Source organism: Camellia sinensis, chromosome 5 (genome assembly GCF_055761805.1).
Source record: "Camellia sinensis isolate YWXY chromosome 5, ASM5576180v1, whole genome shotgun sequence".
NCBI lineage: Eukaryota > Viridiplantae > Streptophyta > Magnoliopsida > Ericales > Theaceae > Camellia > Camellia sinensis.
This window is the reverse complement of record NC_138965.1, coordinates 128,811,052-128,883,140: the sequence shown is the minus strand read 5'-3', so window position 1 is coordinate 128,883,140 and position 72,089 is coordinate 128,811,052. Positions and strand designations below refer to the sequence as shown.

The window sequence follows — 72,089 nt, the reverse complement described above, 5'->3', positions numbered from 1 at the left end:
TCAGTAACAATGGTGGAGGTGTTAGGCTATTAGGTTGTGTGCAATAGGTCAAGAACAATACCCTTTTTGAACCCAAAATGAAGAGATATAGAGAGAGATATATATATCTTGCCTTAGCAAAATTTTTGGAACCTGGTATAAGGAGAGGGAGGCCCTCTCTTATAGAGGAGCCAAGGATCAAGCTTCCTCAAGAAGCTAGAGCAAAGGTTCAAGTTTCCTCAAGAAGCTAAAACGAGGGTGCAAATCCTCCATATGGAGGATGCAGTCTATGCCTTCCAACTGGCACAGCTGGCATCTACTTAGTCAGACAAAATAGGAGAAAGCTAGCCGACCAGTTAAGGTGGTCGGTCGACCACTTCCCCTGGTTGGCTGACCAGGGCAAGTGGTCTCCCACATAAAAACTGGTTGGTGGCTCCATTCGGTGGTCTCCACTTTGAAAGCAAGCTAGCGGTGTGATGGGAGACCAGTAATTGTGGCCGAAAGTCAGAGAGACCAGTTTCCCGACAAGAAAACCGGCTGGCAGGGGAAAAGTGGTCTCCAAGGAGAAAAGGTGGTCTCCCACCCTTGTACCACTTCCCAAACAAGGAAAACAAGGTCCATGCCAAAAATGAACCAACACCGATGCAAAACGAGGGTTCGGGGGGCAAAATGCGCGGCCGGGGGCCTCGAAAACTGGCTGTTCAGCACCAAAAGTGGCGTGAGACCACAAAGGTGGTCTCTCAGGCTGCAATGTCCCTCTGGATGGAGGAAACAAGGTGTGTCCCAAAAACCGTGCCAAACGGAGAATGTTAAGCAGTCCCGAACCGAGGCGCACGGCCGACGGCTCTGAAAAACTGGAAACTAGTCTCCGAACGGGAACAGTGGCCTACGACCACGAAAAGTAGCCTACGACCACTGAGAGATGGTCTACAAGACCTCTCCCTCCCTCCGGGAAGAGAAAACAAAACTTGGTTCGCGGACCGAGTCAAAGCACGAAGAGTTCAGAGGCCCGAAGGCGAGGCTCTCAGCCAAAAACTCCGAAACCTCGAAACGAGCACGACCTGCACTATCACTGAGCGCTCAATAGGTGACGTCTGAGTCTTAAGGTCGGTCAAAAATGGGGTGTCTACAGCTAGTAACGGTGAGGTCGGTTAACCTTCAAACTTCTCCAGTTGTAGCTTTCTTCATAGAGGAGGTAATATTCCTCCAAGCGTGGGTATAAAGGAGGAAGTGTAGTAGGAACCTCCTTGAAGATGGGACCAAGAACGTATTCTCCTCGAGCGTGGTGACGAAGGATAAAGATTCTCCTATCAATCGCGCTTTGACCCTCTGGTGTCTCATATTTGGCTATCTCATCAGTAATGCATCTCCTCAAAGCCACTGAGGAACGTAAATGTTCAACAACTAGTACTTTCACCGAGGAAGAAAAATTCGTCAGTAACGGATTGAAAGAAGGGTGAGGAGAATGAGTAAGAGAAGTGTAAGGAGTTAAAGTAACAATGGAAGTAAGAGTAAAGACTGGACAAGCAAATAGGCAAGAGCGCAAGAAATTGCGGCTTTAAACCTTCATGTCCAAAATTGCCCATTCAACCTAATAGGTCAAATAGGCCCAAGTTATTTGATTGTTTATTTTTGACCCGTGTGGGATTAAGGCCTTTATTTTAAAAGTCCTGAAAACACATTTTTGACCCTCTATAAAGAAATTTTCCGTCAAAGCAGTACCTTATTACCTTATAAAGGAAGAAAATATGCTTTGAAGTGTTTAGCTTGGCTTTGAAACCAGTTTTTTGCTAAAATGTTCAAAACTATATCTCAACTCTAGTAAAGTTAAAGCATGTTTAACAATTCGAAGGTCTTAAAAGTATGATCCTAGGCGTTCTTCCAAAAAAGATTTCCTTCAAAGGAGTATTTTATTATCTTTTGAGGAAAGGAAATGTACTTTTAAGTGCTTTGTTTGGCTTCGAAATAAGGAGGTACTATGAGGCCAATATTTGCTAGAATGGTGCGAGAGTTTTGTAGATTAAAAGATTTACAAAATTGGCAAAAGTGAAACCCATGTCTTTAAAATTGTAGAAATATAAAAGTACATTCTTGGGCTTTCTATTGAGCAGAGCCCTTTGAAGGAAGAATAATATCACTTCTTAAGGGAAGCTAATATTTGTTAATTATAAGAACAAAATAAATGACAAAAGTCATGTATATTGACAAATATAGACCATGCAATTGGAATATAGAAACCCAATTTTATTGATGTGAACATCTACATTGGGAAAGCCTATTTGGCTGCATTCTCAATTTCATAAAAATTAGGAATAGACAAGGTTACAAGGTCATGAAATTTTGTCTAGCAAAATTCAATAAATACATGTTCTTTTTCTAACCTTTCCTCTATCCTATCTAAATTTGGCTTATCTAATTGGTGAGCCCTTATTTGGTAGAAAAGTTGTTGGGCCCTTATTTCAAATTCTGTTTGCTCCAAGGCTTTCTCCACTTCATCCATCTCATCCATCTGATACATATCATCCATATCAACATCTTACCCGTACTTTGAATCAAGCTTCTTGAAATCTTCATATTCTTCAAGAAGATTTTCTGCCTCATATTGAGTTTGGATGCGAATAGTGGAGATCTCCTCCAAAGATTCGCTAGTGGCCAAAGCATTTTTGTGCTAGTTAAACAGCAAAGGGAGCTGGTCTAGAAAAATGTGAAGTTCTGCTTGGGCCACTGGGCTGAGGTTGTGGCTTCGAGAGACAATGTCACAAGCCCATGGAAAATTCTTGTGAGGAGTGTCATCTTGAAGGGCTTTGAAAGATAAATGAGAAAAGGTAACAAGCAGGGTCTGGGATTTATACTGCTGATAAGTAGTTGGAGGAACTAGAGCCTGATAAGGAGCGAAATGCTGGCTTTCGAAGAGAGTAAGTTTTAATTCCTCAGTCCAGTTAGGATTAGGAGAAAGGGGAGGAGCAGTTGGGTCCCCTCTAAGAAAAGGTGGAAACTAAGGCTCATTTACACACTCTAGCCAGTCAGAAGAGCAAAGTTTTGCTTTTTTGGCTAAGAGTAAGGGGCTCATTCCCAAAGCTTCGATTGGGTAAGGGGCCTTTCGCACTATTTTGGTTAGCAGGGTGGAGGTATATCATGCCGAAAGCAAGTTGTCTTCGAGACAATGAAGGCGGTCTAATGAAATATAGGGACATACCACAGAGTTGCGTGAAGAAGGAGGAATCGTAGTGGGATCGTCAAATTCAACAAGTCTGTGATGAATCCGTTCTCTTGTTTGGGGTTGGGTTAGTGTTGGCCAAGCATTCCAACTAGTAGTCCTAGTAGAAGAGAATGCAGCTTCATCCCACGTAGAGGGTTTTAGAGCAGATGAAGAACTTCCAAGATCTATTTGGGTAAGTTTTTGGTCTAAAGGCTCATATTCTGCGAAAGCCTCCATAACTTGTATAAATAGAGGAGGATAGATATGGCTAATAAATGCATGGAAGTTCTTTCAAGATTGATTATCATTATCTAAAGCCCCTTTACATGCTTGATCAATAAAAGAGAAGGCTTGATTAGCCATCAAAGATGTATCATCCTTTTTGTTTACACAGATAGTGGAGGTAGGGTTCAAGCACAAAAGGGAATTCGATGAAGTTCAGTGTTTTAAACATTTCTTGGAAACGGTTATACTTCCAGGATAAATAATTTCCATGCATGTCCTAGGACGAGGGAAAAATGCATTGATCCACTAATATTACCATGTATTGGCTATATTAGTGAGGTAATGTTGGCTATATATTTTGTACAGACCTATCGCAGCCTGACACATGGATCAGAAGGGGCAATTTGGGAAATAAGTTGCAGTCTCCAATCATCAACAAACACATGGAAACTTATAACAGTGACAATGGATCCGTGAGACATGGAAACAGTTAAGATACCCAAGGTGATGTGGCCAAAACAGTTGTTTACAATTTAAATTCAAATTCAGGAGGGAAGCCCAACCGTAGGAGTAGAATAGTGGGAGCAAACTGTTCAAAGCCATACTCACTGATCATGGAGATCACTTCAACAATTATCACCTACTTCGACGGTTATCAGCCACTTCAACGGTTATCTTCAGAGCCTATAAATAGAGGAGAGTGCTAATAATGCAGGACCCAGAACCAGATCTAGAAAACTTGTTTATTTACTTTACATTCTTCATTCCTTTAAATTCCAGTCTTTTACTTTCCTGCACTACACTTCAAATTCCTAGGAGTTGTTCTAAAGTAGTTCATTGATGTAATACCCTTCAAAGCTATGAAAGTGCGAAGGTACTATTGTAAACTTTGGTTCACTTAATGAAGTTTGATTTTTGCCACTATATTTCCTCTTTCTTTTACTTTGATTAAGTCTTCTTAATTTTCTCCTAAAAACTGAGCCACTGGTAATCCTCTTTATTGATGCTAAAAGAACTTCGAAACAATCGTCTGACTAATTGGTTGGCATTTACTAATCTTTGTAAGAACTTATTGATCTTTGCTGGTACGCTCGAATTTCATTTCTAACCTTCGAAATCCAAAAAAGCCAACAATATATGACTAAAGATTTTGTATCAGGTGATTGAAAATATGAAGGAATATGGAGATTTGTAATTGGTACACACATTTGAGTGAATTGCCCGTAATTCTTGGGATACTCTTCTAAGAAGTACAACATTGTATACCAAATAAATCAACAAAAAAGACAAAAAGAAAAGGAGGGACGAAATAAGACCACATTGAGACCGTTTAAGTTACATTTATAGTCTTTGAATTTTATTTATTTGGTTGAGATGATGTATTTTGTGCACCTGTACAGATTTGGTAGGCAACACGTAAATTCAAGCAAAAAGTGGCGCAAAAACACTTGCGAGTAGTGAAAAGTCCAGGCCAGCCACCTACCTCACCGCACGTACAGCCAAGCTCCACTGCATGTGTGGCCCACCGCCACTCGAGCGGCCCATATGGGGGCTTAAGTGGCCCACCTAGGGTTGCGTGCGTAAAAATTTAAGGCTCTTCTGTTAGGAATAAAAAGAAGAAAAAGAGGTTGTAACCAGGTTCGAAAATATTCTAACGAAAAAGGAGGCTAGGGTTTAAAGAAAGGGATTTCTCAAGCTTCAAGGGAAACTTTCATGGGGGTTTCTTCCTCTTCCACCTCTTCCCACTCCTCCATGAGTGACTAGTCTTCCAGTTTTAGGGTTTTGATAAAACCCTAGCCATGCAAGGAGATTTTTCTTAGGTTTTAATTGTGAAACGGTTTGAATAAATGTATGAATGTTTTAGAAGTTTATAATAATTTTCCTTTTCATCTCTTTAAGTATTTTATTGTCTGTGACTATTTAATGCTTTCATACATTAGTTTTCTTTGCATTTGTGTTCAAAGTATGAGACAAGTCATGCTACGAGAAACGGGTCGTGTTGCTACTATAGTTTAGAGCAAACGACTCGTGCTACTTGGGATGATTCGTGCCTATACATTGAATGTAACAATCCTCTTGATCAATGTTTCAAACTTGTAGTTGTGAAATATTAGGTAATTCAAATCGGATTGCAATTAATGGCCGATGCTAAGTCTTATTTATGCGATTAGTGGTGAATTCTTTACCCTAGGATTTTTCCAAAAATCACTATCTCAAACCCTATTGTTAATTGTCAATTCAATTTTTTCAATTTCATTTAATTCTCGTTTTGTCATGATGTCCCTTAATCTTTTTATCAAAATTAATTTAGGAATTTAACAATTAAATTAGTTTAATTGTCTGTTTGTCCATGTGGATTGATACCTAGACTTACCATTATTCTAAAGAATTTAGTATAGTTTAGTGTTTATTTTTGGTGTGTGAAACGACCCATCAATATCTATGTTCGTTATGTACCAAAGATTTTGATCAAATTTTGTTTTCTTCAATGAAAACGATAAAATTGAAGTAAAAAAAATGGGTATCAAATTTTTTATTTTTTATTGTCGTTTTATTTTATAGAAAATGTGAAAATTTATTCGAAATTCAAGATTTTTACTATAACATTTGATTTTTTTATAAATAGGTAAATTTGGAACTTTTAAATTATATTGGGTTCTTTATAATTATCCTCTTTCTATTCTATTTTTTTTATTACTGCTATTTGTTAATTCTAATTCAATTTACTGAGTATGAAAGCTTAATATAATTTTATATATATATATATATATATATATATATATATATATTATAGTTAAGTTGTAATCACTATAGCTGTGTATCATAACATAATATATAGGGATAATCTCTATATATAATTTTTAATTTTGTATGTGATTAAAATAGTCCATTTAAATAGTATATAGAGGAGTTACATGGGTTATTTTATCCCTAAAAAGCGCGATCTATTTTTTTATTTTTTACACTTTTTTACTTTTTAAATTGAAATATCAATTGTCCATGACCAAAAAAAAAAAAAAAACTGATAAACACATATCCAAAAACTATACATTTTTTTTTCTTTTATTTTTTTTTTAATAGATAAGATATTTACAAATGGAAAATGTTTGACACCGCAAAAAAAAAAAACTTTTCATAATCCAACGTATAATGCTGTGATAAAAAATGTCACTTTTTATACAAATATGATAAAAGAATTAATCAAATTATACATTTAAACCAATCACATACTCAAACTTTCACTATTTCAAAGTGCTATTTCAACATAATTCCAATTAAGAGAATCTCCAACCCTTAACATTTTTTTTTTAATCAAATTATAATTTGATAAAAATTTGTCTTAATTATAACTTTTAAATTTGTATATTTTCATAACAAAAAGAGATATGTTATAAGCTCATTTAACCCCATTTAATCAGGTTTAATTTTTTTTTATAAAATACAAATTATCAAAATTGCACTAAATAGATTTATACATATATATTTTTTAATTTTTTTAAACTAATAATTTTAAAAGTTATAAACATAAAAATTAACTTATAAATTTCATGTCTAGCATAAGACAAAATATTAAATTATTTTAAGATAATTATATAAGTAAAAAGAGATTTCTAATGATAAGGTTTGTGAGAATTCTAAACCCTCAAACTAAATTTTATGATTTTTTTATTTTTAAATAATAAAAACCATTTTATTGGTTAAACTCTCATTTAATCATAACAATAAAATTCTAATTATTCCATAAATTATGATTTTTAAAAGGAAAGTATGTTCAACTATTTCAAAATTTAAATTTGTGTGCCACTATATATGGAAGCAATTCATTAAAATCTAAATATTTTTTATTTTTAAACAAGCCTATTGGTTAACTCTAATTTAACCATAACAATCACATTTGTTTGGCTCCTTAGGATGAAAGGGATTAGGAGTACGGTGGGATTGAGTGATGAGATTATTAGTGTGATGGTATTAGAGCATCTCCAATGGTAATAATCATTTTATCTATCTAAACATTACTATGAAGTACAAATTTTATTTTGCCTATCAACTATTTCATATTTCTACTCCAAACATACTCTACATTTTAGCTATTCATTCAAATACTATTAACTTTATAGAATGTCATATCAGCAATAAAGATGGATGGAAATGATTCTAATGATTAAATATATTTTGCCTAACCTTGAAGGCTAGCTACATGTAGCAAGTGAATGTGAGTTAAGCTAAAATGCCTAATCATGTATCTAGTGCATTGGAGTTGAAAAAAGTAAGTCATACTACATTGGAGATGTAGGATAAAGAGTGTTTTTTTTTTGTACGCAACCAAATTAGTAATACTATAAATAGTATTAATATTTTTTTTAATAGTATAATTATTTCTTAATACTTTTTAAGTACACTTAATTTAGAGACACTTAAAAAATATAGCTTAAAAATCATTTTAAAATTCATTAAATATAAAAAAGATCATATTTTTTTAGTAAAAAAAATCGTATACTTAATCTTCGGTAATAATTTTTTAAAAAAATATTTATTTCACAAATAAATTATTTTTTTAAAAAAAATAAAATTAAAATATTTTAATCCAAGGGGATTGGATTACTAATCCCAACTTTCCAATGGGTATGCTAATCTTAGAATGGTATTCTTGTTTGATTTGAAAATAATTATAGATGACCAATAAATTATCACCTATAACTCTCATTTTTTTAAATAAAAAAAGATATTTCACAAACCATCATTTTTATTATAAAAAAAAATCACATTTATATCTATTTGTTGTAGCAAAATTCACTTTTTAGCAATTTGAGTCAAAAAATTTTCATTTTTTATTTTAGTTTGTTTAATTGACAATTGAGATTAAAAAAAAAAAAAATAGAATCCACCATGTTTCACAAGTGCTAAAAAGTCTAGATAAATAATAAGAAAAATGTTTGAGACCCACAAAAAAAATCCACAATTGTATTCACAATGATGTGGTATCATGTGTCAACTCTTAATTTGTTATACACTCAATGACATGGGGGCCAACTCCCTTGTCACATTATTATGGGTGAAAATGTGAGTCTGTAGCATTGTTGGAACAATAGATTATCATATGTAACTCCTATTTTCTTTTTTTATTATATGAAAAAAAATAGGTTTCACCAATTATCACTTTTAATAGAAAAAAAAAATGTTTATTTCTATTTGATTTTAGCAAAAGTCACTTTTTAACTATTTAAGCCAAAAAAAATTATTTTTTTATTTTAATTTGTTTAATTGACAATTGAGATAAAAAATAAAAAATAATTAATAGAATCCATTGTGTTTGGCAATTGTTAAAAAAGTCATTTATTTTCTTAATGCTTTTGTATTTTGTTAAAAAAAATTATTTGTATTAAAAAAAATTATTGTTTAAGTCATTGTAGTTTAGAAGGACATAAATTTTTTTTTTATATATATATATAAAATTTGTTAGACTTATTTATTTTGATGATTTATTTAATTATGTTTTTAATTTATTTAGAAGAGAAAAATATAATCAAAATTTATTTTGATGATTTATTTGAAAGAGAAAAATAGAATCAACATTTATTTTGATGATTTTATGTTTTAATTTATTTGAAAGAAAAAAATAGAATCAAAATTTATTTTGTCTCATTATTTCTTACCTAAAACTTTTATGCTAAGTATTGTTAGAATGTATTTAATATTTGATTAAATAAGAGGTTCAAACAGCCCAAAACAAAGGTTCAAACAGTCAAGCATAGCAGCAGGCCAAAATGTTCAACTGGAAGATATTCAAATTAGTAATGATGGAGTGGAAGATATTCAAATTAGTAATGATGGAATGGAAGATATTCAAATGAATACAACGGCTATAAACGGCTATAAGTTTCATTATATATACCAAAGCCTCTAATGTAAACAAGTTACAAAAAAAATCAAAAAATATTCTTTGATCTATAATCACTCACATCTATTCTCTGAAAAATTCTCTGAGAACCGTTCTTCAATTTTTGTTTACATCATCTTTCAGAAATTATACACTGAGACGTATAGCTTTAAGCCCATCTTTCCCGTGTGAGGTTTATAGAAAAACCAGAGTTTTATTTTTATATATATCTTTAAGAGATAATTCTTGTAGCTTTCTGTGAAAGCAAACACCTTCTTTTCAACCTTGTAATTTAGAAAGTCTGTGTAAAATCTGTAGAGGATTGCTCCATCTGTGAAAAGGTTGCTAGCACCCTGTGAAGATAGCGTATAGTGGAAAATCTCAAGTGAAGCTTGAGGAGTGGACGTAGGCAGTTGAAGCCGACCCACTACAAATTTGTTTGTCTCTCTCTCCCTTATCTCTTTATTTTATTTAAATTACCATAGCTATATTTCACATTTTCACTGTGCTAAAATCATTAACTGACATAGTTGTTAGAACACTTATTTTAATTATTTTTATTTCATTAACTATATTTATCTATTGTACTAGTCATAATTTTTATTAGGGTATTATTATTTTTATTTGTAAAAACTTAATTCACTCTCCCTCTTAGGTTGTCTTTTGGGTAACAAAATATAAAACCAAAAATGACAAAAAGTAAAAATATAAACTTTTAATAGTGATTAATAATTTGAATTCGTGTATTTAACAACGTATTATGTTTAGATCAATAATATTATAACACATGTGAATACTGAATTCATTCCAATTATAATAACATAATTTAAAAAGAATTTAAATTCAAAATTTTATTTTATAATTTAATAAAAGATGCATAAATTAAGGAATGAATATTGATCTTATTCTGGTAACATAATTTAAGGAAGAATCTAAATTTAAAATTTTATTTAAGAATATAAAATTAATTTATAAATCAATCATATTGTGACACATATTAACAAAAATTAAAAATAAAAAAAAATAAGCAACTTTAAACTTTAATGGCATGACAAAGTTTTTCAATTATAATAGTAGATAGATTTTGTATGAGTTTTTAAAACTCTCATAATATCTCTTTTTAATAGCATTCTTTTGTAAAATATATAAATAATCTTAATGTCACTCTTATTACTCCCAAATACAAAAAATATATGTGTGTATATATATATATATGAACTAATTATGATAATTTTAAATTTGTATTTAAAACTTATAAAACATGTGATAGATCATTATAATTTTAAATTTATATTGTGCCAATTTTAAATTTAAATTAATATATTGCTTTTCATATTTAGTGACCCTCAAATTTGAATTTTCAAATGGATTAGTATATTTTTCATTTTTTTTTTTTTAAAGATTTGATATACTTTCCATTTGAAAGTCATAAATAAAGGGATACTAATTTTTATGAGATTTTTATTGATAAATCCATTCTAGAGTTGTTATAACCCATTAGGTCCACAAAAGAATATGATGACCTGATTAGTCCCATAAACTTTTCTTCTTATTCCATAAGGTCCATTTTTCTAATTTAACATATTTTCCTGGACTATTTTGCCCCCTATATATATATATATATATATATGTGTGTGTACAGTGTTATACCTATTTACGTATTACGTGGCTGTTTACGTGGCTGTTTCCTCGCTGATTCAGTTTGGCAGTTTCCATTTTACGTTTTTCTTCATCAATCCAATTCCAAGTGATACGTTTATGTTTTGCATACTCGTTCCAAGGATTGGTGGTGCTAGGGTTTCATTGTTGGTGTTCTAGTCTGGTTCTGTGGTTTGCGAGTGAAGATGACGAAGAGGTAGCTGTTCGGCTGTCACATTTTCCGAGCTTTAAGTAGTTCGAATCAGTTCTGTTCGACTTTCTGGAGGATTGTAGGATTGCAGGGTTAAGGTTAGTATCAATTTGATTATGAATACATGTTCAGGCTTTTTGTATGATGAAGCAGATGCTCTGTTTTTGGATTGATATGAATTGGATGCGCTGGTTTTTCAATTATATGCTTCTTACGTGATCCTGTGGAGGGGAGTACATTCATATTATGTGAAGAACAGTGTTAGTTCTCATTTTAGTTGGATGTATGCGTAATGAGGATCTGTGTAGATGATTTGATTATCAGTATATATGGCAATGTGAATGTTGACATTTTGTTAATGTGGATTATGTGAAGAATGTGGATGTTCTCATTTTAAATTGATGTTTGTTTAATGAGGCTCTGTGTGTGTGATATAATTCAGAGTGTATGTTTCAATGTAAATGTGCAGATTTTGTTAATATTATGTGAAGTTTGTTGATGTTCTCATTTTTACTTTGATGTTTGCAATTTTGGCATCTTGTTAATATAAATGTGAATGTTCACATCTTTGTATTTGTGAATTATGGATTTAGCACCTGAACTGTACACGTAGGAATTTTTGATTTTTTGCACAATGTGATTTTTCATGTCGATTTTGATTAAATGTGTAGTTCTCATTTTACTTGGACGCATGCGTAATGAGGATCTCTGTAGATGATTTGATTATCAGTATATATGTCAATGAGGATGTTAACATTTTGTTAATGTGGATTATGTGGAGAATGTGGATGTTCTCATTTGAAATTGATGTTTGCTGAATGAGGCTCTGTGTGTGTCATATCATTTAGAGTGTCTGTGTCAATGTAAATGTTCACATCGTGCGAATATGACGTGAAGATTGTTGATTTTCTCATTTTACTTTGATGTTTGCTTAATGTTGACATGTTGTTAACAACAATGTGAATGTTCACATCTTCGTATTCTGAAGTATGGATTTAGCACTTCAACTGTACGCGTACTCATCTATTTTTTGCACAAAGTGAATTTTCATATTGATTTTTATTAATGTTCATTGTTATGTTTTTGTGTTTTTATAGGAGATGGATACCTTTATGCTGTTGGTGTGTACATATGGTTGCAGTACAACTGTAATAAATGTTGCCCACGCAATGTGTTATTCTCGTTTGGTGGAGTGTTTGTGTGAGAAATGGGATGAGTTGTCTGCTGGTTCTATTTCACTGTTCTGTAAACTACCTGGGATTAGGAAGTGTGATTTGGACAATGAGGAAGAATTTCAGAACATGTTACTGCTTGCTAAATCAATAGGGGTACAACATGTAGAAGTTGTGGTTGAGTTGAAAAGTGGTAGTGTTCAGTCAACTAGTTTGGGATTGGTGTGTGTGGGGGTTGAGGAAGAAATTGATGCATTACAAAGATTTTGCCACCATAACGAGAAGGTGTTGTTGTCAGCCCCTTGGGCAAATGGTATTACGCATGTGGGACAACGGTTTGTTGGAGGTGCACAAGAATTTCGTGACGTTTTATGTAAGTACGCCATCCAATGTGGGTTTCAGTTTACATATGTGAAGAACGAGACAACAAGAGTTACTGCTGTGTGTGCGATGCGGGAGGAGAGAGGCTGCTTGTGGGCTATACATTGTAGAGCACAACGAGCAAATGATTTTTTCTACATCAAGAGTTTTAGTGATGTGCATACGTGTGGTACGGATGTCCGAACATCGAAGAATCCGCGAGTTAGTTCGGATTTGGTGTCGAGTACCATATCTGAAATTGTGAGGGACAAGCCGTTGACTCGGCCGTGTGATGTTGTGACTATTTTGAAGAGGGATTATGGGCTAGATGTGAGTTACCATGTCGTATGGTTGGCTGTGGAGAAAGCAAAGGCTGGTATTCATGGAGATCACTCATTATCGTTTGACCAGCTGCGGTGGTATTCGGATGCTGTGATGCGGTACAATCCGGGGAGTTATGTCAATATTGACTATGATGCGAGTAGTCAACAGTTTCGTCGTTTCTTTGTGTCATTCGCTGCGTGTATTTCTGGGTTCAATTCTTGTCGGCCTTTATTATTCTTGGATGGAACATTCCTCAAAGGAAAGTACAAAGGTCAGCTACTAGCGGCAACGGCAAAAGACGGAAACAATGGTTAGTAATTTTTTTACCTTTATATTCATGTCAATATTCACATTGACATGCATAGTATGGGCAAATGAGTGATGGAGAAATTATAAGTATTGTGAACATTGACATTAGTAAGCACTGATGTGAATGTTCACATCTGTGTCTGCTGATGCCTGTAATGTGAACATTCACATTATTCTACACTGATCCGTTCACATTATTATACATATGTGCCCGCTAATGATAGTTATGTGAACATTCACATTCATTTCAGTGTATACTACTGTCAGTTGATCCGTTAATGAACAGTACTAGAATGTTCACATTACCAATTGCTGAACAATCCAAAATGAATAATTGATGGGCGTTAATGTGAATGTTCACATCATTGTTGTTTACGAACTTGAATCTAGAAATAACAATAGTAATAGGGCAAGGTAGATATAAACATTCACATGACCTGTTTCGTTTATATTGTTTTCTATTCATTTTGGAGTAATGTGAACGGTTGTGTATTGGTGTTGTGTTGTAGGTCTGTTTCCTGTTGCATTTGCGGTTGTTGATTCGGAGACCACGGCGAATTGGTCGTGGTTCTTGCATGAACTTGGGAAGGTTGTTGATGGTAACCGCCAGATTACTTTTATTTCGGATCGTAATCTTGGCCTGTTAGAAGCTATGCCGAAGGTGTTCCCATCGGCTCATCACGGTTATTGCTTACAACACTTGAAGAGCAATTTAAGAGACCGGATGAAAGGAATTGATAATGGCTTCAGGGATCACCTAGTAAGTAGTTTGGGTGATTGTGCTTATGAGCCAACTGTGGTAGGGTTCCATGAAAAGCTTGCAAAATTAAAAGAGAAGGGTAAACAACGAGCACATGATTTTTTCAATGACTTGGCACCTAAGCACTGGGCAAATTCATACTTCAGATAATAATAGTTTCATAAAGTGTTCCATTGGTCAAGTCAGAATGGTAGCGATGTGAATTATCAGTTAGGATTTGTAAAAATCTTGCAATTGTGTTTCATGTTCAATGGCAGTGATGTGAATGTTCACATCTGCTAGTAATGAATGATTTGAATGATGTGAATGTTCACATCCGTTGTCATATTTTGCTGTTGTTAACATTCACATCATTCTGTCATTTAAGTTGATGTTAGTGTTCACATCTGTGCATCGTGTAAGTTGATGTTAATGTTCACTGCGAATGATGTTAATGTTCACATCAGTCAACGTGAATGCTCAAACCTGTTAACTTTCGTGTTGTAAAATGTTTGTGATATTGTGCAGGGGCATGCGTTATGGGGAGATGACTTCCAATGCGGCGGAGTCATTTAATAACTGGATTAAAGAAGCGCGTAATCTTCCTATCACTCAAATGGTGGACACAATTCGTACTCAGTTGATGCGGCAAATGTCTGCACGGCGTGACCAAGCAAACAAATGGAATGAGCTTATTTGTCCTACATTTGAAACAAGGCTTATGGATTCGTTCAATCACAGCAGGTCTTGGCAAGTTAGCAAAGCCAATGAGAATGTGTTTGAAGTTCATTCGATACCATCTGTTACTGTTGATGTTGCGAGGCGTACATGTTCGTGCTTCAAATGGCAAATCAACGGATTCCCATGTGACCATGCTGTTGTTGCCATTCAGAAGAGCCGCTACAATCTCAATGATTGTGTGGAACATTACTTTCATGTACAGACATATCGTGGAGCGTATTCAGGTGCCATATTCCCTATACCATCGGTGGAGAAGCCGCCTTTTGATCCCATGGACTTCACTATATACCCGCCAACTGTGAAAAGACCACCCGGAAGGCCGAAAAAGAATAGGATCCCATCAAGGGGTGAGAAACTTAAGCAAATAAGGTGCGGGAGATGTGATAAGCTGGGGAGCCATAATCGGAAGTCATGCAGGGAGCCGATATAAGATGTACATTTTTCATTTTAACGTTGTCTTTTACATTGGATTCTTATATTCATTTCTGAAATAAGATTGTGTTGTGTTGGCAAGCAAAATAATGGTTTGGCAAACTTAGTATTTCATTTGTGCGTTTTCATTTTCTTTTTCTGTATGAAACTGATTTTTTGTTAAAGTTGTAATGATAAATACATGATGTGGACATTCACACTTACGTAAACGAATCATATTATGTGAAAACTTGCACATGGGTTGGACGTTTTTACCTTATTGTTATCAATGTTGACAAGAATATAAGTTGTGATGTGAACTTTCACATGCATGAAGATTGACATGGTGTGAACATGGACAACTGTTATGAATGTAAAGAAATGTGAATATTCACAACTGTTCATGTCACCCGTAATGATGTCATGCAAACAATGTGTACATTCCTGCACAAGGTATGTGTATTACATTAAAAACTGGTTCCACAAAGCGCATCAAATATGCTCATCACAACACGGCATTATGAATATCATAAGTGAGTATGAACATTCACATCAGTGTTGCAACTGTGAACATTCACAGCTGTAAACATTAGTGCATATGAATATCATAAGTGAATGTAAACATTAGTGCATATGCATATGAATATCATAAGTGAATGCTCATCACAACACGGCATTATGAATATCATAAGTGAGTATGAACATTCACATCAGTGTTTACAATTGCTATGACCAAGAACAAATGTGAATATTCACACGTGTATGTGATCCGTAATTATGTCACGTAGACCAAGTGTACACTCCTGCACAAGGTATGTGTATTAAACAACAGTCAGGTTCAAACATTCGCAGAATTTTTTCTCACAACAACACAGCAGTATGCATATCGTACGTGACTGTGAACATTCACATTAGTGGTACAACTGTGGACATTCACATATGTAAAACATAACAACACCAAAAGTAGTTCAAAATTCGCAGCTGCCTTTTTCCTATTAACAGATGTTGTATCACTGTTTTACAATCAGTTGTTGTGTCAAAATATCAACGCATTCCATATTAACATTCAAATTGACTGTTGGTTAGTTCGTAGGTGGACACCCCCCACCTATAGGTTTTAAGGAAGCTTTGATTTCTTATGATTCAAAAAACTATGCACTAACAAATCTCGTAGTCCACACCATTCTGCACTTCTGAGGCTGCCCACAATTTCTTCATGATATATGTGCGCCCGCATGATGTAACATACTGCAGGGCCGCAGTCCACTCTGTAAATGTGAAATGGTTTTGATTAGCAGTTGACATGAATATTTGCATAATGGTTATGGAGGATTTGAAAAAAATGTAGTGAGGCTTACGAGTCGTCGCCTTGCTGAGGACAGACATCAACACTTTTGGTTGATTGTGCTGGATTTTGGCCTGCTAACTTAGTGTATAGCGGTGATGACTCGCCAATAACGCTCACAATATGCTCAATGTAGTTCCTCTGTGTATGGAATTTCACATTAGGCACTTACAAACATATGTGTGTGTACAGTCATTTAATGCATGAGAACAAGTCATGTTTGTGTTGAAAAATAGCCACTTACAATTTCCTGTGCTTGGTCGATATGCGGGTCATGTATGCTTGTTCTTGGGTGCAACGAGTTGTAATGCTTCCACAAATTGTCTTTAGCATCATACACAACTATCGCCCAGTGGTACTCATGATGCAATGGGAATAGTAGGTATCTCTCTCCTTGGTAGTTTTTGACATGTGCGTCAATGTGTTTACTCCTTTTGCGAGGATGGTACTCTCGTATCACTTTCTGTACACATTTGACAAATAATTAATGGACTGTGAAGTTTCACAGTCACATTACAAGTAATGGAATGATAGATTTTACCAAACACATGCTCGTAAAGATCAATGAGGCTTCATCCGAAGTTGGGTTGACCACCTCTTGTTGTTCATGCAACAGTTCAGCATATGCATCTATGAGCTGCACAAACATGGGTCATATTATATAGATTTTGTGGATGTGAGTGTGTGTGTGTGTATGTGTGTGCATATGCATGAAGAGTGAATTATATTTGTAATGGCATACATTGCTGTGTATTGATTCCTCCTTGATAAGGTTGACAATGTCATCAAAATACACATGTGTAGCCTTCGAATCTCCTTTCCACACCAGCAGCCTGTGCATTATTAACAAACCAATGTAAATATTCACATTGCATATATCTCAACAACCCAAAAAAACTGAACACAGTGAGGAATATAGACTATTACGGAATGTGAATGTTAACATTGTATGTTTGCACAGTCACTTACTCATCGCCTCCATTTTTTTGTAAAGCTTGGACCTTTTGTTTGTCATGTTTGGACATCTTGGCCCAGACTTTGAACTTCTTGGTAAAGGATAATTTTTTTGGCTGCTTCGCTGGTGGGTGTTCCTCCACATCTTCAACCATTTCGACTGGATGGGGCTGCTTTTGGCCAGGTAAGTCTGGGTATTGGAAGTCAGGCAGGCGATGTTCTTTGCGATCTTTTTCCTTTATACGCTTGACCCTAGAAGGTGGGCTGATATTGTGTTGCATTGGGCTAGGGGGTTGCCTTTCTGACATAGCTTGTGTGACAATGTGGACTGACTGGTCATCGTAAAGATCCTGAAGAATTGTTTTATCGCATTCTAAGTCGATGACCAGCTGCGTTAAGCGTTTGATTTCTTGATCCTTCTGCTCCATGGACTTCTTCATTTCGATATTCACGTTGGGCGGGCTGGACTGGTTAAACAATCTATGTTCAAGATCAGCTATGACTCTTGCCCTCAACTCCCATGAAAATTGAAGGTGTTTGTACTTTGCTTCCCATTGCCTTATGACGCCCCAAGCCTTCCGATTTTCTTGGATAAGCACATCAATGATATCAGGTTGGTTTGTGTCTGGTATTACAATAGCTCTGTCATAATGTTGGCTGCTAAATGGAATGTGAATGTCCTCATCACTGTCCTTCAGGTCTACCCCATCCCCAGAAAACTGGGAGTTGTTGCCACTGTGTTGTTCTCCCTTGATGTCAGAAAGGTTGGGAGATGTTCTGCCTGGTTCATAAATTTCAGGCTCCACCTTCAACGTTTTACGCTTGAACTTTTGTAATTCTGTTGGGATTGCAAAGAGTTCACCGGCATTAACCTGAAAATGAAAAAATTATGTTACTTAACGCATATATTTGGGTGGTGTTATAATGTGAATGTTTTGATCACTAGTTGAAGGCCCTACCTCATTAAAACCCAAATCTGCTAAAGAGATGGTTTTCATCTTCTTCTGCAAAGCAGTCAGATCCCACTTCACACAGCGAGGAAAAGCATTGGGTCTGTGAGGTTGGAGGACGGTTGTGTGCTCACACAACCAGTACTTCAATAAAACAAGAAACGCATATTGTTATTTAGCATTTGCAGAGTAATGGCAACCTATGTGAACATTAATCACAGTGGCATTGTTGTGAACATCCCAGTAGTACATTATCATTGAATGTGAACATTCACATCTGCGAATCGTGAGTGATGTGGCACTGTTGTGAACATTCACAGAAGTATGTTATGAGTGAATGTGATCACATTCACTGCTTCAGATGTGAACATTCACAGTAGTGAAAACATAATTGCCTACAGAGCAGTGTGGTAAACATTCAGAGTGGTACATTATCATTGAATGTGAACATTCACACTGTTCACATTTGAATCACTGATGTGAATGATGACAAAAACATAAGTGCTGTGGCACTGTTGTGAACATGCACAGTAGTATGTTATGAGTGGATGCGATCGGTCATATCAGTGGTTCAGATGTGAACATTCACATCTGCGAAATATAATTGCCTACGGACATTCACATCAGAGGTGCAGATGCCAATGTTGACAGTTGGCTTAGATGAAAAACACTGGAGGACATTTCAATGTTATTATTTGAAAACATGGGTACTTACCATCAATAACATGACATAGCCAGTGACTTTTGCTGGATTTTTGTCATTTTGGGAAATAGACGATGTCAACATTGTCCTAATTTGCTTGGCCCAATCATATTCTTGCATGCTTTCCAGTGGGACCATATGTGCGTAGTAGCCCCATCCTATTGTCTCTCCGCTTGTTGAGAAAAAAAGCTTCTGGCAAGCATACATGCACACTAGTCGGGCAACTTCTTCGTTGTCATCTTTCTTTTTTCCTTTCAATGCCTCGGTCAAAAGGGTTTGTATCCATTTTGAAGTCAACCGGCTGACGTTTTTGCATCTTCTGTTTACAATGCCAGTCTTTGGTTTCGCACCGTATGATATGTCCATTGGCTTGCTGCCACAGTCCACACCGAAAATCAGCTTGATGTCGCTGTTGTGTATTTTCATCTTCTTCTGCCCAATGTAGAAGGCATCTTCTGAAGCTTGGTACATTCGTAGTACATGCACAACAACATCATCATACTTCATGCATTTATCCAGGTCGATTTGATTGTTTCTCAATGCATCAAACAAATTCCAAAAAGGTGTTTGTCGAAGGCACCGAAGCTGTGCTTCTGTGAACTTGGTGGTTTTCATTAATTTGACCAGTCCGGTCATATTAGATCTGTAGTTCACATGGCGCATGTCGACATTGGTGCAAGTATTTGTTTTTGGGGTTTCTTCCTTCACAAGGGACTCATCTCTTTTTCTCTTTCTGGTTTTCTTGTGTGCGACATCTGCAAAATGGAGCATTTAAAAAAAATTAAGTGAAGGCTCATGTGATTAGCATAGTGGAACAGATGTGAACATTCACAGCATTTCCACTGATGTGCATGTTCACAGTTGTGTGCGTGGGTGTGAATCACCAGAGTTTGTGTGTGGTTGTGAACATTCACATAGGTACATGAATGTGTATTTCGCCTGTGTCACGACAAACACAATGAACATATCGTGTCAGTGTGTGGTAAACAATGCATTTTTATACAACCATGAACATCGTTGAAGAGCATGTATAAAATTTTCAGGCAATGTGAATGTTCACAGCATATAAAAGCAGCACCAATAATATCTGATTGTCCTAAAATCGTCAGGGAATGTGAATGTTCACAGCATAGAACAACAGCACAAATAAAATCTGACTCTCTTAAAATTTTCAAGCAATTTGAATGTTCACAGCCTAGAACTACAGCACCAACAATAGCTGACTATCCAAAAATTTCCAGGCAATGTGAATGTTGACAGCATAGAACAACAGCACCAATAATATCTGACTCAACTAAAATTTTTCAGACAATGTGAATGTTCACAGCCTAGAGCAAAAGCACCAATAATATCTGATTGAACTAACACTTTCAGGCAATGTGAATGTTCACATCGTAAAACATTAACACCACCAACATCTGACTCTCCTAAAATTTCCAGGAAATGTGAATGTTGACAGCATAGAAGAACAACACCAATAATATCTGAATGTCCTAAATTTTCAGGCAAATTTTACAGACAATGTGAATGTTCACAGCCTAGCCCAAAAGCACCAATAATATCTGATTGAACTAAAACTTTCAGGCAATGTGAATGTTCGCATCGTAGAACATTAACACCGCCGACATCTGACTCTCCTAAAATTTTCAGCAAATGTGAATGTTGACAGCATAGAACAACAACACCAATAATATCTGAATTGTTAAAATTTTCAGGCAAATTTTCAGGCAATGTGAATGTTCACATCTTCCCACAACAAGAACAATAACAGAATTGGCCATAATATCTGAATTGTTAAAATTTTCAGGCAATAATATCTGAATTGTTAAAATTTTCAGGCAATAATATATGTGAATTGTTAAAATTTTCAGGCAATGTGATATTATTTTCAGGCAATAATATCTGAATTGTTAAAATTTTCAGGCAATGTGAATGTTCACATCTTCCCACAACAAGAACAACAACAGAATTGGCCAAAGTGTGTCAATGCCTGTGAATTTTCACAGCATACAACAACAACACCATTAATACCTGATTACGCAAACATTTTAACTCAATGTGAATGTTCATATCTGTTACCAACAGCAACAAAACAAGAACTGGCCAAAAAAATTTTGAAACCATGTGAATGGTCACAGCATTGAACAACAACGGAATAACATCTGGAATAATTTGATCATCAAACCATTTCCAATTGATGTGAATGTTCACATTTTTCAATAACAACAACTACAACCAGAACATTTTCGAATGTCGACAGTTGTGAACACAATGTAATGGCAAGTGTAATGTTTTTGAGTGCAAAAATGAAAAAATTTAGGGATTACGATTGAGGGGTTCAGAATAAATGAATGCTTACGTTTTTTGCCCATTTCGACGACAAAGATGTTGAGACGAAGGGACGATTCGACGAAGAAACGTATACAGGTTTCTGGGCGTACGAACGGCGAAGAAGATGATGAGACGATGTGACGATCGAACGAAGACAGGCTTCTCGGCGTAGGGATGGGGAGAAGATGATGAGACGATGCGACGATGCAACGATGGAAGGAATACAGTCTTCGGGGCGTCGAGGCGATGCGGAATATGGTTTGGATTTCTGAGACTGTAGAGGTACTGTGCGTGATTTCTTGCGCAAGAATAGAGAGGGGAAGAGAAATGGTTATTAGATTCAAAGAGAGAGAGAGAGGGGCGCGTGTTTTTTTAGGGCTTTTTTGGTCTTTTTGTATAAAATGGACCTAATGGAATATTATAAAACAGTATGGGTTTCATGGAACAACACTCTTAGATAATGGATTTACTAAAAAAGCTCTCAATTTTTATTTATTTATTTATTTATTTTTGCTTGAATAAGAGCTAGCCAATAGAAGATTTTTTTAATTTTTAAAATTCAAAAAATTATGAAACTTAGATTGAGAACTTGGAGGTCCCACAAGGCTTGTGGGTTAGAAACTCCATTTTCCTTATATAATATATAGATTATTTCATAAATTATGACTTCTAAAAGTAAATTATGCTCAATTATTTCAAAATTTAAATTTGTATGCCACTAATACGGAAGCAATTCACTAAAATCTAATTATAATAAATAAAAAAAACTCTAATTATTCCACAATTTATGATTTTTAAAAATATATAAATTTTTCCATTTCAAGATTTAAATTATGTGTCATTAAATATGATAAATAATTCAATAGAATCTAAAATTTATAATAATAATTAAAAAAATCTTTCAAATAGTCACATTATCTATGCTATAACTAATATAGAAATCTTTTTCAAAATTTATAATAATTCTCCTTTCAAAATTCAATATAGTAAACTTTCAAAATTACATTTAAAAAAAAAATCAAAATTATTTTTATTTTTATTTATTTCCAAGCCCACATAGTAAATTTCTTGATTAATTTTTATTTATTATTAAAAAAATTAAAAAAAAATCTATTGGGTAACACTTTATCAACAATAAAAATATAACTATATAATGATTTATGAAATTTAAAAGGAAAATATGCTAACTCATTTCAAAATTCAAAAGTGTGCCATCTAACCATTAAAAAAAATCTAATTTTCTCATAATTTATGACTTTTTTAAAAGAAAAGAACGCTAAATCAATTTTAAAATTTTGTATCACAAATTATGAGAAGCAATTCACATCTCCCATAAATCTTCTCTCTTGTACTCATTGGATTCAAGTCAAATTAGAGTCGGTGTTCATCAAATGTTGTAACTGTTGGTGAAGGGAGCAATTGTGAAGAATTCAATTGATAAAAAAATTTCATTGTAAGTTTATGTTTTTTTATAAAGATCAATTTCTAATCTTTAGTCTCCCGCATCCTTATTACTATTATGCATTTAACAATTATGTTAATTTTTAAAAATTTATTGCATATTTATTTAATCTAAATGTATTTTTATAAAATAAATCTCCAATCTCTTTGGTCTCGGTTCAATGTTTAAAATCTATATTTATCAAGTGCACAAATATGAATAACAGAGGCTATTGAGAAAATGTATATATTTATTCGCAATATAGCCAATAACAAATTTTCATTGTAAGTTTTTTCTTCTGCTAGAGGATGCATATGGTTATAATATTACTTATGTATTTATGTTTTGTAATTTGCATGATTTCATATTTCAAAATTTCTATAAGATTTACTTTTAATTTTCAGATTTTATAATTGGTACATTTTTTCTTGAATAAGGTTATACTTATTATATTATATTATATTGTGTAACTAAGTTTATTTGGTTGTAATTTTAAATTATAATTTATTTGATATTTTTTTAGCTTATTTGGCTAAAAATAGAGGTTTTCCAAACTATAACTTGTAACTTCTTTCTTTTTTTTTTTAATTTATTTGAAACCCTTGAATACATATGAACATAAAAGTCTCATATCTTTGTCTTAGTAATAATTTTTGAGGTATTATGAATACCTACACAATAAAAATGTTATATAGATTATCAAAAGTTACACTGCACCAAATAAATTTACAACTTATTTTAACTTAATAATTTAAAATTTTACTTATAATTTATAACCATTATACAGGTCATGCCCAATATTAAACAAAGTTTAAGAAATATAAGGTGCATTTAATTTAGGGCCCAAGTTACATAAATTTAATAATGACCATGAATATAATGCACTAACATGTAAATAGTTTTCCTAAATAAATATTTGTCAAAATTTTGAATGAAAAAATTATTGCGACCATCATTATTGTAAAGAGTCTCTGTCCTCTTTTTGTGTGTATGTGTGAAGTTGATAGGTGATTTTTTTGTGAAAGTGGCGGGATATGGCGATGGTTTGTTCTGATTGGCAAGGAGATTTGAGTAGTTCTACAATTTTAGAAAAGTGCTGCTATTAGCACCTTCCTTTCTTCTTTGGACCACTCACTTCTTTGAACCCTCATCCAGCTAAATGAGGCCCCTCAATTTTCTCTTTGAACTCCCACCTTAATTCCAACTATATCCTCACTCTAACCCACCTTCCCATTCCAACCATTGTCAACTCTGGCCACAACCTCCACCGTCGACGCCATTCTCCTGTCAACTCCAATCCAGAGCCACTTTTCGGTCAACTTCATCGCAACCCCCACAGTTGACCACCCCCAGCAGCTTCAGACAACCTCAATCTAGAACCACCATCGCGAGCCCTCTCTCTCTCTCTCTCTCGCTCGCCACCATTGCCTAGCTACCATCATCGGTCGCTGCTCATCCCAACTCAAATTGCAACAGCAATGAAGGCGACTAGGGTTTGAGGCCACAGATCGCAACGGCAACTAGGGCTTGAGGTCACAAATCACGACAGCGGCTAGGGTTAAGATCTCTGATCGCGACGACGATGGAGGTGGCTAGGGTTTGAGGTCACAGATCGTCGTCCCCGTCACCATCGCGCCTCCAAACCTTATCGACCCAACCATGCGCAGAGAGAGAGAGAGAGAGATTGCAATGGCGGTGGGGTTCGCGATGGGTAGGGGTGGAGATCGCAATTTCACAAGGAGAAGGAGATGGAGGTGAGGGGCTGGCCAGCAACTGAAGAAGGTGGTAGCCGGAGTTGAGAGGGGTTAGGGTTAGGGTTATGGTTTGAAAAATTAGGGTTAGAAGATGAGGGATAAGGGTAAAAGTGAAATTTTATGTTGGGATAAAATTAGAAATAAAAAAAAAAATGGAAGAGATGGGGGTTCAAAGGAAAAAAATAAGTGTTAATAGCAGCACTCTTTCAGAAATATAAATTTAGAAAATTGTTTTGAATCTATAAATGTCTTGATTGATTTATCACGTGTTCTACGATAACAAGATTAAATTAACCATTGACATCAGAATTTATTAAATTATTTATTTTATTTTATTTTATTTTTTTACTTTTATTTATTTATTTATTTTGGGTGTTCTGAGGAGATTTTGAAAATGGGAATTTTAGGTTGAAGGTGCAGCGGCGGCGAAGGCGAAATTTGGCCAGCTGACGGTTGCATATCTAAGTGCAGAAACACATTTTAGAGGCCCCGTTAGCTGCTACTATAGTAAAAAAAGAAATAAAAAGCCAAAAAATCAACAGATTATACAAAAAGTCAAATATTCATTTTCATTCTCAATTTTTTGCACAATGTTTTAGGTAAAAATAAAAAAATCATTCCCAAACATATTTTTTTCAACTCATATTTTAGCTAAAAATAAAAGTCACCAAGAAAGCCACTCAAGCATTTCTATTTTGTAGATCCGGTGTCTCACTAGTTAAATCATATCTTCCATGGTTCTGCTACCCAATGTACTACCATGCTGCTTGATTATCTGGACTGACTGCAGAAGAATATCTTGCTCTGTGGAGTAAAGCTCGTCTTTGCTCTACAACCACCCAAAACAAAACAAAACAAAAAAAAAACAGCCATTTTTAAGCGAAAGAGGAAAGAGATTGGATGATAAATGCTGAATCAAAACTCGATTATGGAAGGAAGATTTGTCCGAGCACCAATGACAGAGAATAAACTTACATATCGCTAGAAACACAAAAAGCAAACACATGTATTAATATTTAAAATCTTATGAATGATAAGAAGTTGATGCTTTAGAAAGAAATCAGCTCTTCAACATTTCACTTTGGTTTCATCTATTTATGAAATCCAAGCAAAGCCTAAAACTAATAGGTTTACTAATGTCAGAAGAAAGGCCATTGTATGATGTTTGGTAAACTTTACAATACATTGTTTTATGTGATTTTTTTTTTTTATAGTTAAAATAAACATTTGGTATACGCGTTTTAAAAACAGTTTGGAAACAAGTGAGGTGATTGCCGATGGTTTGAGGTGGTTACCACAAGAGACAAATGAAACCACAAATTGTGAAGTGTGTGATGATTGCTCAAAAGCCCATACTTCTATACCCTAATTTAGAATAAACCCACAAATTAAATGATTTCATGGTTATTATGCTCACAGTGATCGGTCAATTTTAGTATGCAAAGATTTAAGAAACTAAATACAGGTTAAAAAACATAAGCAAATAGAAAACAAACCAATAAAATGACATAATCAATCCTGCTTGTTATTTGGAAAGATTTGAGAAAGAAGACGATACCATTTGTTTTAGATTGCATCCCAGAGTCAGATCAGCATACAATCTTCCTATCTGAGATAGGTAACAGTACGGGGGCTCCTTTTCCAAGAAAACTTTTGGATATGATCTTAGCATGCTCTTAATATCCTCTGTTATAAGGGGGATCTTACTGACGTCAACAGTTTGCAAAGGAATTTTTTTAACCATGGCACGCCAGCGGGCCCGTGATTTATTTACAATTACCTACAAAAATTACATGTCACTCAATGATATACAAGAAAATATTTTGGTTTCCATGACAGGAGAAACCACAATAGTAAAATATGACATAATAAAAGCAATATATATATATATAAAGATCAAGTGATAACCAAGAAAAAGCCATAGATTTAGGCAATTAGAGAGAGAGAGAGAGAGCATATCCCCCAACACACATGAAAATAAGCAAATAATCACTACATAACCACATGAAATTTAGATGAGAAAATGGCCCATGGAAAAATTTAATTGCGAAAATCCCTACAGATACGTTAGAAGGGACGAACAAATCAAGTAGTAGATTGTGTGTAGAAAACTTTACGAGCTTAAAAAATGTATTGAAGACTGGTTTGTTTGTCTTTCAAGCCGATCTCAAATAAGCTTCAGTCGAACAAATTGTGAGCCAAGCTCGAGTAGCTTGGTTTGATATAGTTCTAGAATGTATAGAAGTAGCGTGTGTACCAAGAGTTTGAGGTGACACAGGAATGATAGTCTGCATGGTGAATTATAGAAGAGCCAGAAAAGAAAGAAAATGGAAGTAAATGAGAGCATTCCGACCTGACTAGAGAACAGTGAATTTGGAACTATTATAGGAAATTTCTCTGCGCTTAGTAATGATGTAGTTGTTAGCCCCATTTCCACAACTTGACCTTCTACAGATCCAGCCTGCAAAAGTAGTAATTATTCAAACCTTATGAAAAGAATTAAAAAGAGCAAAGCCGGGACAATAGTTTAATAACTAATATTCCAATAGAACAAGCAATTCAAGAATTTGTACTCGGCAAATTGAGTCATGTAATAAGGACTTGCTTAAGATATCATAATACTAGACAGATGCTTATTCCAGTTTTAGTGTGAATCTCAAGTCATCTAAGCTCTTGCGCCAATGACTTAGGGTCTACCAAAAGGATATATCTTTTGTATGCCAATGTGTCTATTTCATTACCATACCTGTGCTCTTTTTTTAATAAATAAAAACTTTTCATTATCGATGTCATTAAGGGAATGCCACCTGTAAAATTTGATGTATATTATTGATTGATTGATTTATTACAATTGATTGATTGATATCTGTATATTACAATTCCTATATATAGAGGAGAAGATGGTAGTGGAGTGTGTGATAGTGGAGGTGGACGGTAGTGGAGTGTGTGATAGTGGAGGTGGTAGGTGTGGAGTGTGTGATAGTGGAGGTGGGTTAGGTAGGAGGAGTAGGTGAGGTGGTAAATTCTAACAGCCCCCCGCAAACTCAAGGAGGATAGAAACTAACCAACTTGAGTTTGGAGAGAGGAACAAAACAAGAAAATACATAAAAATAAAAAAGGATAGGAGACACTGTATGGTCGTGTCAGACCGTTGGTGAAGACTCTGAAAGGTGGTGCCATAACGTGATAGAGGACACTGGATGGTGGTGTCATAACGGTGTAGAGGACACTGTAGGGTGGTGTCATAACGGTGTAGAGGACACTGGAGGGGTGTGTCATAACGGTGTAGAGGACACTGTATGCTAACCGGAATCAAAGTCGGGACAGTTTATAGGGTCATGTCGGACCGATGTAGATGCTAACCGGAATCAAATGTCGGGACAGTTTATAGGGTCATGTCGGACCGTTGAAGATGCTAACCGGAATCAATGTCGGGACAGTTTATGGGGTCATGTCGGACCGTTGAAGATGCTAACCGGAATCAATGTCGGGACAGTTTATAGGGTCATGTCGGACCGTTGTAAAAGTTGCACCCTCAAAAGGCGTGCCCAATTTTATCAAAAGGCGTGCCATCAAAAGGCGTGCCCAATTCATCAAAAGGTGTGCCGGACATGATGGCGAGGCACGTGGGCGCCTTGGCTTGCGTGCCCGAGTGTCGTCTGTCGGCAAGTGGCGCGCGATGCGCGGATCGGCCCTGGCTATTTAACCAAGGTTGAGGCAGAGGCTGTGCAAACCAGTTTGAAACCTCTGAATTTTGGCAGTCTGAAACACTCTGTAAACCCTGCGCTGAAACACTGAGCAACCCAAAACATGGCCTCTTCGTCCCGTCCAGCTACCCAGAACCTGCTCACGCTCTTTCCAGAACTGAACGAGCCTACAAGAGAAACAACTGGTGCGGTGGCCAGTGAACCTCAACCAAACACCTCTGGTTTTGCTCCATTGAACTTTCCGATGCGGTCGGTGGAGCAAAAAATGGCGGTGCAAACTGATATTGAGGCTAATCAGTATACTCTGAAGTCATGCGTGGAAACCATGACGGCGGTCACAAATTTGTCGAACCGGCTGCAGAGTAGGACAAATGAGGTGCAGCATTTAAACTCCCAGCTGGCTCTGCTCCAACGCATGTATAAGGATGCGCGAGCAGAGATAAGCGTGCTAAGGGCAGAAAACAAGGAGCTGAAGCGGAAGGCCACCGTGATGTTCCGATTTGGAGGGCCGCCATATGCTGCAGTGGAGGAGCAGGGAGTAGTGATTGGGCCCAGTGGAATGGGAAACACGGAGGCAACACCATCAAGGGCTGGCCAAGACGGAGGCAAGAAGAAGAGACCTGCAGCAGAGTAGAGAAGAAAAATCCCATTGTGGGTGTGGCTTTTGTGTTTGTGTGTTTGTTTTTTTTTTTTGTTTTTTTTTGTTTTTTTTTTTTTTTTTTTGTTGTTGTTGTGTAAAAATGTGATCGGGGAGATCCCGGCAGGAATAAAGGAGTTTGGTGTGCAGTGTTGGTTGTTGTTTTTTTTTTTTTTTTTTTGTTTTAAGAGTGACACAAGGTTGTTCAAAGTTCAAACCTGCAGAGTGAAAAAGCCTAGAGAGAGAGAGCATTCGGGCAGAAAGAGAGCATTTGTTTTTTTATTTTTTTTATTTTTTTTTTTATTATTATTATTTTTTTTTTTTTTTTTGGCAACCCTTCCACCCACACCTCGCTGTTTCTGGATTTGGAAGAGTGGGTGGATAATAAAAAATAAAAAGAAAGGAAAGAAATAATAATAAGATGTTAGTGCGTAGGGAGTGGTTTTTTTTTTTTTTTTTTGTAAAGGGAAATATCGTGGGGCATGTGAGTTGATTATTAGAGAGAGAGAAAGAGCTGGGAGAGAGAGTGGGTGGAAAGTGAGAGAGAATCAAAAAAGAAGAATAGGTCTGGACTAGGTGCGCAGAGAGAGAGAGAAGAAGTGGGGTGTGTGTGTGTGTGGTTATTCTTGAAAAACAGGCTGTGTGGTTATAAGAGAGAGAGAGTGTGTGGGTGTGTGAATCTCAACAAAGGAGTTGGAATATCATAGAAACCCTAGCAGAGCTCGATCCTCCACCATTAGCTAAACCACCATTGAAGTCGGTGCTCTGGTTCGAAAGAGAAGAGGAGATGAGAGAGAGTAGAAAATAGCAGTGATAGGAGAGATGCGGCGGTAGGGAAGGCTGTCGACGGCGGCAGATCAAAGAAGACGGTAGCGATGGAGTCTGTCGGCAGAGATGTGGCAAGCGCCAGCAAGGCCGCGGCGCTGGACAAGAGTCGCGGCGTGAGGAGAGCCGAGAAACGATTGCGGCTTGACGAGCCGCCTTCGACGCCCAGGAGGAAGCCATAGCTCAGAGCTCGTCGATGGTCGTCTGGTGACTCAGCCGGAACACCACGGCCGAGGAAGGACCGCCTGGGAAAACGTGTCCGGCTAATCAAGCCATGGAGGTGAATGATGAGTTCATCTTCTTCTTGAGTGAAGTTTCCTCTCTTTAGATCAGGTCGAAGGTAGTTTATCCATCGGAGTCTACAACTCTTTCCACATCTATGCAAACCAGCAGCTTTGGGGAGAGATCTCCAGCAGCCTTCACCATGAGCTTTGATGTAGTTGATGAGGCGTTCATCTTCTTCTTTGGTCCATGCTCCTTTGTTTGTGTGTTCTTTCTCACAGCAAGGAGATCTGCCCATGGAACTTGGAAGAAAGAGAGAGAGAGAGAGAGAAAAATTGGGTTGAGGTCCGGCGGGCGGCTAAGGTGAGGTTACCGCCCGCCGGTGAAGCAAAAATAGTAAGTTCTAAACCTGCTCTGATACCATGTAAAATTTGATGTATATTATTGATTGATTGATTTATTACAATTGATTGATTGATATCTGTATATTACAATTCCTATATATAGAGGAGAAGATGGTAGTGGAGTGTGTGATAGTGGAGGTGGACGGTAGTGGAGTGTGTGATAGTGGAGGTGGACGGTAGTGGAGTGTGTGATAGTGGAGGTGGACGGTAGTGGAGTGTGTGATAGTGGAGGTGGGTTAGGTAGGAGGAGTAGGTGAGGTGGTAAATTCTAACACCACCATATGCGCGCGCGCGCGCACACACACAAGAAAAAAAACACTTTACACTTGCACGTGTATAAAAAAACTCAACAAAATCCAAGAATTGATCGAGAGAGAAGGGTAAAGTAACTCCCAATTCTCAACTATATAAAACACTTAAAATATATTTTTGAAGCCTATACAAACTTACAAAGGAACCTCTATAGAATCAAAAGACGTACAATTCCGCCACCCAAATGATTCAGACAATGCATAAGGGAATCAACACCACCATTTCTTCCTCATCTTCCCCACTCTAGCCCCCCACTGACTATGAAGATGCTGATCCACTCCAACTGGAAAACCCACTGCACTTAATCGATGTCCTTTTTAGAGTTGTCCTCATCCTTGCAGTAGTGGCGTGTATTCATTGCCCTTGGAAATCCATGTTAATTGTGTTTCTCCCATCTTGTCCCAAATTGGTGCCTACCCCAACTTCTCAAAATTTTATTCTTCAAATTCACTGACTACTTCCCTTCAGACTCGCATCTTGATGTGTTTCAACCACACTCAATTTATGGCTTTGTTGTAATTTAACGGTCTAACCTTCTATAACAAAGAACTTTGCTAATCCTGTGCTATGTATCATAAAACGTAACAATTTGCTAGACCATGAAAGCAATGCATGCAGTGATGCAGTAAAAAAACAACAATCCCCATTATTGGATACCAAATTTCTCGAACTGGGGAACTCATTGCTCCCAAATCCACAGACTCACATTTCCAATCAAAATTCCAGTCACTTCGCAAGTTTGACTGTGCTACGGTTTTTCTTTCTATATTTCTTCAAATATATATAAATATACATTCGTTTTGACGACATTTTCCAATGTGAAACTGTAAATTTGACTTTGTAACCATGGGTTTGGCTGTTTGAGTGCTAAAATCTCTTCAGCTGCAGCTTTTGGCACCAATCTATGCACTTTCTGCATGTTTTGTCCAACCTACACCCCTTACAAATATTTTGATGGTTTTTATTGGCAAGGGCAGTGAAAGTCACCTTTAATTAATTCCACAGTTTACCAAGCCATATTGCTAACAACTAATTCACCAAACCAAAACATATGGCTCAAACCTTGACATTTATTGCTTTGTAGTTTATTCAAAACATTTTTTGTTACATGAACTTGTGTGTGTTGTGCATGTTTAGTGGCATTTGTGTATACATAGCTGCTCCTTAAATGCTTCAGGACCCATGAGTTTCCAGAAATGGCTGCTCCTACATGTGGTCCTAGGCTGCACACTGGTAAAATAGATCTGGCATCATGCATGTGATATCTAACCCAAAAAAAAAAAATTAAATAAATAAACCCTCCCCTTCCTCATATCTCCTTCACCACAGCCAGTTTATCTACCTCAACAAACCATTACCATCATCCCATTATTCAACCACCCCAGTAGTCATAGGGCATCATTATGCTACTCATTTGGACTTCAAGACAACATTACTCCGAATTTGGAACAAATCAACTCCCCGATTGGATTTACAATGGAACCTAACCAAAAGTACAGAAGCACTCATTTCCTTAACTATCCTTCTTTAATCAATTCAACTTTAGCTGTCTAATCAATTCAACTTTAGTTGCCATGGAATCTAACAGCATAGCATCTTATCTTCTTGTTTAATTTAATGTATGATATTGTTATCAGCATTCTAAGAAGTAACATGTGGTTCTATATTTAAAGTGCCACCCTGTCTAGAATAGTTACATGTTCAAGCAAAATAGAAACCTCAAACAAAGAACTAGGCAATTTAGTGGCCCAAAAAGACTTAATAGAAAGATTATCTATTCTTTCCTTCATCAAAAGAGACCCTTCAGTGGTTAAAGTTTTGGCCAAACAATAAACAACCCTAAGTCCCTGTTGGTCAAATATAGCTTAAGATGGAGTTGGATTGAAAGTGGTAGCCTTTGTTTTATTCTAATTACAGTACTGTTGCCACAAAAAATGTTATTGAGACAATAGCATGTTTTCTTACTTTACACACAAAAATCACACTTGAAATTAATTTATTGCCATTTTGAAACAGATGAAAATGAAAAGAGAAAAAATAAAACACATTAAATGATACCCAATACACTTAAAAGAAACAAAACCCATTGAACATACTTTTATTGTATCTCCAATTGAAAAGGGCTGTGAAATTTGCACGGACAACCCACTAAGAATGTTCCCAAGTATGTCTCTAGCTGCAAAAGCAGTAGCCACTCCTGCATAAAAGTTACAAGGGCAAAGTCAAAATTCATATAATGCTTACAATGAGAGAATAAACTTACTAATCCAATGGCAAACTTTATTGAGTTCCTTTATCATAAATACATACTACCCCTTTATCCATACAACATGCCAGTATCTTCCAACTATTATATATATGTTTCTCCTTTGGATCAAATAGTCTTGATTAGTGCCTCCACAAGTTTCAGTGGTTGATAACACCTTCAATGTCTATTGCTATATTTTATCACGGATGGTTATATTGCCCTCTAACACAATCAATTTATCAGCCCTACACCTACAAAGTTCTCTATAAATAAGTTCTCTTTTCATCAAGCAATCCTATATATTTCTTAATAAAATCCTGTTGCACTTCATTTTTTTGGCCAAACTGAAATCCTTATAGAAGACTAGAAACACAAGAACAACACATGACATTTCATGATTTTGGAAGGATGGAATAAAGTAAAAAGTTGGGGTAAAATAATAACTCCTCACCTTTTGTTACAGAATACATTCATACATACATTTATAGGATCAAATGCCACAAGCTATGTTATACCCATGTCAGACAGTAGATTAGGGATACAAGATATGTGTCTGGTACGTGTAATTGGACATTCTAGCAAGCATATTTAATAATTTGAGTTTACCAACAAACTATGTATAATATATCGTGCATGAAATGCTCTATAACACCTTTTGAGCACCATTTTAGTCTAGGATATCAATAATACAATTCTCTTTTTCTCTTTATACATTAAATTTCTACATGGTATCAGAGCAAGGTTAAGCACTTAGTATTTTTCGCTTCACCGGCGGGCGGCAACCTCGCCTTGGCCGTCCGCCGGACCTCAACCTAATCTGCTAAAATTTTTCTACACATACCTTGAAATTTTCTTTCTGAGTGCACTACTGTTCAGTCGCCGGAGACCACCACCGCTTGCACGTCGATGTCCCTTTGCCAAAGCTCCGTCGCGACACCGGCCTTCCTTGCGTCTGGTTTCAATCCCCTGCTATTCCAAGCCACAAAATAGGGCACGACTTTTGAGGGCTCGATATCTATATCCATGTATATCTTTTGGGCAGTCTATATACACACTCATACAGTGTCTTCTACACCGGTAACATGGTACAAGGGCCCAACCCTTCTTGATGCCCTCGACATGATTACAGAGCCCAAGAGGCCATCAGACAAGCCTCTTCATCTCCCACTTCAGGATGTCTACAAGATTGGCGGTATTGGTAATTTGGCCCACTTTTTTTATCAACACCAGCATATAGTTTCAAAGAGATAACTATATTATATAATTTTTTCTATTTTAAAATATTTTTCCACCGTCCAAACCTTTTTTTTTTTTATCTTATATATATATATAATTGGATGGAACTCACGTGGGTGCTACTTTTTCTTTTTCTTCTTTCCACAGCCCAACTTTTCCTTGAACCTCAATTTTTTATTATTAAAAATAAAAAAAAAAAAAATAATAATAATAAAAAAAAAAAAATCATTCCATCTAATTTTTCTGCTCAGTCTTGTACCTTCAAGCCATTCGGATTTGCACAATACACTCATTTTATTTCTATCGGGATTTCGCCCTGATCACAATTTTACAGAAAAAAAAAAAAAAAAAAAAAAAAAAAAAAAAAAACAACAACAACAACAACAACAAACCCAAACAACCACATCCACATGCGGGATTTTGCTTCTCTACTCTGCCACAGGTCTCTTCTTCTTGCCTCCGTCTTGGACGACCCTTGACGGTGTTGCCTCCGTGCTTCCTAGACCACCAAGCAAGTTGCCTCCTCCCTGCTCCTCCACTGCAGCATATGGCGGCCCTCCAAATCGGAACATCACGGTGGCCTTCCGCTTCAGCTCCTTATTTTCTGCTTTCAGCACACTTATCTCTGCTCGCGCATCCTTATACATGCGTTGGAGCAGAGCCAGCTGGGAGTTTAACTGTTGCACCTCATTTGTCCTGCTCTGCAGCCGGTGCGACAAATTTGTGACCGCAGTCATGGTTTCCACGCATGACTTCAGAGTATACTGATTGGCCTCAATATCAGTTTGCACCGCCATTTTTTGCTCCACCGACCGCATCGGAAAGTTCAACGGAGCAAACCCTGGGGCGCTTGGTTGAGGTTCACTGGCCCCCGCACCAGTTATCTCTCTTGTTGACTCGTTAAGGTCTGGAAAGAGAGTGAGCAGACCACGGGAAGACGAAGCCATTTTCTGGACAACAGAGTGTTACAGAGTGTCTCTCTCAGAAATCTCTCTCAGAAAACAGAGTGTTACAGCGTATCTCTCTCAGAAATCTCTCTCAGAAAACAGAGACACCAGAGTGTTACAGAGTATCTCTCTCAGAAATCTCTCTCAGAAAACAGAGTATTACAGAGTATCTCTCTCAGAAATCTCTCTCAGAGAACGAAGAGGTTTCCACTGGTTAGTTATGCTTTCAAGCCTCAGCCTCCGCTTCGGTTTATAAAGACCATGATGAAGAGGCAGACACGCGCATCGCGCGCCACTTGACGCCAGACGACAAAACGGGCACGCAAGCCAATGTGGTCACGCGTCTCGCCATCATGTCCGGCACACCTTTTTATGGAATGGGCGCGCCTTTTGATGGCCCGTCTTTTGATGGCACGCCTTTTGATGGCACGTTTTTTAGATTGGGCACACCTTTTGAGGGTGCGACTTTTTAAGGGTCCGACAAGACTTTGTAAACTGTCCCGACATTAATTTCGGTTAGTTCCTTTATGGGTCCGACAAGACTCTGTAAACTGTCCCGACATAGATTCCGGTTAGTTTCTACAAGGGTCCGACAAGACTCTGTAAACTGTCCCGACATTGATTCCGGTTAGTTTCTACAAGGGTCCGACAAGACTCTGTAAACTGTTACAACAACTGTCACCACATTGTCTGCTACAACGGTCCGACATGACCCCATAAACTGTCTTCTACAACGGTCCGACATGACCCCATAAACTGTCTTCTACAACGGTCCGACATGACCCCATAAACTGTCTTCTACATCGGTCTGACACCGTCATCCAGTGTCCTCTACACCGTTATGACACCACCATACAGTGTCCTCTACAACGTTATGACACCACCATCCAGTGTCTTCACCAATGGTCTGACACGACCATACAGTGTCTCCTATCCTCTTTTATTTTTATGTATTTTCTTGTTTTGTAACTCTCTCCAAACTCAAGTTGGCTAGTTCCTATCCCCCTTGAGTTTGCGGGGGGCTGTTAAAATTTATCACCTACTTCACCCACTTAAACCTACTCCACTAAACCTAACCCACTACACCCACTTAAACCTACTCCACTAAACCTAACCCACTACACCACTACCACCTCACCTACTCCACTAAACCTAACCCACTACACCACTACCACCTCCACTTCACCTACTTCTTACCTACTACACACTCACCCTCTTCTATATATAGGAATCATGAATCATTGTAATAAATACAACAATTACAAACATCAATCAATAATACAATTCTCTTTTTTTCTTTATACATTAAATTTCTACAGAAAATATATACACAATCAGAATATACTCATATTTTGCCATGTTCCCATGTCCTTGGACATTGGAATTACACTTATTAGATACATACACACACTTGACACCCATACCCGAGTCCATAACAAGGTTTTAAAAAGCGGCCGCAACCGTCACGTAACGGTTGTAGTGGTTACCGCTATCCGTTATGGCCTCTATAGCGGTGTGAAAAAAAATTCACATGTATAACGATCGTTTCAGTGTTATGTAACGGCCGTAGCAGTACCGTAACGGTCCGTTACACTCTTTTACAATATTCTGAATTACTTCCTTTCCCCCCAAAAAAAAAAGTTTACAAAAAATAAATAAATACTCAAGTGATCCAAATCCAAAAAAATATATATTATATGAATTTTTTTTTTAAATTTTTTTTTTAATTTTTATTTCATCACATTAGTATGTAAAATAAAAATATATATAAATAGTTGTTGTATTTATTTTTATAATCATTTTATTTAATATTTAATTGTAAATATTTTTTATTTAGTTAGCTGTAAAGTGTTGTCTAAAAAAAATATTTCAAAAATAATTTTTGTTTATGGCATAATTTTTATTTTTATAATCATTTCATTTAATAATTGTGAATATTTTTTATTCAGTTAGTTCAGGTATCTGTCAAAAATAATTTATAAACATTTAAAATCAATTATTCATAAAGTCATTAACTATTAAAAATAAAATGTAAAAAACTTCTTTTATAGTGATTTGAAAATATAAAATATATTGGATCATACTTAAAAATTAACAAAAATTGATCAAAATCTATTTTAAACCCCAATAAATATAATTCTATATATATATATCGGTAAGTTTTCTTCAAATTGTGCAAAAAATAAAAAAAATCACGGTTCTGGTTACCGCAACCGTTGCGCTATTGCCTTTACACCTTGCAATCGCAACCACGTCAACACAACTGTTACGGCGACCGCAACCGCTCTTCGAAATCTTATCCTAGTTCTCAACTAGACGTGGACAGAAGTTGCAAATGAGCATTAGAGATTTCATTAAATTAAATGATGATTGGGAGTAAAATAGAATGCAAAAATTAAAAAACCAGAACCTATATAATTGGTTAGAATTAAAAATAATAATAGATGTGTTAAGAACTTCATGTGTTCTTCAAACAGACCAAATGAAGCAATTTTCAAGACAAAATAATATCAATGTAACTCATCAATCATAAAATATTTTCCTACATTTAAGAACTTGCAATCACAAACTTCATATTTAAATTTAAGGACAACAATGAGCTATAGCAATCAAAAGAAAATGTTAAATCTAAAATTTTCAATACATACAAAAATAAATAAATAAATAAATAATAATAATAATAATAATAATAATAATAATAAATGGAGATAAAGAATTAAGTAAGAGAAACGCAAAAACAAGTTGATGACTTTTAATTGTAGAGTTGCTTTGCAATATATTTCCTATTAGGAAAGAATTAGTCATTTCACATGCACATTCACAATCGCTTTAAAACGCACCTCCAATGCCACCAACTGTCAAAATAGATTGCACGGCCACCCCGCATGCCTCAGCTAAAGCCATCAATCCAAGGACAAATAGACCAACAGATGAAATTTTGTCCAGAGTTAACAACTTCTCCCGATCAACCCCTGCTATGCTTCTAAAAGCCAAAGCACGAGAAATCACATTGGTTTTCCACCGATATAAAAACCAAACAAATGCAACAATAATAGCGCCCCGCCAAACTGGTGCAATATATTGTGATGCAATTGTTGTTGGTGCCACCATCATGCCTCTGCATAGAGAAAGAATTAAGAAGAGGTTTCACAAACATATCAGAACTCAAAACTAAAACCATAATAAGCAGATGTAAATCTAAGTATGACAAAGAGTTGTACTAACATTTGTGAAAATGCCATGAAAGTAATCAGATATCGCAGTGGATCCTCCAAAGCACCCCAAAAGCTTTTCTCATAAGGAACTGACCCCCATAACGTGGTCCCGGATAATAATGCAGCCGGGCCTTGCGATGAGTACTTATGAAATCTTCTTAAAAGCCTCGGCATCGCCACCCAAGCCAATATAGTTGCAGTCAAAGTACCACCAACTGGAGCAATAACATCTCTAAGATAGGGATGTGAATCAAGCAAGTTTTGAACATAAGGAGACAATTCAGTAGAGACTTCTTTAGCCCTTTCCCCAGTATAAGTCATTGCATCTATTGCTGATTGCCAAGCATCCTTAACCATATCAACCCAATCACTTCCACCTACACCACTTTCACTAACAGAAGGCTCACCTGCACCTGAAGCCGCTGAAACGTCCTGGTCCCTCGCTTTTTCTCCTTTGCCACCGAAAGATGACGAATAGGACCGGTAATTCAACGCAGGAACGATTCCAGTAGGCAAAACATTATGCCTTAAACTCAAATTGGACCGTGTTGGCGAAAATGCAGTGACAAAATTGATCCTGTTATATTGCCTACCAACAAGAGATTCCACCCCCCTCATTCCAAAACCATCCTTGAAGTAATTCTGAGTAAGCCCAGATTCTGTTTCGTGATAATTATGGTTTATATAAGCAAATGAGGGTCTAACATCAACATAGTCATAGTATTTCGCAATCTTCGTATGACAAAATTGAATTCTTGAAGAGGGGTTAATAGAAGAACAGAGTGATTTCAATCTTGAAAACCTAATTGCAGCCATTACTATCTACTACAACTACTAATTCATTCACAATAAAAAAATTAATAGATAAAAACTCTAATCAAAGAACAATTCTAGGCGGCCCTTTTTTTGGTTGCCAAGAAAAGAAAAGAATAATAGGCGTTAGTTTAGCTTCCATAATACTAAGAAGTTGAGTAAGTTTGTTGTACTAGCATATTCAGAAATCAACTTCTTTCCAATTTCTAAGCAACAAAACATGAAGAGAAAATAAATTTATATCCAGAACCAGAGAGAGAGAGACAGAGAATAACGAGAGAAAAGATGTCGATAGAGGGGGTGGTGGTGGTGGGTGATGATCTGGTGCTTTTCGCGGCGGCGTGTTGTGGTGGCTCTGTGTGTGGCGGTGGTCCGATGGCGCTGCTTCACGGTGGTGATCTGACACTGTGTGCGATGATCATGGAGAAGAACGGACAACGGAAAACGAGGGTTTTAGGTTAGGGTTTGTCCTTTGTTTTTTTTTTTTTTTTTTTTATTATTATTTTTTTTTTTGATAAATTACAAATAAATCTGAGATTTGTTTAAAATAGAAACTATCCTATAATTAAAAAAATTATAAATTTCATTGTCATAATTTTTAATTTAACTGAATTAATTAAAAATAAAATTGATAATTTTTCTCTTATACAATGTGAGTGTTTGGAAAGTGAGTTTTTATGTAAGTTTTTTTAGTTGTAGGATATTATTAGATAAAAAAAAATTTGATGTTTAGGAAGATAGTTGGATTTTTTGTGGTTTGATGTGATATTTATGAGGGAAAAAATGAAATAATTATGCGATTAGATGTGATATTTTGTTTGGATTTTTTTTTTTTAAGTTTTGTAAAAATTTTATCTTTTAGTGGAAAAAATAAAATAAAAAACCCAACCCCATATCTTGCCAAAAATAATAAAATTATCTAAATTATTAATTAAAATTAATTTATAATATTATTAAAAATTATTAATTGACTTAATAATTTATTAATAAAAAAGACTATTTTTTATGAAATTAAAAACTTTAAGATTAGAGATATAATTTATAAAACTATAAAGAATTTATATTTTAAACAAATTTTAAAAAGGACACACAGTTCTTGGATGATCTAAATAAATGTATTTTTTGACTTTTTATGAAATATGGGTTGGGTACGGGTTGGGTTTGAAATGATGTGATAGAGAGATGATGTGATTTAAATAAGATAATGTAATTTAAATAGGATAGTGACTTTTTAGCTTTTTGACTTTTTTAGATTATGACAAATAAGGCCTAAATTTTAATTTTATTTGCCCAAAGGTCTAGGGCTCTGAAACATTTTGTCCAAAAGGACAAGCTCAGGTAAAATGACCAAAATGCCCTTCCTTGTATATATAGGCCTTGTTTAATACAACCAACCGTAGTACAAAAAGCCAAAAAATTACTAAAAAAAGCTTAAAAAATCTATACTTATTACTTGTTTTGGCAGGAAGTGTGGGGGGAGGGGGAAATTCAGGCTGCAAAAAGACACTTTTGCCCTTGTTTTTGGACTATTTCTGTCAGATGACAATTATTAAAGTGAACATCACGCAGCTCTCACCTCATTCCTCCTTGAAACACTTCTCCCTACCCTTACATCACCATCCCATAACCTTGGCTGCATCGACGTGGCACACGGTGAGCCACACAAAAAGTTGCAGAAGTATATACAAAAATATATATATATATATTTGAAATGCAAATATTGCACAGGAATTGCAGCTATGTCAACACGACCACACAAGGGTAGAAACGTAGTTTTGCTATTTGTTACAATTATGGGTGAGCTGCGGATAGTAGGCATTACATGCGCTGTTAAGGCAAATGCACCTGATCTCGGAGTAATGCAAACTCACGTGCTAACTATGCAAGTGTTCTGATGATCCCAAAACCACATGTACACTGATGAATACATTTTCCAAAGTACAACACAAATCACGTGATGCTTGTTCTGGGTAATGCAATTTCATATTAAACGTGCCACCAATGGCTAACAAGTCCGCAATGATGCCTATCACAGACACATTGCATTTTTATTATTTATTACTTTACCTAAATTTATATGCAAGAAAACCGTTGAAACACATTTCCAAGTAGCACGTCCGTTGAACCAATTTTTCAAGACAATATGTGACCACATATTACAAAAGTAACACAACACTTTTTGGTAACGTACTTCATGTACTAAGGGGTGTTTTGGGAAGTGGGTTAATAGCCACTTCCCAGCTTTTAACTCACTTCCCTCTCTCACAAAAAAGCCAAAAAAAGTCAAAAGTCAACTTTTAACCATCTTTCCAAAACACCGCTAAGACTATAACACCTATGAACAAATATTCACATATGTCCCAGTATGATGCACACGTCGTACAATAATCGTTATACATGGCAGTGTAACACAACACTTCTGACAACGTAACTCATGTATTACAATTACGGGAACTTTATCAAATTGATGTATTATTGTGACAACCCTCACCTCTGATTAGTGCTAATCTCTGATTGAGCATGATAAGTAAATGAACAGACTGAAATTCTGAACTGAATGCATGAGTATGTTGTTTAATTGCATTTCTATCTGTTAGTCATTAAATGATATGTTCATGTTTTATCTTTGAACTGCGAATTGAAGGTCTTATTGGCGACCGAATCATAAATTGATTAGTATTATGTGCTAATTAGAATTTATGTGATTTTATGATGGCTTTAATTAAAATTTGATTTGGAATGATTAAATTAGATTAAATAATGTTAAACTCATTGAACCTAAGTAATTACATTTGTGCCATTGAAGTGGGCCACTTTGTTAAACCTTGTTTAGAGCTTATTTCTACCTCATTTGTTCATCTTCTTGAGACAAACCGTGAGAGAGAAAGGGAGATAGGAGGAACTTGACTTCATTTGAGATTTGTCTTGGAGAATTAGAAGACTTGAAGTGAGATTGCAAAATTAGACTTCCATACTTGAAATTTAAGACATAAGGTAGAGAATTCATCCTTTTATTTATGAAATTAAGTTGTATCTTGCAAGGTTCATAGAAATATTGGAGATTAGAGTTAAGTTTTAGCTCAAAGTGTTGAATTATGAGGCATCGTGTGCATGCATGTCTATATCATAGTGTTTTGAAGTCATTTTCATGAAATTCCCACATGCATGTTTCTATTTTGGTTTTGATCCATGAATTGGTCATATTCTTGAGCTCAATCTTGCATTTTATCATGTCTTAGAGTATTAGAGCTCATGGGAACTCATGCATGTATGATTTTGAATTGTTCTTCATATTTACATTTGAATTTGTGTTCAAATTGACTCACCCTTGGGCTTTGATTTTGCAAATTGATCTTCAAAGACATGTTATACTATGAGTTTTCAAGTGTTTTCCAGAAAATTGGCCCAAAAGGTTGAGTTTTGAAGTATTGAATGCTTGGTTTGAGCTTGGGAGGCAAATCTAGAAATTCCATATTTTGGCTTCCACGCTCGAGCGACCCTCTTTTGTTCAGAGCTCCGCTCAAGCGAAGGAATGCTGGTTCGAGCATAGATTGCAAGCTCTCAAATTTTTGGTGCACGCAGATGCACGCTCGAGCGACGAGATCTACACTCGAGCGAAGAACATGTCTCACGCTCGAGCGAGCATCGAACGGAGATTTTTAACATCCAGCACTTTTTGCATTTTTACAGACCGCTCGAGCGAGGAAGTCCACGCTCGAGCGACCCCTCTGTTTTGGAAATCTCGCTCGAGCGTAGAAAGCCATGCTCGAGCGAGACCCCTGTTTTCTGAAAAATTCTGAAAAGTGTTTTAAAGTGCATTTTTGCATCCTCATTCCATCCTAGGCATTCCTAGGCCTAGTTTAAGGCATCTTAATGAGGATATTGTTATAAAACTACACCGGTATAATTAGGGGCTAAGTTATTAATCCCGAATGTGTGTTCGTTCTGCAATTGTAGGGTTGGCATCCGAGGACGCTCATTAGCTGTCTATAACCCAATGCTCTGTGAATAACAATGTTGTAAAGATATGTTCAATTATGATTATTTTCTGAATGATCAACTGTTTTGCTTATTGAAACATTATTGTTTAATGAATGAATGTTTGTCCGATTTGTAAATTGTATCCGTGGCAACCATAACAATTTACTGTTACTGTTACTGTTACTGTCACAGAGATCTCTGTCGGTTCCCATGTTTGGAACCACTACTGTTACTGTTATGATGGCCATCAACTGACTGTTCGGTCTGTTAAGACCTACTGTACTGTTTTGCTATGGGATGCACCACATATGACTGTTATGGTTTCTAAGTGGCTGATATGACTGTTTAATCACTGAAAGGATATTCATTCTTAACCTCTTTACATAACTGTTATTCACTAGGCTTTAGCTCACTGTTTTTATATATATATATATATATATGTAGGTGTCCAGATACCGGACCGGAGCTAGGAGCGTCGGGTTAGCTCTTGTTTTGTCAAGCCAACCTTTGTGCCTCGCCTCGAGGTTCCAAGTCCGTTCAAGCCACGACTGTTTTGGGGTGTTCGAATTCACCATTTTGTTTCCGCTTTGTAATAAACGATAAGACTTGACTATACAGTTATAGTTAGAGATTTGGTCCTTGACATGGATGTTTGTGTATATGTCGCATGTACATATGTTTTGGTTATTAATGTGGCATGTTTACAAAAAGTCTTTTTGCATTCAGACTGTCACAACTCATTGGACATCTTTTATTTACTGTTTTGGCTTCCGCCAGCCCCTTTACTCTGTATTTCTGGCATTATTGTTAAACAAGCCTTTGGTAATCACAGATTATTGGCTGGTTGCGATGCTAAACCCATAGGGGCCAGTTTGGGTCGTGACAATTATAATGACATAAGAGTTTCTGATTTAGACCACGGTGGATAACCAAGCCCAAACTAGGCATGTGTCCCGACGTACATTTTTATGAATACAACAGGAAATTAGTCCATTCAATCTCAATAAACATGACCACCTACCAACCAACCAATCCACAATACCATAACAGACAGTAAAAAATAGAGGATTTCCTAACCCACAACAGACTGTGTGTCCCAATATACATTCAAAAACATCAAGTACGACTGTATTCCATTCAAACTCAATAACCATGCATAATTAACATATAGTCACATAAACAACGGCAGTCTACAATCACAAAATACTAATTTCTAGTGGATGGCCAAATGTAATGTTGGCATATATATCAATTTTCCCAAATCCCACAATGTAAACGTATATCACACAAAAAACCCTCAAAATGCCCAATCCCAAAATCGAACCCCAAAAACAAACAACCAAAACCACAAACATTGGTCTACCACATAGACGATTAACGTGTAAAACATTACGTACCCTTGCGTTTCATTGTCATCGTATAGAACTCTGGGAGTTTTGGGATAGCCATACACCAATGGAGACACTGGTGATGACTCTCAAAATTGTCTAAACGAGCGACTACGAAGTGACATCCTCCCCGGCGCAAATTACACCATTGACGATGAATTGGGAAACAAGCGGGGTGTTGTCCTGGTGTGGATTGATCAAATTAGGGTTCGAAGCTGAAACCTAGATGTGGAATTTGCTAAAAACCCTATTTGGTAGTCTCTCAAGCACATTTATGGTTTCATTACACTAACATGGTAATGTTATTAATGTAAGAACATTGATTGCCAACAATGCCTTACACATACCAGAAGATTCTATGGAGAACGATGGAAACTAAAAAAATCCTATAATGCGCTTGAAACCTACAAATGTAATTTGACATTACCCAAAACCCACATCTGCCCCTTTTGTGAACATTAAATATGCGCATGGATGAGGGCAAAAATGCCATAATCTTTGACTGAGGACTTTTTGGTTCAAAAGAAAACATGTGGGATTAATTGGTGCACAAATTCACAACTTGGGATATATTGGTGCATCACTCTTAATCAAATTCTCTTTCTAAAGAGCCAAACAAACATGGCCCTAATGATGTGAAATTACGAAAAACAAAAGATGAGAGAGAGGGAGAAAAGAATATAGAACTGTTTCACATTTGTCTTATCCACATCATTAAGAGTGAAATTTGGAGGTCTCAATTAGGAAATGTAGCATATCTCTATATATAAATATATAGCTAACTTGATTTAATGATCTAACTTATTTTAATATAGTCTAATGACTAATAATTTATATATGTATTTAATATTTTTATATATACAATTTGAATTTCGTATTGCTGGAGATTTATATATATTCTCATCTTAAAATAAATAAATAAATAAAATCAGAAAAAATAAAGTGAATAGATATTTAATATTCATGGACTGGGTCAAGGCCCAAGCGCGTAGAATTTGGGCCTCTGTGGTCCAGACGTATACACAACGTGGTACAACTCATCAATGGGCCCACACGCATATCAATCTTCTTCTTCTTCTTCTTCTTTTTCTTCTTCTTCATATCATATGAATCAGAGTCAATTTCCATTTTCATGATCGCTTCAAGTCTTCGATCTTCAATGGAGATTCACAGGACTCTTGGTTTCTCTCTCTTCATTTCTCTCTCTCTCTTCCACCTCTCAATCGCCTCATCTTTCTCTCCCATCGATCACTACCTCATCGACTGTGGGTCTTCCAAACCCACCACCGTCAACATCGATAACCGACGATTCACCGGCGATTCGTCCGAGTTAGGATCACAATTTTTGTCTTCAACTCGAACGATCTCACTGACAGACTCGAACCCATCACCCAGTTCTTCCCCAATCTACCACACGGCTAGGGTTTTCACAAGACCTTCGAAATATTTGTTCAAGATCAGAGACAAAGGGACCCACTTGGTACGTCTTCATTTCCACCGAATCGATTCTTCTAATTTCGATCTCTGCGATTCTCAATTTCATGTTTCGGCAAATGGGTATGTATTGTTGAACAATTTTACTGTTATGAACATACAAAAACCTAGAATTAAGGATTTTATGATTTGGGTCGATTCTGAAGAACTTATCGTTACATTCACTCCATCGAAAGAGTCGAAATTTGCATTTGTAAACGCGATTGAAGTGATTTCTGCTCCGAAAGATTTGATTGCTGATGTAGCTATGTTAGTGAATTCTCAGAAAACTGTGACAATCAATGGGTTGATGAAGAATTCGCTTGAAACTGTTTATAGGGTTACTGTAGGAGGTCCAAAAGTGACACCTTTCAATGATTCTTTGTGGAGGACTTGGGTCCCTGATGAGGAGTTCTTGAAATCGAGTGATGGGTCGAAGAGCATTTACTTTAGTGGTCGAATTAGGTATCAAATGGGAGGGGCAAGCCGAGAGGTTGGTCCGGATAATGTGTACAATTCTGCTAGAGTGATTAGTAGTTCGAATGATGTGATTCCCCATTTGAATATTTCATGGGAATTTCCTGTGGTTGGTGGCTATAAGTACCTAGTTCGGATGCATTTCTGTGATATTGCTAGCGTTTCGCTCGGTTTGCTTAAATTTAATGTGTATGTAAATGGGAATTCAGCATATGAAAATTTGGACCTTTCAGCCATAACAAATTGGGCGTTGGCTTCTCCTTTCTATGCTGATTTCGTAGTTGATATGGAGAGCTCAGGGGTTTTGACTGTAAGTGTAGGACCTTCGAAGATGAGCATGCCACACACCATTGATGCTATTCTCAATGGTGTTGAGATCATGAAAATGAATAACTCAATGGGTAGTCTTGATGGATTGGTCTGCGTGGAGTCAATTTTGAAGAGTTGGCCGAGAAGAAATGCTGGTGCTGTGGTTCCTTTGATTGCAGCCGTGTGTTTATTGGTAATTGCATCATTCGTCATGCATAGGAGATGGGTTGGTGTCAGGGATTCGGTGGCATGGTCACCATTACCTATGCATGTCTCTGAAATTAGTTTGAAGAGTGGGATTCAACGGTCATTAGCTAAAGTGTGAATATCTAAACAAATGATGCGTTCTTGAAAGATATAACATGGGCACGTTGTACGAAGGATGCTATATATAACTTTTGTACTTCCAGTGACTGAAGATTTTGGTGATGATGATTTGAAGCCTCTGAAGATGTTTGGACACCCTGTTGCTTTTTCATATTGTAAGTAGTTTGTACTAATAGCTTTCAGTTTGATCTGCAAATACTGTTTTGCATTTCTTATTGTTGTTATGGTTGTTATCTACTTTTATTTGTTTCTGAATATTTATAGTTAGGTTCATATCATTACTGTTGTTTGCCTTGTTTTTATCTGTTTCTGTTTGGTGCATTATAGCAAGTGTAAGTATTCCTTGGCTGAATTCGTATTATTATTTTAAGTAATGCAAATGTTGGGTATCCAAAGCTTCTTCCTAATTGTTTATTTACAAATTAGATGTGGTTAAATGTTTATTTTGGTAAAAACATTGTTACTAAAGTTGGATTTTTAAGGTCAAAATGAGCAACTTGGTATGGATGAAGTGAAAGTGTGGCACTCATCAATGTTCATCGACTAGGGGTTGGGCTTCTCTCAAGTTTACATTGTGAACTTGAGGGACCGTATCATAACAATATTTTGACATTATGATTTTTCGTATCATAACAATATATTGACATTATGATTTTCCGTATAAATTAAATAGTTCAAATATTTGATATGTTTTTTGGAGGAAGAATGTAATGCTAAAGGTTGTCTAGGGCAACACAATACTTTTTACCTGTTGGTTTTATTTTTGTTTTTTGTTTTTTGTTTTATGTTTTTTGTTTTGAACACTCGTTTGGCAAACTGTTTTCGTAACTGTTTTTGTTTTTTTGAAAACCCACTTACAAAAATGAGGTTGATATGAAAATGATGGATATTTTCAAATTTTCATTGTTTTTGTTTTTGAAAGCATGAAAAAGGGAAAACACAACCAAATAGTAGCTTCTGTGTGCAAGATTTGCATGGTTTGAGAAGAAATGGTTTATTTTGCTTGTATGAACATAAACTTCATCTTCATGGATTTCTGAAAGTGAAAACTGAGATCAGTTTTTCATGTAAAATTGTTAATGTTGGTCAGAAATTTGTATGAATTGTAAGTTCATTATTTAATTATGTGAACTTGGTAGAAAATTGTTGAAGAATGCTTGGTAACACTAATTTGGCACCACCAACATGGAATGGACCATCTCTCAATTCTCTCTCTTCCACCTCATTAGGGGTAGATTATGGAGGGTGCTATATTAGTGGGATGTAGCGGGATTGTGCTCATTATTGCCTTTGTATTCCTATTTGTCTTGAGATTTACCAAATTTCTGGATATGAATTCTTTGCCATTGTTTCTTTGCAATGATGTTGTTGTGCTTTTTTGTCTCAGTAATACACGTTAACAAAATACATAATTCAACCGTTTGGGTTCAAATTTGAAGTAAAAAGACATAAATTTGCTTTTTCTTTTTTTAGATTGATATAAATTTGCTTAAACTTGAAATCTAAATCATTGAATTATCACAGTAAAATCGTTGCAAAGAGATCAATGACAAAATATCTTCCGATTGAATTATTGGAAAACTTTAAAAATTGAAAATATTGGAAAACTTTAAAAATTTTCATACATAGAATATTAATTTTCTTCATAAATATATAATTATTTTGTAGAAATTTCACATAATTGTAATTTCTTCTTATAATACTATTCTGTCCCGATTGAATTCTCCAATTGGACCGAGTCATCAAGCATGTGGCATCGAATTCTCCATTCGGACCGAGTCATCACGCATGTGGTACCGAGCACAAGATTTCTTATTCTCAAATCTTTCCATCCCTTCTCCCTGTACCTTTGTTCCAATGCATTTCTTGTTCTCAAATCTTTTCATCCTTTCTTTTTATCCCAAATACATTCTAAAACATTAGATCATGTCCCGAGATTTTGATTAAATTGTTAACCACCATCTCTTCTACAAAATCAAATTATTCGATAGAGAGGCAACTTAAAAAATAAGTGTAATTATTTACAATTTTAATTATTAAGTAGACAGTGAAATTTGAATACAATATCTCTTATCCGTATCTAAAAACTTAAACTATTACATGCATGAACAATTTTATTATTTATACTATATCTTCAACATGAATCAATGGTGTGCTTGGCACGCGGAACATAGAGGTTCAAAAACAAAAACATGAACCGCGGGGTGGAACTCGTAAGCTAGAAATTCAGAGAGAAGATCATTGGTTGTAGGGGTGATTATAGTTCGGATTGGATCGGATTGGGGTAAAACCAGAACCAATCCGTTATCTACGGTTCCTGAAAAATTGGAACCAATTCAATCCAGTACGTTTAAATCATAAAATCAATCCGAACCAATCCATTTAAATACAGATTGGATCGGTTTAGGACCACGGATTCACATAATTAAATAATAAATATATATATATATATATATATAACACATTAATTTCATAAAAATATAAACATAGTGCTATATTAGTTTCACAATAGCAACATATTTTTTTATAATAGCGACATACTGTTCTAGAATTTAAATAACCATAAGAAAACTGGTTTCACCATAAGTATTTAGACCATTACAAATTAAAACTAAAAACTAACAAACAAAAGTAACAAAAGAAGATATTATACGGTTTTGGGTTTGAGTTTAGATTTTATATGAATAAGAGAAGATACTATGTGGATGATGTATAATAAAAATATAAACTATTTGTATACGGTCCGGATCAGTTCCAATCTGGAACCATGGGGTTCAATCCGGAATCAATCCGTGAACTACGGATTTTTAATTCTTCAATCTGGAACCGAACCATGGATTCACAAAAACCAATCCAAACCTATCGGATTGGACTGGACAGGACTGGATCAGATTACGGATTTCATGGATTCCTTGCTCAACTCTTATTGGTTGTTGTATCCACATTATCGTTTAAAAGGGGGGGAGGGAAATAAGGGCAATGATAGAGACCACTAAAAGTGGTGCTCTAAAGCAACCACTAATGATGTGGCATCCACTTTTTTTTAAAAAAAAAAAAAAAAAACTGACACAATAATACTGTGGTAGTGGGTGGGACTCACCACCACATCATTAGTGGTGACACTATTAGTGCTCTCACTCATTTTTCTTTTGTCAATCTTGCGCATTCCTTCTAAGAATACCGACGTGGGAAAAAGTTATCTTACAACAAAATCAAATTAATCTAATAATTTTTTTTATTTTTTATTTTATTATAGTTGTCTCTAAAAAATAGATTGTTTATTTTAAAAAATATAATCCTTGCCTTTTTTTTTAAGACAAATATAATAAAATAAAAATATTACGATTATTGAATCGATTTAATAAAAATGAATGGTCTATATCAATTGTGAAAAATCTTAAAATCTCTGAAATATTGATTTGTGATTATGTACCAATTTTAAATAGTAAATAATAATTCCAATCAAATAATCAAAGACAAATTGACACAACAATTTAATGTGGAAAAACCACAATTGGAGTGCCTCCAATTGTGATAAAAAATCACAGACAAAAGCTGCAACATAATTCCACAAGAAGACTATTACCCAAAAAGCAACTTAAGAGGGGGGTGAATTAGGTTTCTAAAAATTAAAATTAATAATAATACAATAAAATTAACTACTAGTACAACAAATTATTAACAGGCACAATGATGAACTTAGCAGTAAATGATCAAGCAAAATAACAATTAAGTATAGCTAACATACAGGGTAAATCAAATGATTAACATATGAATATCAGATAGCTATAGCAGTAATAAGAAAGTAAATAGATCAAGGAAGAGAAAACAAATAGATTTATAGTGGTTCGGCTTCAACCAAGCCTACATCCACTCCTCGAGCTTCACTTGAGATTTTTCACTAACTTCTAGCTTCACAGGGGTGCTAGTAACCTCATAAACATGGAGCAATCCTCCACATATTTTCTAGCTTCACAGTGGTGCTAGTTACCTTATACAGATGGAGCAATCCTCCACAGATTTTTCATAGCTTTACAGGCTTGCTAGTGACCTTTTACAAGATTGAAAAATAGTGTTTTTGCTTTCAAAGAAAGCTACAAAAATATCTCTCACAGATAGATATACAATATTAAAGCTTAGAAGATATATCAGTAAACCTCTCACAGGTAGATTGGCTTAAAGCTTAGGCTTAGTGTATGTTTTCTGAAGGATGAATGTAATACTCAGATGAAGATCACTTCAGGAACTCAGAGAAGATGAAATGTGTGAGTGATGAATGATATGAAAATATTTTGCTCGTTGTCTCTGTGCTCTCTTCCTTCAGCAGGAGCTCTTTTATTTATTTGAAGAGTGTCACGCCCCACTTTTATATCAATGGATACTATTACCAAATCCTTCATTATAACACAATTTCAGAGATCAAGCGCAGAAATTTAATACCTTAACGAGTACTATTATTAAAGGTTCTCTCATTCTAATATGAAATGAATGCAACGTGAGATAAAAATAAATAAATTGCCCGTACGCTTATATCTTTTAAATTAAAAGAAAGGGTTTAACCCTTTTATATCAATGGCATTTCGCCTATAAATAAAAGGCCTCGTGGCTAACACATAAAGAAGATCCTCAATCTTGAAACCTTTCTCAACATTCATCTGAAAAAGAATTAGTAACGTGGGATGAACATAAAGTCCAGTAGGGATTCCAATATGATCCTAAACAATAACAACATATAGATAGCTATGATCATGAATGCTTTAAATCATATCATATACATAATGTGACGGTTTATACAGAAATATACTTATATAGGAACTTTTCTCAAAATCATTCATTTCATTCAACAACATAAGCAATATACTTTTCTTTCTTCTTGTTACCTTTTTTCCCAAAATTCATATGACAATAACAAATTCATGAAAACAATTTCACAAAGCGCATTACGTTTTCTCCCACTTTCCGGACGTACACCTGATTTATCTTTTTGAAACAGGTTTATATATATTCGATGTCCTTCACATTATTCACAACCTTAATACAGTACTTATGTCTGTTTCCAACACACTCATATCTGTACATATATGCATTCAGTACAAAGGGAAAGCAACAAGCAACCAACAACTATCTACTTAACGAATGGGACAACTTGGCCTTCCAGAACCATAACCATCATAACCCATAACACATACAGATACACTGAGACAATAATGATAAATAAGTTTTGCTCTATCTTCCTTAAGCACGGTAAGCCAAGGATACACCTTTCCATAACAAAATGCTAAGTCAAGGATACACCTTTTCAAAACAAAACGCCAAGTCAAGGATATACCTTTCCATAACAAAATGCCAATTTACCAAACACTGGTTGGAAGGTAATGGTACCTCTGCCAAGTTCTCCAAGCACTAGCTGGAAGGTATTGGTACCTCTCATTCTAAGTGCGGCCAATTCTCCACCGATGACCAAGGACAAAACTTCTAAGTAAATGTATTAAATACTCGTAAAACAACAATCCAATTCTCGCCAGACTTTCAGTCCAATAACAATGATAATATGTAAAGGTTCCAAAATCCGACCTCAAGTTCATTGTCAATTTACAAAGGGTGATGATTTCATTTTTTTCCAAAAAGATCACTTTTCTTTATTTTCCAATCCATACAACTCCAACCATTTTTTAAGAATTCATTCTCGTCATTTTACAAAACCAAAACCAAATCCATCCTCTTTATTTTACAAAACCAATTTTATTGGTATCAAAACCATAACTCAACTCAATTTTACGTGATCAGTCTAAAACAATACCAACACTGTGGTTACTTCTCTTTCTATTTTCTTATGATATAAACACAATTATACAACCCATATTAGCAAAATATAAAGATTATTCAACTTCCTCCCCTTTAAATCCATTATATCAATAATATTAAATTAGAGCTTTCCTCCATCTCTTCACAAACATAATAAATCATTTCCCAAATAACCCAACAACAAACAACTTAACAACTCCAATCACAAATATCAAACCCTAGATCCCCTTTCATGGCTTTCAAGAAAATCCATAATGAATATGGTTTTTATGCAATAAAATCTACCACATATCTATCTATAGATGAAGGATTGGAAAGGAGCAAAGAAATCCCTACCTCTTGAAGCGAAGAGAAAGCAACCCAAAATCACCCGTGGCGAAACCACGAACTACTTCGATCAATAGAAAGCCCTTGACAAGATCTACAACCTTTCTCAAAGGACCATGGTGAAAAGATCACTTTAGGTGAGTGGATCAAGAGATCTAGGTGCGAAAAGTGAAGTTTTAGAGAGAGAAGAGAGAAATCACAGTTTAAGAGGAAAAGAGGAGAAAAAGTAATGATAGGAAAGTGGTTTGGGTCTATTCATAGTTGTAGAAAATTTCCCTAAAGTCAAATAAAAAGGACAACCCCCAAAAAGTAGGGCCCAAACCAACCCAAAAAGCTAAAAATTATACGCAGGGGTCGACCCTTCAGACATAGAAGCAAAGAGTGCAACATGCAAGGTGTCGACACCAAATTTCAGCAAGCAACTTCTAGATTCAGCAACACACAAGGGACGACCCTTCCAGACTGGTGTCGACCCTTAAGGGCAAAAACAAAAGGCAAGTATCGACACCACCAAGATTGGTGTCAACCCCCGAACAAGATTCTTAAGTTCCCAAACAACTTTTCAACGTAAACAAGCGTGAACGAATAATCCTAACAAGTTTAAATCGATTTTCACTCATCCAAAACCAAGATACAACAACAGCAAAGATCCCCAAAATAAAATAAAGGATTCAAATATACTTTCCAAAAGTTTTAAAAGGGTACAAGTGCTACAAAGAGAAATTCATCGACCGTTGTGTTTCATCGACTGTTGTCTGTTGCATGTGTTGAGAAGATTGAGTGAGATTTTGGTTAAATCTACTCTACTCAAACTTGCATTTCCCATACATGATTAGATGTTGAAGGAGTTGAAAGATGGGTTTGAATGTTGACAACTATATTTGAAAAAGAGCCATTGCAGCACAGAGTGGTCATCCACCCGGATGTCCCAAATGAAGATTTTTTCTTGGTGGTCATCCACCCGGACATCCTCACGGATGTCTGATCAAGTCCTGGTCGTTAAGGATGTCGTCCGCGGTCGTCGAGCATATTGCTTGTTTGACAGCCGGAGCGAAGCTGGACTGAACTGGAGTGAAATGGGTTGATTTTGGCCTAGCCGGTCGTCCCCCCCGACGTCCTTTCGGACATCCACCCAGTGTATTTTCAGACTTCTTTGTTTTGGCTGCTTTTGCTGCTGCTGCTGTTACTACTTGCTGTTGTTATGGGACTTCTTTAACACTTGTTTAAGTTTCTTTTTGGCATTCAAAAACATAGTTAAACACTAAAAGAATCATAGATCATAATGATTTAATCAAACAATAAGTTTTCAATTATAATCCATCAAAACAAAATCAAAACAATGCTTCTGCTACTGCTTCTTGTTGCTATGTTGTACTGTTTGGTTCTTGCTTTATTTGAGCTGAAATTTTGGCCTCTAATAAACATAAATAAGACAAAATAAGGATGAATTATGATGTTAAATTAATTATAATATTTCAAACAATTTAACTCTTCAATTAAATCAAAACATAAATCAAAACAAAATAACAAAATCATCAAAATCAATATGTCTAACAACCTCCCCCTTTTGATGATGGCACACCATGATGTTTTGATTTGTTTAGGAGTAAGAAAAACTCCCTCTCAAGTCATGCTCCTCTAAAAGTTTGCTTTTTCTAGATATAAGCATTTTAGCACAATATCAATATATAGGAGTGAAAGCAAAGCGTGATTGATGAAGAAACCAAAAGATAAGTTTAGGAAAATTTTGCCCAGGCTTTAGCTACCAAAAACAAAATATACATAGTACCAATTTTCCTTTAATAGTTTAAGCACACAACAACATCATTTCTCCCCCAATTTTCAAGCACACAACAACATCATTTCTCCCCCGATCTTTAAATCATAACAAATCCTTCCTCCATGTGACCTTATTCCAAACCTCCTGTGACATAATCTCAATCCAAAACATTTAAGCTCAAAACATCATAATTTCTCCCCCTGTGACATTATCAAAAACACATGAAGGATGTATTTCACGATGTATCATCAAGTGTAGATAAATTCCATGAGTGCATAAATGAGAGATCAAGGCATGCTAAGTTTTGCCAAAAGACATATAGTAGGAATATATAGCAAAAATGAATAAATGAGTGCAGCCTCTGTGACATTATCAACAACAAAATTTGGAGCTAATGTTCAAGTCACTCTGGAGGAAAACATCTTACTCTTACGTTATAAACAACCAATCAACTCAAAGACCAAAACAATCAAGTCTCTTTTTCTCCCCCGATGACATTTTCAACAAAACAAAACACAAATAGGGAGTATAGAACAGCATATAGGATGAAAGAATGTAAGTCTCATTATAACACAAATAATCATCCATATCAAGGTAGCTCTATGATACCAAAAAAAATGATAGCACATAATGATCATACAATTGAAGCTCATACTATTAGACAATAATGGGCAAAAAAGAAAGTAACATGTGAAGGTGCAAGCCTATAATTTTGATACAAAAAACAGAATAGAAACTGAGAGGATTTTGAAAAAATCAATCAAGTTTAAATTCTTCCTCTTATTTCATTTGGCAAAATCAATAGGATATATGATAATTGAAAGTTCATAGCTGGAATGTTCTCATCAAAGATACCAAATAGGATGCCAAAATGATACCAACATGCAATCTACTAAGGATACCAATATGCAATCTAGAAGATTTAACAATCGTAGTTCAAGCATTATGTAGAATATCAAATATTTGCTCATAATAAGTTAAACTCAATATAATCTTATGGAGCTAATGTAATTCAAAAAAAGAAGAAGCATGTTCAAGGTAGATGTAACAACCCCGAGCTTTGATTAATGTTAATTCATGATTCAATAAGCCTAATCAGTAATTAAGATGAAATTCTGAATTAATTGCATGTGTGTGTTGTATTATTGTACTTATATCTGTTTATCGTAGAAAGATCTGTTTGCATTTCTGTTTATTCTTGTGAATTGAAGGCCCTATCAGCATCCAATTATGAAATTGACTTGATTTATGTGCTATTTAGGATTTTTAGAACATTATGGTAAGATTAATTAAAATTCGATTCGAAACAACTAAATTAGAATAATTAATGCCAACTAATTTGCCAACTCCTAATTAAGCCTATATAAGGCACCTATTGTGCCTCCACTCATTCTTTTTCTTCATCTCAACACATCTTTGAGCTTACACACACAAACCAAATGTGGGAGAGAGAGGAAGAAAAGTTTGAGCTCAATTAAGAAGATTACTAGAGAACTTAGAGTTTTTGGCTTAGAACTTCCAACAATTAATTATCTAGAGCATCATTGACAAACCTAGGTAAGAATTCAACCTCTAGATTGTACAATTATGATGTGTGGGACATGAACTCTAGAGAATTATGTTGGATAATACAAGAATTGAGTTAGAAATGAAGAGAATTGAACCATATCATGCATGCATGCATATCATGGCATTTTGAGTAGATTTCTAAAGAATTTTCACATGCATGTGTCTATCTTGATTTGGTTTTGAGAATTCATCACATTTCTTACCATTTGACCTTAATTGATCATGTTTTGGAAAGCCTAAACTCAAAGTAATTTATGCATGTCATGATCATGGCATATTCATAAATTGCAAGTTAGAGTTTTGGTCAATCGGCATGCTTTGGGGCCTTGATTTAGTGAAATGATTTTCAAATCATAGTATTTTATAAGTTTCTAAGTGTTTTCTGGGATTTTGGCCTAAAAAGAAGAGTTTTGAAGTGTGTAATTCGAGTTTAGAGCTTGGGAGTGCAATTTGGAAATTTCAGATTTTGCATGTCCACTCGAGCGGCAGAATTTGTGCTCGAGCGACAACCCTATGATCTTGCACTTCACGCTTGAGCGAGAAATGCAAGCTCCCAGAAGTTTTCACATTTTGCAGACCCCTCAAGCGACAAAAGTTGAGCTCGAGCGAGGACCTTTGTCTTACGCTCGAGCGACCGTCGAGCGGAGATTTCACATAACCAGTACTTTTGTAGAATTTACAGACCACTCGAGCAAGGGAATCTGAGCTTGAGTGACTTCTCATATGTTTGTATGTCCGCTTGAGCGAGGGAAATTGCGCTCGAGCGTAACCCCTGTTTTTCAGCAAGTTTTGTTAAGAGTTCCAAAGTGCATTTTAGCATCCACATTTCATCCTAGGCATTCCTAGGCCATGATTAGGACTCAATAAGAGGTTAAGACCTAGAAACACACTAAGGATGAAACAAAAAAATTTAAGTACCAACCGAGTGTGTGTTTCATTATGTGTTTCTGTTATTTGTGTGTAGGTCATGTGCCACAAGTTGTCTGACTTGTCTATTCTGCAAGTGGAGCCATCTGTGAGTAATAACTTTGTAAAGTTATGTTCACGTTAAAGTATTTTCTTATATGATATGACAAGAAATGATTAACTTTTTGAAATGCTATGTTTTGTATCAATGAATGAATGTCCAATTTTTGATAAGTATGCGTGGCATCCTTAGCACAAGGCCCTTGCCCAAGGGTAATAATAATATGGTTTACAAGTACAAGGCCCTTGCGCGAGAGTAACAATACCGTGGTTTCAAGGCCCTTTCCCAAGGGTAATAATACCGTGGCTCAAGTATGTTACAAGTTTCTCGGTACCGGAGGTTCCTTATGGAACTAACGAGCATAATAACGCTAATGGATGTACCATGTATGATTAAGCATGAACTTTGATTTCTGTATGTAGTTCGAACAAGAATATGAATATACATCTGTTTTTGATGTGAACTATGATTTTTGAATCTGTTATGAACATCATTCATTTAAATCCTTTACTCTGTTATTATTCACTAGGCTTCCGCTCACTATTTATATTATATATATAGGTGAGCAGATGCGTGACCAGGCCTAAGTTACTGCCTGAAGTGTTTTGTGTCAGCCAACCATCGTGCCTCCTAGGTGGGGGTTCCTTTCGAGAAGTCAAGTTTTGTGAACCTCATGAAGATGTTTTGTTGGTTGTATTGCTTCTTTGTATGCTGGGCTAAGTCCCTCATGACATTATATGTATAGTGATACAAGTCTTATAGAAGTTTAAAACTTATATGTCTCATGTATGTTTTCACAGCTCTATGGACCTAGTATTTTGTATAATTGCTTTCGCAGCCCCTTATATTTTGTTATTCTGTTAAGAGGCCTTTGGAAATTCTAGGATTACTGGTCGGTTACGTCACTAAACCTAAAAGGGCGGGTTTGGATTGTGACAGTAAAGCAATCCATATGCCAAGAAAAATCATGAATTTCAATATATAGCACACATTTAAGCATATGTATGATTTTTAGGCAAGAGCATCATCAAAGAGTATACATTGCAAATTGCAGCCTCTGTTTGCACATATTTGAACACTAACAGTGTTGTCATTTCCCAGAATACCTCTACTCCACCTTAGGAACACACTGTGCAAGATTTCATTGATGGTCGGTTGGCTACCAATGGGGGCCGTCGATTACCATTGGTGGCCAGTCGGCCACTGCTGCCCTGAACTTCCTTTTTTGCTGCAACAGAGAGCAAATAGAGGCAAAGCAATGTATTCTCAAGGGTTATCTGTACTGTTACCCTCCTCATCATCAACCAAGCTCAAATGAGTTTAACTCTTAGCTCTCTAACCACTAATCAAGCAATTTCCATGCATGATGGCCAAACAACCAAGTTTGTACAAGTTGAATGAGTGCAAAACAAGACTCAAAAAGACCACCACCCTATCATGCATGATCAAGGGTGATGGTGACCAAGGAAAGTGGCACATTTCATCACTTTGAGTATGAAATGTCCCATTTTTCTTGTGTTTGAATTAATGTCCGATTCGAACACATGCAATGCAACATGAAAGATGCTTATCTTGCCTCTTTTACTTGTCCAATTTTGTGTACTCATTTTAGTTACCGATTCATTCTTTAATCGATTAAGTCCAAAAGTGTGTGTTCTCTAATGGAAAGATGACTCAAACCACAAGTTGCTTAGGGCATGAAAGAGGCATTACACTGTTAGTAATGAACCCCTTAATGGATTAAACGATTAGGTGCAACACTTCAATTCCACACTTAGGCAAACAAGTGGTTTGAAACCATTTTCAAAGCAAACGAAAGAGTGAAGAATGGAGGGAGATTGTAGAGACCTTAAGTGTTGAAATGAAATACAAAACAACACTAAAACATGCTTTTAACTCGAAACAATGGTGATCAACGCATTAAAACATCAAGCTAGTGAAAAAAATTGCACTACAACTATGCAATACAAGCTTCAACTGAACTAACCAGCTCAAAACAGAGCCAAAACAGGTCATTTCAAAGGCAAAAACATGCTGGACAAAAGCTAAGTTAGACTAGAAAAACATGCTAACACATGAAGCTAACTAGGCATGCAAACAAGACACAAGGAGGGGAGGCTAACCCCTCCAATTTTGGACTTCAAAAGTTGATTTTTACCACTGAAAAACCTTTGAGATTTAGTGGTTAAAGGGTCCAAAAAGTTTGATTTGAAAGTGGTGAAAAGATGGTACAAGAGCTTAACAAGCCAAGAGACAAGAAGGGTCGACTACCCCTTAACACAAAATAACCTCAAACCACCATTTTTAGGTCATAAAATTAGAGGTTTTTATAGTTGAAAACTAGGCCAAAAACAGCAGAAAAAGATGGCAAAACAAGTATTCAAAACAAGCTTAAATAACAAGTGTTATACCTCTTGAAGCTAAGGCACAAAATAGGCAACAATCCAAGCCCAAACCTCCTTCTAGAGCTCAAACAAGGCTCCAAGGGACCTCAGCTCAAAGGTGGTTAAGTTTGATTAAGGTAGTGTATGTAAGGGTGTAGAGAAAATAAGCTACAAGGCACAAAATATCAAGAGAGAGAGAGAGATTATTGGTCTAAATCTTCTAACCCTCACAAATGGGGGAGGAACCCCTCTATTTATAGAAAAACAAGTCTTGAGCTTAGATACATCTCACTATACACGTGTATGAAGATGTAGCTCAGTGAGCAACAACTGGCACAACTATCAACAAATATCTGGAAAAAGAGACCAATGGCTGTCGGCCACCACTGGTAGCCGACAAGCACAAGCCTTGGCTGACAGATTCTAGGGCTGGCCGACAGGTCACCCTCTCTTCCAAGATAGAGGCAACAAGCTCTTGGTCCAAAAACATGCACAAAACAGATAAGGTTTAGAGGCTGAAAGACAAGACGTTTCGCCGAGGACTTCAGGCGCTCAAAACGAACACAAACAAGCATAATCATCGAGTGCACAAATGATGACGTTCAAGTCTTCAGGATGGTTAAAAATGGGGTGTCTACAGTTGCCCCTCTTTGACAGAACTAGGAAGTCATGAAATGACGTGAGTGAATGTCAAAGCCAGAGACGACCTATTTTTGACAAGGTTGAAAGACTTGGGCAAACAAACAAAATGTAGATACAGTTGGTTAAACCCGAAAGTTACCTATGTATCCCTTTGTAAGGAATCAAACCAGTATAGTTCAGAGGTAGAATGCAAATGATACACAATACAACAAAACAATGTAAATGATATGCAATGTGATTGAATCATCAAACCACAAGCAGTGCAAAACCACACAAATGCCATAAAGGGATGGAGATGCAACATCAAACTACGTTTAACACAGAAAAGGTGCCTTGACCCTCAAACCACAATTCTCTTAGTGGAATAGGCGTGTGCACATGCAGAACTATATGTTTCGTAGAAAGAGAAAGAGTACAAATAATTGGGTGGTATGATATAAGTGATGAATGATCTGCTGAGGAAAGATGATGATCCTAAATGCAAAATGCAACAAAACAAAATACGATACAATGAATGCAATGGATGCAGTGAATAAGGCACAGGCTGAACCATATTTTACCTAGAAAAGGTATGGACACAAAACAAACCACGTCTTTGAAACCTTCAGACCACAATTCTTGCAGAACAGGCGCGTACACATGCAGAGCTATGTTTTAATGTGAAAAAGGTATGGGCACATGCCAAACCAAGCTTAACATGTAAGGATGTAGACAATAAAATGGTATGATGCAATAGATGTATGCAATAAATTCTATATGCAATAGAAGTGATAAATGTGATGCAATAGATAATAAATGCGATATAGCAGCTAGGAAGTGAAAATACCTTACAGAGGCAATTGGTGATGACTCACCTTATGCTGTTGGGGATCTTCCGCTTTTGTATATTGCACTTCCAAACCACAGGTACTACTTTTCTCCTTAGCTATGTTCACAACTTTCCCTATTCTCCAATAGGGTGACAGACTAGGTTGGGTTAGTATCCAGAATTGAGGTGCATACAAGCTACCTCAACCTATGGGGCTGCCATACAGATTTTAAGCCGAGGATATACCTCTAGGTATTTAAACCAGACTTTAGTCTCAGAAATTCCAAACATTTGCGTTCTAGGCATTGGCCATTCGAACTCTAGTTTCCATTGTCTCAGTTGATCTCCTAGGAACTCATCGCAAACACAGGTAGGTGGCTATACCAGACCGCTTGAAAGTTGTTCGGGCACGACAAATACTAATGGAATTGCACCTCTAGAGGATTTAAGGTCTCCTAGACCAATGAGTGCACAAGAGAGTGCGAATGACGATGTAGGATTTAAGGTCTCCTAGGCCGAGATTGCACAAGAGAGTGCGATGCATAAGAGAGCGCGATGCACAAAATGCAGGATTTAAGGTCTCCTAGACTGGGGAGTGCACAAGACAGTGCGAGTAAGGTGCACCAGATAGTGTGATGCGCAAGACAGCGTGATTGAATTGCAATGCATAAGACAGTGCGAGTGATACAAAAATACAATGTGTACAAGACAGTGCGAGTGAGGGTGAATGAATGCACAAAATAGATGCGAATGCACAAGACAGTGCGATACAGCATGAATGCACAAGACAGTGCGATGCAGGTGTGCATAAGACAATGCGATATGGGTTAAATGGACAAAATAGTGCAAAGCAAGTGTACACAAGATATTGCGATGCGCAAGAAAACGCGAGTGTAAATTGCACAAAAAAGTGTGATGCACAAGAAAGCACAAACAAATTGAAATGCACTAGACAGTGCGATACGCTAGACAGCGCGATCAAAGGGATGCGCAAGATAGTGCAAACAAAGGATGTGCAAGATAGCGCGAATACGAAGGGTGCGCAAGATAGCACGAGTGTAAAGTGCACAAAATAGTGCGATGAAATGCACAAAAGAGTGCAAGTAAGATGCATAAAATAGTGCGAGGCATGTTCTATGCAAAAGATACGAGCATTTTCTATGCAAGATGAGAACATGCAATGAAATACACAAGATAGTGCGATGCGCAAGAAAGCGCGAGTGATTTGAAATTGTGCGGTATGTACGCAGTGATTTGTACGATGATGCACAGAATGATTGATTGTGCGATCGATGCATGAAGTGAGATTATTGTGTGATAGATGCGTGAAGAGAGATTATTGTGCAATGGATGCACAGAATGATTGGTTTACAAAGCAATACATTGACGATAAATGTTCTATGCAAGAAAAACAACCGATGCATGATACTCATTGAAAGCATGTTCTATGCATGAATCAAGAGCATATTCTATGTATGATTAAAAGCCCATTCTACGCATGAACCATAAACGATGCGAGGCACGCTTGCAACATAAGTGTACATGAAAGTGCACATTCTATGCAATAGAAGGGAAACAAATATGTACGTTGGTGCCTTCGATTAATCTCTCAAAGGACTTTGCAACATGCTCAACTCAAAAAAGGATACATCCTGTTCATATTGGTGAGAGGTAACATCTGCATGTGAAAACCACGAATGCTGCTTGGATTGCCATTCTGACTAGAAGCAGGCTTGAACTCAAGATCGAGGTACACTCATACTCCAGAGAAATGGCGAGGCCTGAGAAGGTGCACCTGGAATATAGTCTCAGAATTTGCTGAAATTGAAACATGCTAAGATGCTCCAAATTTTTCCTTTTTTCTTTTGCTTTGCAGTCCGGAACCTATGTAGCTTCAGATAGGTCCTAGTTCTATTGCTCTCTTGATCGGGGTTAAATTCTGTAGCTTATGAAAGAAAGAGTCCTGTTTTGGAGATCACGTTGAGAATGGCGCAACACTTTGAGCACGAAATGATTTATTTTTGAAATTGAAATTGAGAATGATTTCTTGAGCGGGTATTGAGCCTACGACTAACCCTAGTCGAAACGACTCAACAAAGGGAAAGACAAGGTAGAAACAACACAAACATGCTAAACGACTCAAAACAAGAATCGAGACAAACAAAAACAACAAACACAACACTTGAACGTTCACGGGGAGCCTGTTTCTCCAGGTATTGTTTCCCACCCTTTCTCATTTGTGATTCTTACATCACTTGGCACTCAATCTCTTTTTCTCTAAAAAGACCTTTCCTTACTTTTTCTCTCAGCGCACGTCTCTCTATTCTTTAATCTCTCTTATTTTTTATCCCTCCCCGGGTGTGGTTGGTGGATAAGCAGGAAATCATGGGCTCTTGCCCCTAGCATTCTGCTAGATTCTCCTTCTTTCGCTCACAACTAGTGAGCTTTCCCACAGAGGGGGTTGTGGTGCGACTGGATGTACAGCAAATTTGCAACTGACATCGGTTGACGATGCCCTTGGCCAGTTTGGATGTGATCAGACCTATTTAGATGAGGGAGTGGAATATCCTGCTCCATTCCAGTTCGTGTTTCGCACTTGGCTTGATACTTCACTGTTTGGAGGATGAGAAAGTGCTTGGCCCCCTACTGCTAACTTCAGTTGTGCCGTTTCTTGCAAGTACATTGATAATGGGGAGAAGACAGAAAACTTGACTCGACTGTGCCCCTAGTTTATCATTTTGACCATTTTTTGTTTTTATGGCTTTCTACTAAAACAAATTTTGACCAATATGAGAGTTAGATTAACATATATGTTCGATTTTCTGATTTAAAATCATGCAAGTCAGTGTAGCACCCGATTTTCTTCGCGCGCCCCCTTTTCGGAGAAGGTGCGAATTAGTCTTACTACAGTTCGGACTCTTGTCATGGTTCTGAATCTAATCTCACAAAGTGCAATGCGAGACTGATAAACACCAAAGAGTCCAAATCTGACAGTTGGTTTTGAAAAATCAATTTTGAATAAAAAAAGCGCCAAACATGGACTGCTTTACCAGATTACAGAGTCACCACCTAAATATTTTATTTTTGGGAAATTTAGGAAATCCTGACTCGTGCCAAAGGCCATGTGTCTGTCATCACCAAAGTTGCCTCGGCTCGGGAACTTGGATACGAGAGGGGAAGGTCATGACATGAGCACCCCCGCTCGCCCGATCAAAGGATTGGCCTCTACAAAGCATGATATGTTGTTTTATAAACGCATGTGTTCTTATTCTGATTATTTAGCTGACTTACTATGTGATACGCACAGCATACAAGGATAGACTCAATCACGAGAATTGGAACAAAACAACTCATGTTTGTTTTCGAAAACGATTTGAAAATGTCACCCTCAAGTCGGTTAAAGCGCGAATTTGCCACCCTCAAGTGAGCTTAAAACATGATGATTTGCCACTTCGCAAAGTGGGCTTAAAACTCACATTTGATGAATTGTTCAAATTTAAGCAACAAAGCCTTCATCCACAAGCATTCATGCAGTTAATCAAATAAGCAAATAGCTTCATGGCAAGCATGCTGTCATGGCAGCACTCACACTCATGCAAGTATGTTAAAGCGTAAAACTTATAGTGTACTCCAAGCCAAAATAGAAAACTAGTTAGAAAAATGCATGATCCTAACTATACAAGATGCCTAATGCAACACATGCAATAATGCAACTAAATAGGCCCGGCTATCTAAGATGGCATATGAATGCAACACTTGATAACATGTATTCAAATAGGTATTGAAATACGATGCGGTTTGAATGATGCGCCGAGTCTCGGTGCATGCAAGACAAATGAATGGATGCAAACATGTAAGCATAAGGTATGCTAATCAAAATATGCCCTAAGACTAACCATCGAAAACGGTTAAGTAAAAGGGAGAAAGACGTGGGGTTAGAAGACATGCACACACGCACGCACACTTATTACAACATTGCGCCCTCTCGAAGGAGGGTCTGAATAAATAAGCTAAGCTAAATTAAGCTAAACTAATTATTACAAACCAACTAATTAACTAACTCAGCTAATTAATTATTACAAACCGAATTGAAACTAGCTATGCTAAGCTAATTAGAATATTACAGAGATGAATTAAATTAGTTAAGCACTTTAATAAATTTTAAAACTGGCAAATTAACTAGCTAAGTAAAGTAGTAAAATGGCCTCGAGGAAAGGGAGGCATGCAGGCATGCTCGGTGTGCTTCACCCGAAAATGCATTGCATTGCCATGAGTTGCCTCTGTTTGCACTCGCAGTGATCTCAGAACATCATACGAACTTCCAGTTTGCATCTGCCCCAACACAGGAACACTTTGGACAATGTTCCCTGCAGGTGGCCGGCCGGCCACCTCAACTGGTCGGTAGGCTACCTCAACTAGCCAGCCGGCCAGTGCAAGTGGTCGGTAGGCTAGTGCAAGTGGCCGGCCGGCCACTTCTCTTTCCAAAATTCTGCCTTTGCTGCAACAGAGAGCAACAGAGCCAAGGCAATGTATTTGGCAAGAAATGTGTGTACTACCACCCTCCTCATCATGTCTCAAGCTTAAAGGAGTGTGGTACTAGGCTCTCAAGCCACCAATCAAGCATCTCAATGCATGATGGCCTAAAAAATAAGCTTGTACAAGCTTAGTGAATGCGCACATAAGACTCAAAGTGCCTCCACCCTATCATGCATGATCAAGGGCGTTGGTGACCAAGAAATACGACACGTTTCATCACTTTGAGTATGAAACGTCTCACATTTCTTGTGTTTGGATTAACGTCCGATCCAAACACATGCAATGCAACACACATATGTTATCTTGCTCATGTTTTACTTGGTCCATTTCTTGTTTACTCATTTACATTACCAAACCATTCCTTAATTGATTTGGTCCAATGTGAAAGTCCTCTAATGAGAGAGGGGATTAACCAAGAGAATGGCTTAAGGCATGAGAGAGATCGTGCCTTTGGCTAGGAGGAATCCTCATAAGAGGGTTAAAGCCATTTAAGCACAAACTCTATCAAGTTTAAAGACAAACACAAGGGAAATCGACCCTCAAAACAAAACGAAAGTGAAGAAATATGGGAGGTGGCAGAATTTCAGTGCTAAGGTGGCATGAAAAACAAGACTCTAACATGCAAACAACACATGCATGACATATTAGAAGACTTGAGCATTAAAACTAGTGAGGGACACAACACTAGTGGCATGCAATACAATGCTCAAATGGCCAAACTAGCCCTAGACAGACTTCAAACATGCTAAAACAGTGCCCTAAACATGTTGAAATTAAAGCACAAAAGCGTGGAAGATCATGCGCACATGTTGGCTCGCAAGTAAGGCATAAGGCACAACTCTCAAAAGCCATTAAAGAGCGATTTATGTGAGAGTATGACAGAAGTATATTCTCTGAAATTACATGTTAAATGATGCCATATCATGCAAACATCACAAGCAAAGCATGCTAAGAGGCCTAAAGCACAAAGCTAGTGAAGCTAACTACACTATAGCTATACAAAGCAAGTCTCAAGGGACCAAGACCACTCAAAAGAGAGCTTAAACATGTCAAAGCAAGGCCAAAAACATGCTGGAATAGAGCCAACCCATGCTAGAATAATAGACTACAACATCAAGTAAGCTAGGCTAGCAAGCATGATTACACTACAAGTGTAAAAGGCAAGTAATAATCGACCAAACCAGCCAAAAATAGAGTTATAACATGTTAAAATATGGCTAAAAACATGCTGAGATCAAGTCATTAGGTGGTAGAAAAACATGCTCAACTATTAAGCCATTTATGCATATAAACAAGATACAAGGAGAGGGGACCACCCCCACCCCCCCTATTTTGAGCCTCAAAACCAACTTTCTTCCACTGAAATTCCTTTGAGTTTTAGTGGTAAAAAGGCCAAACAAAGGGTGTTCCAAAAGCTAAGAAAGGTGGCTCAAAAGGCTTTACAAGCCAAAGAGCCAAAGGAGGAAACCACCCCCTAACCAAACAAGACTCAAACCAACATTTTAAAGCCTTAAAATCAGAGTTTTTAAGAGGTTAAAATCAGCCTTAAAACCGCATGCAAAAGTGGTCAAGCACTTAATCAAAACAAAGCTTAAAAGGGACAAGTTCTTACCCTTGAAGCACAACAACAATTCAGTAACAATTCTGAACAAAAACCAAGCCTAAGACCTCAAACCAAGCTTCAATAGACCTCAAACCAAGCTGAAGGTGTTTGACTAGGTGTTTTAGTGCAAATATGTGAAGAAAACTCACTTTCAAGCACAATATAGCACAATGTAGGAGAGAGATAGAGAATTCTAGACAGAGTAAAATTTAGCTCCTAAATTTTTGAATCTCCCTAAAGGGAGAGGGACCTCCCCTTATATAGAGAAAGCAAGCAAAAAGCTTGCTTCATCCCTCCATAAACGTGTATGGAGATGAGCCTCAGTGCTTAACAGCTGGCTCAAAAGATCTGAAAATATCTAAAAGAAGAGAAAATTGGCCACCGGCCACCTCTCCTAGCCGACCGGCCATTTAAAGTGGCCTACAAGGGAGAAAAGTGGCTGGCAAGGCCTTTCCCTTCCCTAGGCAAAAGGCACCAAGGTTTGGCCCAAAGACAAGGCCAAAACATAGAGGGTTAAGAGGCTCAAAGACAAGGCACTCAGCCAAGAATTTCGGGCGCTCGAAACAGGCACAAACATGCGCAATCATCGCGTGCACAAACGATGACGTCAAAGTCTTGAGGTCGGTCAAAAATGGGGTGTCTACAGTTGCCCCTCTTTGACAGAACTTGGAAGTCATGAAATGACGGGAGTGAATGTCAAAGCCTAGAGACGACCCATTTTTAACAAGACCGAAGACTTAGACAAATAGGCAAGGTAACAAAACAGATGCGCCCGCAGGCGGGGGCAAAATGCACAATGCAGAACATAACTTATGATCATGCAAAGAAGGCTGTAATGAAACATCTAGATGCAAATATTATGCAAAGAAATACTACAGCAAACTTGTACATAAGTAAGTAAGCAAACACACTACGCGTGGGAACTACGAACTGAACTAAATTTCATGCAGAAAGGATGTAAGAAAATTATGTAATCTTCACTGCGCCTCACGCAGAAAAGCCAAAAGCGACTGTCGGGCGTACTCGAAGTTTCGAACGAAACACCTCTCAGCATATCACACATGAGAGGGGAGAAGGAAACACCTCTCAACGTATCACACACGAGAGGGGAAAAGGAACAACCTCTTAGCGTATCACATGCGAGAGGGGAAAAGGAACAACCTCTTCGCGTATCACACGCGAGAGAGGGAAAGGAAAACACCTCTCAGCGTATCACACGCGAGAGAGGGAAAGGGAAACACCTCTCAGCGTATCACACGCGAGAGAGAGAAAGGGAAACACCTCTTAGTGTATCACACGCGAGAGAGGGAAAGGGAAACACCTCTCAGCGTATCACACGCAAGAGAGGGAAAGAAAACACCTCTCAGCGTATCACACGCAAGAGAGGGAAAGAAAACACCTCTCCGCGTATCACACGCGAGAGTGGGAAAGGAAACACCTCTTAGCGTATCACACGCGAGAGAGGGAAAGGAAACGGTGCAAGCACCGAAGGGTGGTATAAACATCGGAGTACATCCCAATGCTTCTAACAAGGTGTTAGTGTAAACACCGGGCGTACTCAGATGTTTCTAACCAACGAAAAGTCAGTGTAGACATCAGGTGTATCCGAATGTCTCTAACCAACAAGATGTCGGTGTAGACACCGGGCATACCCGAATGTCTCTAACGAATGAGATGTTGGTGTAGACACGGGGCGTACCCGAATGTCTCTAACCAACGAGATGAGGGAGAGGAATGGTTTTACCCGGAATTCCTTTAAATGAACTGCACATACAATATCGTGCATGTATGAGAAGGAAACTTGATAGATACAATGCAATAAAATGCATGTCTCATGTGAGACGAATGACAACGATGTATGTGCAATGCAAGATGCACATTCTACGCAAACATGATAATGCATGTTCAATGCAACAATTCAGAATGCATGTTCAATGCAACAATTCAGAATGCATGTTCAATGCAACAATACATTCTATGAGACAATATGAACAAGTGTAGTTCAATGTGACACGACATACGAATTTTATGCCGAATGATAACAGTGCATGATTCAATGCAACGTGCACAGATATTCTATGCAATGATGGCGATGCATGTTTCTATGCAACAATTCAACATGTGCATCCATCGTGACAACAAAGAAATGTACATTCTATGCAGCGACAAAGGCATGTATGATAGAGACAACTCAAAGGTAACTTTTGATTTACCTCTCGGAGAGTTACAATATATTAAAAGGATACACCTTGCATGTGTCGACAGGCGATGAGTCTCGCATCGAAGACATGAATTGAAACTCCTGCGGAGAGATTTTGAGTTGAAAATTGAACTTTTCTTGCACTTTCTCAAGGGCCAAGGACTCAAAACAGCCTGAAAACACACAGGGAGTACATTGGAATTCTGCCGGCCACCCTGGCAGCATGCCGGCCACTTAAGTGGCTGGTGGCCGATCGGCCACAAAAACTGGCCGGTTGGCCAGTTGAAGAAAAGTCGGGGCGGTTCTGACTTTTTGCATACGGGTCCTTAAAAACTCAACTCCAAAACACTTTTCCTTACAACCACAAAGTTGAAATCCATCCCTCTTCCTTCCTAGACCCCTTTTCATCTTAGATCCAGGCTTTTCACGCGTTTCCCAATGCCCTTCGCGAAGTTGATTCACAAAACCTTTCGATTTCCTTTACTTTGAATCGAACAAAACTTGTTTTCGGAGCTTCTTTCTCCACATTCGCCATTTGAGGTTTGTTTCCGCCAAATTTGTCTTGGGTTTGGGGCCTTTTCCCGGGCCTTGACTTTCTTTGAATTTTTCTCTTCCCGAGAGTTGACTTTGTTGACTTTTGGCACTTTTTGCCCATTTTGCTCATTTTTCACCCTCTTTGCAGATGGCAGACGACGCGCCACATGACGGGGGTCCTCCGAGGATGGAGAGGGAGCTCGGGCTTATTCCATTGCCACCGAGAGTCCGGTCATTCGATCCAATGACGTACCATCCCGAGGTACATGTGCTTCCATCTAGCACAGTGTGCCATTTCACTGGATTTGCACGGCGCGCGCCCATAGATCTTTTACTACGGGAGCCTGAGTCCCATTTATCCCACGATGCCTCTAAGGTACACACTGTACTCTTATATTTCCTGCGATGTACTTTACATTTCTTGCATAGCTCGCACTTTTGCACTGTATTTCATCTGCTCGTTCTGAACACATTCACACACTGTACTTCTGTTCATTCTGAACACATTCATACTGTTTTTCTGCCCATTTTGAACACATCTACACACTGTACTTCTGTTTATCCACACAGGTTGACTCCCGTTTCACCCGCGGGTACAGGTCCACCGTGGCGAGGGAGTGGTTCATGGAGCTCCCTGATGGTATGCGCTAGATTATTGACAAGGCAGGATTTGGCCTATTCTGCGCGGGGCTCTCGCGTCTCTTTGTGAATAGGACCGTCTTAGGCGCATTGGTAGAGAGATGGTGGGACACCACTAACTCCTTCCATTTCTCTACCATGGGGGATATGACCATGACCCCGTACGACTTCGCCATGCTGACAGGCCTTGAGGTAGGAGGTCAGCCGATCCCATAGGATTCTGACATGGGCGAGTGGGAGGCTGCTTGGACCTATTTGTTAGGAGCACATCCGCCTATTTACCGCTCATCAGGCTTGGTCCGGTATACTTGGTCTGCCGACCACTTCAGAGGGACAGAGCCCGCGATGGTCAAGGGGACAGAGCAGTATGCTCGAGGCTTTCTCATGTTCCTCTTCGACACTACCTTGTTTGCTGACAGGGGAACACTGTTGGGCTGTACCTTTTGAGTGCTCTAATGGACCTATCCTAGGTTCGGCACTATGATTGGGAAGGCGCTGGCCTTGCTACCCTCTACTGCTATATGAGCTCGACCTCCCGCAAGAGCAGGAACAGAGTAGGTGGCTACTGGCGAGCCTGGGAGGTACGCTTTACATTTCTGCTGTGCTTTCTATTTTGCACTTTCTGTACACCGCACACACTGCACATTGCACACTGCACACACATAGTTTAACCTCTGCTCTGCACTTGTACTTTCTATACACTGTGCCATACTCCGCTTTCTGCATTTTCTGTATTCTGTATTCTCACTGCCATTGTCTTGCTTTTCACAGTTGTGGGTATACGTCTATTTCCCAGCGCTTGCTCCCGAGCTAGAGGTTGAGGCGCTGCCCGAGGTACCCTACTCATATAGGTACGATGGTAGATGCCAGCCGAGGGCCCATGAGGCCCTCCTATACTTGCGCCAATATTTTGACACTGTACGGGTGACTGAGGTAACACAAAACCCACAGTTTTTTCTGCTTTCATTTTCACTTCATTTTGCATATCTACTAGCAACTAATGCACTTGCCGTCTGCAGATTACATGGTAGCCCTGGGCGGTGATACTAGAGTTTGCTCGATTTCATTTTGCTGGAGCTCGGGGCGTCTCCCGATACCGGATCCTGCTCG

General features: G+C 37.0%; 3 protein-coding genes and 1 long non-coding RNA gene across 5 annotated transcripts; 2 read left to right on the top strand and 2 right to left on the bottom strand.

Annotated features, from left to right (window-relative positions):
* Positions 1-16,540: 16,540 nt before the first annotated feature.
* LOC114317063 (uncharacterized) lies at positions 16,541-18,737 on the bottom strand. Its single transcript, XM_082872084.1, has 5 exons — positions 17,501-18,737; positions 17,274-17,364; positions 17,049-17,168; positions 16,776-16,994; positions 16,541-16,672 (listed from the first exon to the last, which is right to left on the bottom strand). The coding sequence occupies exons 1-5, from the start codon at positions 17,923-17,925 to the stop codon at positions 16,541-16,543; spliced, it is 987 nt and encodes a 328-aa protein (XP_082728210.1). The 5' UTR covers positions 17,926-18,737.
* A 6,470-nt stretch (positions 18,738-25,207) lies between these two features.
* LOC114298283 (Mechanosensitive ion channel protein) lies at positions 25,208-39,768 on the bottom strand. Of its 2 annotated transcripts, XM_082869790.1 has the most exons (7): positions 39,496-39,740; positions 38,428-39,076; positions 38,043-38,320; positions 32,868-32,968; positions 27,018-27,125; positions 26,223-26,444; positions 25,208-25,493 (listed from the first exon to the last, which is right to left on the bottom strand). In XM_082869790.1, the coding sequence occupies exons 2-7, from the start codon at positions 39,033-39,035 to the stop codon at positions 25,383-25,385; spliced, it is 1,428 nt and encodes a 475-aa protein (XP_082725916.1). In that variant the 5' UTR covers positions 39,036-39,076; positions 39,496-39,740; the 3' UTR covers positions 25,208-25,382. The 2 variants fall into 2 exon arrangements, with proteins under 2 accessions (XP_082725916.1, XP_082725915.1); XM_082869789.1 differs by having other exon boundaries at positions 38,428-39,768.
* Positions 39,552-43,850, top strand: LOC145790857 (uncharacterized). Its single transcript, XR_014330130.1, has 2 exons — positions 39,552-39,687; positions 43,656-43,850. It is a non-coding gene; the product is annotated as an uncharacterized LOC145790857 (long non-coding RNA).
* A 1,757-nt stretch (positions 43,851-45,607) lies between these two features.
* On the top strand, positions 45,608-47,592 carry LOC114257494 (receptor-like kinase). Its single transcript, XM_028197252.2, has one exon. The coding sequence runs from the start codon at positions 45,732-45,734 to the stop codon at positions 47,181-47,183; it is 1,452 nt and encodes a 483-aa protein (XP_028053053.1). The 5' UTR covers positions 45,608-45,731; the 3' UTR covers positions 47,184-47,592.
* The last annotated feature ends 24,497 nt before the right edge of the window (positions 47,593-72,089 follow it).

Bases quoted from the DNA above. Each gene is read 5' to 3' on its own strand.
- LOC114298283 (XM_082869789.1), bottom strand. From the start codon at position 39,233: ATGGCTGCAATTAGGTTTTCAAGATTGAAATCACTCTGTTCTTCTATT. The intron at 26,445-27,017 runs GTCGGAATGCTC...TAATTTTTGTAG, and splicing joins ATTCACTGTTCTCTAGTCAG to GTAATTGTAAATAAATCACG. The intron at 25,494-26,222 runs GTATCGTCTTCT...GGGTGGTTGTAG, and splicing joins GATGCAATCTAAAACAAATG to AGCAAAGACGAGCTTTACTC.
- LOC114257494 (XM_028197252.2), top strand. From the start codon at position 45,732: ATGATCGCTTCAAGTCTTCGATCTTCAATGGAGATTCACAGGACTCTT.
- LOC114317063 (XM_082872084.1), bottom strand. From the start codon at position 17,925: ATGAAGAAGTCCATGGAGCAGAAGGATCAAGAAATCAAACGCTTAACG. The intron at 17,365-17,500 runs GTAAGTGACTGT...AATAATGCACAG, and splicing joins CAAAAAAATGGAGGCGATGA to GCTGCTGGTGTGGAAAGGAG. The intron at 17,169-17,273 runs GTATGCCATTAC...ATGTTTGTGCAG, and splicing joins AGGAATCAATACACAGCAAT to CTCATAGATGCATATGCTGA.